The sequence below is a fragment of the Ailuropoda melanoleuca genome, chromosome 2 (genome assembly GCF_002007445.2).
Source record: "Ailuropoda melanoleuca isolate Jingjing chromosome 2, ASM200744v2, whole genome shotgun sequence".
Lineage (NCBI taxonomy): Eukaryota > Metazoa > Chordata > Mammalia > Carnivora > Ursidae > Ailuropoda > Ailuropoda melanoleuca.
The window spans coordinates 153,360,989-153,433,077 of NC_048219.1; the positions used below are offsets into that span (position 1 = coordinate 153,360,989).

Genomic DNA, 72,089 nt, shown 5'->3' on the forward strand with positions numbered 1-72,089 from the left:
TCCATCATAAAACTGTTAGAATAAATAGGTCACAAAACTTGCAGGATATAAAAATAATACATAGATATGTTATGTTTCTATACACTAATCAACTATCAGAAAGAAAAATTAAGAAAACAAATCCATTTACAACTGCCTCATAAAGAATAAAATACTTAGGAATAAATTTAACCAAGGAAGTGAAAGACCTGTACTCTGAAAACTATAAGGCATTGATGAATGAATTTGAAGATAACACAAATGAATGGAATGATATTCTGTGCTCACAGATTGGAAAAATTAATATTTTTTAAATGTTCTGTATTACCCAAAGCAACCTACAGGTTTAATGCAAGCCTTATCAAAATACCAACATTTTTTATAGAACTAGAACAAATAATCCTAAAGTTTATATGGAACCATGAAAGACCCAAAATAGTCAAAGCAATCTTGAGAAAAAACAACAAATCTGAAAGTATTACCATCATAGATTTAAAGATCTACCACAAAGCTGTACTAATAAAGTTAGCTGTATTAATAATGGTATTGGCACAAAAAATAGACACACAGTTCAATGGAACAGAATAGAGAGCTAGAAATAAACCCCCACTTATATGATCAATTAATCTACACCAATTAAGGCAAGAATATGCACTGGGGAAAAGACAGTCTCCTCAACAAATGGTGCTGGGAAAACTTGACAACTACTTGCATAAGAATGAAACTGGACCACTTTCTTATACCATACACACACGCAAAACCCTCAAAATGGATTAAAGACCTAAATGTAAGACATAAAATACCTAGAAGAAAAAATAGAGAGTAATCTATATGACATTGATCTTAGCAATATTTTTTTGGATAGGTTTTCTCAGGCAAAGGCAACAATAGCAAAGATAAACAAATGGGACTACACCAAAAATAAAAAGCATTTACACAGTAGAAAAAAAAAAATCAACAAACCCAAAAGGCAACCTACTGAATGAGAGAAAATATATGCAAATGTTATATCCAATAAAGGACCGATATCCAAAACATATAAAGAACCCATACACTTCAATAACAAAAAAGCAATACAATTAAAACATGGGCAGAGGACCTGAACAAACTTTTTTCCAACGACATATGGATGGCCAACAGGCACATGAAAAGATGCTCAACATCAATAATCATCAGACAAATGCAAATCAAAATCACAATAAGGTCATACCAGTGAAAATGGGTATTATCAAAAAGATAAGAAATAACAAATGCTGATGAGGATTTGGGGAAAAGGGAACCCTCATGCACTGTTGGTGGGAATGTAAATTGTGCAGCCACTGTGGAAAATAGTATGGAGGATCCTCAAAAATTTAAAAATAGAACTACTGTATGATCCAGGAATTCTACTTTTGGGTGTTTATTCAACAAAAATGAAAACAGTAATTGAAAAAGATATATGCACCCCATGTTCTTTGTATCATTTTTCCAAAAGCCACGACATGAAAGCAATGTATCCATGGATAGATGGATAAAGATGTATATATACACACACATAATATTAGTCATAAAACAGAAATCTTGCCATTTGAAATAGCATGAATGAAGCTAATGGTTATTATGCTAAGTGAAATAAGTCAGACAGAAAAAGACAAATACTGTATTATTTCACTTTTACTTGGAATCTACAAAACAAAACAGAAACATATCATAGATACAGAGAATAAATTTATGTTGCCAGGGGGAAGGGGTTGGGGATGGGCAAAATAGGTAAAGGGGATCATAGATACAAACTTCCAAAGTAAATAAGTTTCAGGGATATAATGTACAACATAGGGTCAATAATATTTTAATAACTGTATAGTGACAAACTGGACCTATGGAGATGATCATTTCATAATGTATAAAAATATGGAATCACTATTAAACACCTGAAACTAATACAATATTGTAAGTCAATTATGTGGTGCCCAAATGGGATGTCTCTTGATCAGATGGCCCCCAAATGTGGGGTGACCGTCAGGTGGAAGCTGGTGGCATAGGCAGTTAAAGAATTCACCTGAGGCAGAACAAAGGTGATGAAAGTTTACTGAATACACCTACAAGGGAGCGGTGGGCAGGACAGCGGAGGAGAGGCTGTCTGTAACAACGCAGTGGGTGGGGGCTCTTTTTAAAGGGAGAAGGTGAGGAAATATGGCTACATATGGAATCTTTCCTTTCTCGGGAACTGTGCCTCATTGTAAGTAGCCCATTGATTAGTTAGGGTCTATGGATATTTTGAGGTGCATCACCTGATGGGCCTGCCTGTATTCAGCCAGGTGGTCGCTGTGGTCATTTTTGCAATCCATTACTCAACCCTGTTTGCCTAAAAATGGCCTCTTTATTCCCCACTGACAGAGCTACAGTGACAAATCTTTCACATTTGGGCAAGAGGTCTCATCTTCAGTAGCTTCCTCCTGCTGAATGAGGGGCATAGAGATGTCCCTACCTAAACCTGTCAGTCCATTAGGGGTTCTGTGCAGTTATAGATAAGAGCACGGTATTATATTAATGCACTGATAGGCGATTTGAGTGAAATTCCTTAGTGGTCAGGTCCATGGAATTTGGGGAAGGGGACCCTCCGATGGTATGGGCTGGAATCCTTGTTAAATCCTCTCATATATGGAACTGTTCATTCTAGAAGAGACAAATTTAACAAAGAGATTAAAGAGAGGGGGACAATAATTAAGAGTATGAATGTGGAGGCCAGAGGTCCTAAGAAGGGAAGGAGTCAGAAGAGCCATGAACAGGTTTCTTTCCAGGAAAACCATTCTTGTGTTGCACAATCCCAAAAGTTTACAATGAGAAAGACAAAGCTTGGCCCAAAAAGGGGTGATAAAGGTATTGTGAGAGCAGGACATCAAGAAGGGGCAGCTCCAGGTAAGTTGTGATTTCTGACCAAGTAAATTCAGAGAGGTCACCCTGAAGGAAAAGATTGAGAATTCAATCGTGAAATTAGGAAGGAGAAATTGTTGAGAGTTTTGAGAGGAAAGTATTCAGGGAGTTTTTCTAAGATAATATCATAGAATGATTGAACATGAGAGTAGGGATGGGCAATGGGCCATTCATGGGCCTCTAAGCTTTTGGGTATGTATCACAGGAGTCTCCTTTAAATAACAGGCACAGATCACCAGCTTGCAGCTGTATGCGCAGCTGTACTTGGCGGAGGGCCTTCTCAGATGGGACTGCAGTAGTCTTGATTTTGGTAAGACGGATCCACAGAGAAAAGCCGTTAAGTTTTACTGATGTTGCAGTGGTCAAGAAAACTTGATAGGGCCTGGTCTGGACAAATTCAAGTGGCTCTTTGTCCTGCAAACAGTCTTAAAGTATACCCAATCCCTGGATGTAAGTTTTGGATGTATGTTATCTAAGAAAGAGGGGTCAGGTTTTGGATTGTACTAGTTTGGGTGGCCATTAAGGGCAGAGAGAGTTTGCTCTAGGTATATCCTTTGATAGTTGACAAAAATTTTCCTCCAGTCCAGGATTTTGACCAATCACTAAAGGAGAGGGATCAGTTAAAGCGCCAATTTGAGCATTCATGTCTTCTAGTAACCGCATCACATTTTTGTAGTAATCTGGAGTATATACATAACACTGTTTTAGTAAAGCGTAGGTACCTCCTTGAGCTGCAGTCAGAATATCAAGGGCCATTCGGTTTTGAAGGGCTATCTTTTGAATTTGTGCATGACTGCATGGTAAGCCTAGTTAAAGGTAGCTGCTGTATGCTTCCCTAAAGCCTCTATTTGCAACTTTACATGAGTAGAGGTGGCTCCTAGGACAAATACGGCTAAGGGGTAAAACCATCAAGAAGCCCTCTTTGTTTGATGTTTAACTGTAACAATATCCTAATTATGAGGAGTCACTAGCAAATGGGAGAAGACTTGTCTCAGGAGATAAGGACATCCTCGTGTATCACCTAATCCAATCATAGGGAAAGTGGGGCCACCCGCTATTTCTACAAGTCCATAGCTAACTCCATGAAGTGCGGTACCCCCTGGCTTTTAGGGAATGATTTTGTCATTCCAGTCACAGAGAACTGGTCAAGGTGCTAGTTGAGTTATACAATTGTTGGGGAATCGATCCCATTTTGCAGCTGTTCAAATAATCATAAGCCCGTGGGGTCCTCTATTATCCCCACAGAACAACAAGCACTAAGATAGTCTGTACATGAGCTCTTGTGGCAATTTCTCTGATTTACCTCAAGTTGTCTAGCTTAGGCAAACAGCATTCAAAGACAATCAGAACTAGAATTTAACATCCACAAAGGCAAGTTATTGAAACATAATTTTTCTCTCTAAAGTCACTATTATTTCCAGAGATAGCCAAATTAAGACTAATATGTTTGTAAAGAAGCTCAATTTTAACAAACAGCCTAATTGCTTACATAAACTCAGCAAGAACTGGCCATATACAAAACCAATGTTTCCAATGGTGTCCTGTTACAAGGAGAACAGTTTCTTATTAAAATTATGCAAATGACTATGATTGCCACGGAAGAAAGCTTACTGAGACTTTTTGAATGTCACATGGTTGAGAAAGGGAGAAAAGTTAAATGCTTCAATTTTTTTCACAAATGAATATTTTATCACATTTCTTTAAGTCATAGATATTTTAAGAGAAAGTTTCCTTAATCTGGAAGAACAAACAGAGAACCAGCAATGTTTCAAAAAAGGGTCACAAAAAGTATAATCATTTTCCCCAATTTATTTAGTCCCATGTTACTGATTCTTGTTTGGTTTGAATGCATCCTTTTAGTTAGTTCTGGAAAACCCATTTTGTTTTATGATCTTAAAGATACTGAATTCCTGTATTTGTTCTAAAAGTCCTTTTTATGAATCTCTTTTTAAGACAAAACTCATTTTACAAGAGAACAAGAAAAATTATAAATGACAAAAACTCAGAAATGGACATTGTAACAATCTGAGAGTTCATCATGATGCAACTGACAAAGAAATTTGGTTATTTCTGTGACACAGAACACTTCAATAATCAGTATACATATCAGAACATAACATACCAAATAAGCCTAATTAGGCAAAGAGACTTTGTTTATGATTTAAATCTTGGAGAAGTTTGTTAAAACCTTAGAAAGTTTTAAAGCACCTGCCTAAATAGGATTACGGATCATTAAAGACTTATAAAGACAAAACAGAAACTGGTTTTTCTGGGCAAAGAAAAAACAACTTGGTCTACATTTTCTTTTCTAGAGCAGACCATCAATTCAAGAAAACTTTGTCTTTTTAACAGAATGAAAGCAGAATTTCAATCTTATACCAGTGTACTTTTAAATTCCATTCATTTCAACCTTAGTCCATCTTGACCGCGCACACAAAATTCCTTTCCAGATTTCCCTTCACAAACCTACTTTTCTTTTCCTTCAACAAAAATGTATTCCCAATCCTTATATCTTTCTTACATATAGAGTTGCTTCCCTTATTTCCATCTAATTACATGCAGAATTTTAACTCTTAGAAACCTTAGTCTCCAGCGAAAACTCAGTAGTAACCAGTTGTGAACTATCACACCAGAATTCTTCAGACAACAAATTTATGAATCAATTAAGCACAAAGCATGTTTTCCAACAGACCAAAATATACTTAATTTCTTTGCAATGAGAAGTCAAAAGCACAAACCTATATTCAGTAATCAATGCTTTCAATTTACCCCATTTGGAAAAGACCTAGATGTCCCAAGAATTCAATCCCATTTATCATCTATGCAAAGCTTTAACATCTCAGGTTACTAAAGACTTTAAAAGCTGTTTTAACACGAAACTTTGAGACAGACAAAATTAACCATCATTTTTAGTCATCTTTTTGCTAACAAACTGCAACAGAGATAACATGAGTTTATTTTACCTTCGGTAATCATTGGTAGAATAAGTTGCAATTAGTTTAAATATTGTTCCACCTGGGTCCACTTAAAAGTCAATCAATTTGTTACTATTGTCAATTTTTACCTGGGGCACCAGTGGGGAAATCTTAAGTGGGCACTGTTAAGTCCAAAGGGGCGCTCTTTGCTCCTTGACAGTAAGAGTAGGAGAAGGAGCCATGGTCTCTGAGACACCGAGGATGGTATAGGAACCAGTTACACAGGCGGCACCCAAGGTGATGCAAAAACAGGAGGAGGGGGAGAAGGCAGAAGAGGCAAAGTGCTGCCAGAAGGTAGAGAAAGAGAATTCCCAATTTCAAATCCCCTCCGCTCGGATAGAGGAGTAGAACCATGGTTTTTTCCACCGAAGTAAAAATACGCCGTCTATATAGGGCCAGAGAACACGACTCACCACTCACGCGCAGGAACACAGTTGTCCGCAGATCAAGATGGCGGCTGGATCCGCAGGAACAAAGGCAAAGGGGTGGAAGTTGAAAGAAGCTAGACGGCTGAGAGTCAGCCAGGGTCAGGAAAGGGTCCCGACGGAGTCCCTAATGTGTGTGAATTCCCCTGGGCAAACTGCCAATTGTGACGGGCTTTGGGAGCAGACCTGGGGGTATGGACTGAGAAAGCAGAGGAAAGGGGTCCTTTGCCCTCACAGGCCCGAACAGTCTGACCTGTTCACCATTAGACCTTCAGACCACCCCAGAAGCTGCCCTGGCCGGAGGCCTTTGATTGTCTGAGGAATAATAGGGTCAGACTGCCCAAAGGCAGAAAAAAGAAAGGAGAGTGAGGGAGGGAAGCGTTCCTCCGAAAGGCAGAAGGGGAAATGCTTCACCCTCTCCGGCAAGAGTGGTCCATCTGGCTCCCCCTCCAGGCTTCAGATCCTCACTGAGTAACCTCTGCCGGAAGTTGTCCGTTCTCCAGGGAGAACTACAGGTGGTCCACCAAGGGAAACCCCGAGAAATTCCGTAAATTCTGGGGAGAATTGCTGACAGCATAGCTCCTCTTTTGGGGTTCCCCCAAATGTGGGGGGGCCACAAGTCTCCACTACAGGCCACCAAATGTGCCCAAATGGGGTGTCTCTTGATTAGATTGGGGCCCCCACATGTGGAGTGACCATCAGGTGGAAGCTGGTGGTATAGGCAGTTAAAGAATTCCCCGGAGGCAGAACAAAGGTGACGAAAGTTTACTGAATACACCTGCAAGGGAGTGGTGGGCAGGACAGCAGAGGAGAGGCTGTTTGTAACAAGGCAGTGGGTGGGGGCTCTTTTTAAAGGGAGAAGATGAGGAAAAATGGCTATATATGGAATCTTTCCGTTTTTGGGAACTGTGCCTCGCTGTAAGTAGCCCATTGGTTAGTTAAGGTCTATGGATATTTTGAGGTTAGTCGCCTGATGGGCCTGCCTGTATTCGGCCAGGTGGTAACTGTGGCCCTTTCTGCATTCCATTGCTCAACCCTGTTTGCCTAAAAAGCAGCCTTTACAAATTACAAATTATAAATCAATAAACATTATTTACGGGATTTAATAGGATGGGGTAGTGGAGCTCAGCTGCTCTTATGCATAGTTTGCCTGTCATACTTCATATTAAGTCTCACAGAACTGTAATAATTGCTTAGTCTCTAGAATGATTTAATAATAACTGTTGAAAAGGCATTAAGAAGAGGGTTTTAGGGGCACCTGGGTGGCACAGCGGTTAAGCATCTGCCTTCGGCTCAGGGCGTGATCCCGGCATTATGGGATCGAGCCCCACATCAGGCTCCTCCACTATGAGCCTGCTTCTTCCTCTCCCACTCCCCCTGCTTGTGCTCCCTCTCTCACTGGCTGTCTCTATCTCTGTCGAATAAATAAATAAAATCTTTAAAAAAAAAAAAAGAGGGTTTTAATGGGCCTGTTATCCAGTGACTCATAAATCAAAGGAAACTGGGTTATTTTTTATATCCCCGCCCCAGTATTTTTTTCTAAATTTTTATTAATCCCAAGATAAATTATAAATTTTAAAGTAATTAATACAATTTTCTTCAGAAAAAAATGCTTCTAGAAAATTTTTATTGATCTCTTCACTCATATTTTAAATATATTCTAAACTTTTAAGAGAATGTACCAAAACATAGGAGATTTCCTTTTAGCCTGAAGATTCAAATCTGCAGAAGAACAAAAACATGTGTCTTAAGTACAGAGAATGCTCAGTTATCCGGCCAACCATCTCTTCATATTTGCTACAAATAAAATGTCATTTGATTGACACCTCCACCTGGTCACCATCTGTAGTGAAGGGGTTCAGGACAGGTCCCTCCCACCGTCAAAGTGCCATTTTGGTATGTGGATTATTCTGAGCTGAAGGCAGTTGAACCCTTGTGGGCTTAAGAGAAACTTCTGTCCTTCCCTTAACCACACAGAAGCAGCTAAGTTGGTGGTCTTCCCCAGAATATGGGCTATTAACAGAGATACATTTTATCTGTATGGCAGAGCAAACATCTAATTACCAAACATCTGCTCTTATCACCCTGTGAAATGCATTCCTTTCCTCTAAAGTCCCAGACCCCCACCCCCTTCTCCTTAGTTCAGGATGACATATATACCTCATTTTGCCTGTCTTTGGAATTTCCATGTCTATGCAGATTCCCCATATATATGGTATTAAATTTGATTTTCTCCTATGAATCTGTCTCATGTCAATTTGATTCTTAGTTCAGCTAGAGAACCTTTGAGGGGACAGGAATTCTCCCTGAGAGTAACTCGCCAAGGAGTGAACTCAGGTTAGTTTGGTTACAAAAGGATTGCTGCCCTGTCCTAGTACAAGAGGGAAAAAAGCACTAGGGGAGGTGGCATTGTGATTCCCAGCACGTGGGAATAAGAATTTTGTCTTTACGAGAGAGGCCTAGAGTTTAAACACTAAAAGAAATGTCAGAGATCTTAATTTATTTATGACAAAGTGTGGGTTAGAGAGTTTCAAGGGCTCACCACAGGCCACAAAGCTGATTAAAAGCTGAAATCTGACAGTAATCAAATTTCCTTAGTTTCCAGGCCACTTTATTCTTTCTTTCTCTCAGCAACTTGAACTCTTTCTCTCTTAATCTTTTAATCCAGAGATCGTTACATTATCCCATTTTAAAGTAATCTTTGGTTGATTCCAGCTAGAGAATATTTTCTGAAGACCATAACAGTAAAACATCTTTCTAAACAAGAGGGTGTAGCTAACTTATATTTATATATTTATATTTATAGATAATACCTTCCTACTTACCATATTTTATTTCCTTGGCCTGTAGTATTTTGTCAGTCCTCTTCAAGCTTGGTAGCTGTGCCACCTAAGGAATTTTGTTTTTATTTTAACATTCTTGGGTTTTATTTTCAGAAATTCCAAATGCATGAGTCCACAACAAAATATATTTGCCAGAAGACAGCGATTTCGATGATGAGCAAGATTTGTAAATCTAATACCTAATACTTTTCTAATGTAAATGTGGTCCTTAGACCAGCAACATCAGCATCACCTGTGAACTTGCTATAAACTACTCGTCAGTGCTGTTCCCAGACACATTTAATACACATTCACATTTTATTTATTTTTAAAATATTTTAATTTAAGCATATATCCAAAAAGCATCACTTAAACAAATAATCAATATATAAAAATTAGATATATTAACCTTTTTTTTCATACTAAGTCTTAAATTCCTGGGTGCATTTACATTTATGACCTGTATCATTTGGACTAGCTACATTGTAAAGTGCTTAATAGGTACATGTGGTTAGTAGCTACCACAGTGGGCAGTGCACAGCTGAACCATGGCTCAAATATGTCTGTTATAGCCTTCAAATGATATGTAAGAAAACAAAAATAATGGCAATTATCATTTCACATTCACATTTTAATAAGATCTCCCAGGTGATGTGTAAGCAATGCAGTTTGAGAAGCACAACTCTAATACTCATCTCTGCCAAGTAAAAACTTTTAGGATCTGAACTACATGTTATGGGAACCTCATTAACTATCTGGAAAAGGCTCTGACTTTCTACATGCATCCCCTGGTCCATTCTTACACTGGAACAGTGTATTTTAAATTCACTGTGTTTTTGTTGTTGTTGTCGTTCTTTCTAATTCCTTGAAACTTCCGAGATGTTTCTGGCCTTGGAATATTGCATCTACCCTTCCCTCTTTGGAATGCTCCTGCCTGTTTCTGATTGTTAAAGTCTCTGCTGAGGGATGCCTGGGTGGCTCAGTCAGTTAAGTGGCCAATTCTTGATTTCAGCTCAGGTCATGACCTCAGGGTCCTGGGATTGAGTCCTGCCTCAGGCTCTGCACTCAGCGGGGAGTCTGCTTGAGGATTCTCTCTCTCTCTCTCTCCCTCTGCCCACATGCACACCCACACATGTGCTCTCTCTGAAATAAATAAATCTTAAAAAAGTCTCTGCTGAATTCCTTAGACCTTCTCTACCCCTAATCCCTAGACACTTCCTATCATATTATCCTGCCCTTATTTTTTATTCATTTTCATATTTAAAATTACATAGGTTGTCTACTGATCTGCCTTCCCTGGTAGACATTAAGCTTCTGGAGGATGAGGACCTTCTCTGTCCCTTGGAACAGAAATTCAATTATATGGTGAGTAGTTAATTTGTTTTCTGAACAATTATATCAAATTTGAATTGTTTCTGTAGTTATTCATTTACCTCTTCAAACAATTTCCTGAAAACTCGAAGTAAAGTTTCCAAAATATACATACCTGTGTACACATACACACACATATATATACACACACATAGTCTCTTGGTTCTGTCAAAAACATAGAATCTCAGTGTGATATATTGAATGAAAACTATTTTTGAAAAGAAATATTTTTTCTGATATGAGGTGCCTTTTCAAAAGAAAAAATAGATCTTTAATGGAATAATATTTGTAGAAGAGAAAATCTTTAAACTTTCAGAATTTTTAGTAGGGGTCTAATCACAATAAAAATCTTACAAAATTAAAAAAAAACAAAGTAACCACAAATAACCCATTTCATAATTAAAATAATCCTTGGAAATATTTTCTTGTATAAAGAGGAAGTTTGGGAAGTAACCTAGATTTCTACATAGCTTCTGTAGGTGAATGGATAAAATGGAGTAAAGCTCGTAGCCTTGACCAACCAGAAAGGCTGTCAGGAACATCTGGAAGCAGCATAGCCAAGCAAACTTCAAGCAGAGTAGGCAGAGCTGATCACCAACAAAGCCTGTGGCAGGCATGGAGGACTCCCCAACCCCACCCAGGTGGCAAAGTTAATTCATAGTTTCACCCATTGCTCAATGAAAATTTTCAGCCCCACTCAACAAAAAAGCCTGGCCAGAGTGCCTGGAAAGTTACAGAACCCGGCAATGCTTGAAAGAGTCCAGCAGGGAGAGCTGATAGTCTGCAGACCAAAGCCAGTGACTCTGGCCAGGAAACTTAGGGCACAGCTTGGCATGAGTCAAGACCACAAAGAGCCTTACTGGCTTTGGAGCTAGTTCTTTCACTGTGCTCAGGCAGGGAAAATAATTCATATCACCACCCATTGCTGAATATAGCCATATGTACATGAGGCCAGGGAACCTAATCAGAGCCTACAGGAAGCTGTCTAGTCTACCAACAGCCCTATTTATAGTGGTACTTGAATAGAGGCCAGCCCATGGCTTTCCCTTTCTGAGTAAAAATTGGTGGCCCCAAATGGCCAGGGAGTTCAGTGTACAGTCTTGCCAGATTTGGATCACCAAACAATGAGCTGTGCAGGCCCTGAGGTACATCCTGCTGCCCAGCCATGGCAAGAAAGCTAATTCATGACCAAACCCTACTGCTGAGTATAGTACCGAATTCTAACCATCTAGTAAGCCTGATCAGAGAACACAGGCAACCACGGAACCCATTCTATAGCCTCACGTAGGCTGGAACCAAGCTAGAAATCCTATGCAACTGTTCTAGGCCAGTGGCACTCCTCCAGTGTCTGAACTTGGGCAGTTAACTTGCCCCCCAAAACACAGAGATTAGCAAGCTCCACCTGCCCAAGGACGTTATCAGGAGACTTATCCAGAAACCCACACTGAACTGACTGATGAAGGACTGTCTCTGCCAAAGTGAACGTGAAAAGTCTAGATAAGAAGACCACTTACTTACATATGCAGATACTAATATAAGGAATCAAGGGTCATGTAATATCTGGGAAACATGACAGCACCAAAGGAAACTAATAAAGCTTCAATAACTGATGCTAAAGAAATGAAGATCTGTGAACTGTCAAAAGATTTAGAATAATTCTTTTAAAGAAGTTTATTGAACTACAAGAACAATTAGATACCTAAAGAAAATTAGGAAAACAATGCATGAACAGAATGATTTCAACAAAGGAACAGGATCAAAAACAAAGAAACAAAAAAACTCTACAGCTGAAAAATACAATGATTGAGGGGAAGAATTCAATAGAGAGCTTCACATGAAGACTCACCATGCAAAAGAAAGAATCAATAATCTAGAAGATATTTGAAATTATCTAGTCAGAGGAGCAAAAAGAAAAAAATATAAAAAGAGTGAAGAAAGCCTCTAAGACATATAGCACACAAAAGAAACAATATCCATATTACAGGAATTCCAGGAGAAGGTAAAAGGATAGAAATATATTTAAAGCTGAAAATTTCCCTAATGAGAGAGAAATGGGCATCTAGATCCATGATGCAAAAAGGACCCCAAATACATTGTACTCAAATAAGTCTACACTGAGACACATAATTAAATTGTCAAAAGTAAAAGACAAAGAATTTTGAACATAGGAAGAGGAAAAAAAGTAACTACATACAAGAAAACCCACACAAGATAATCAGTGGGTTTCTCAACAGAAATGTTCCAGTCCAGGAGAGATTGGGATGACATATTCAAAATTTTGAAAGAAAAAAAACTATCAATATAGATTCTATACCAATTAAAGCTATCCATCAGAAATGAAGAAGAGATAAAGACTTTCTTTTTTTTTTAAATGTATTTATTTTTTTTAGTAATCTCTATACCCAACATGGGGCTTGAACTCACCACCCTGAGATTAAGAGCTGCACACTCCTCTAACTGAGCCAGCCAGGTGCCCTGAAGTAAAGACTTTCTTGAACAAAAAAAGCTGAGGAAGTTTGTATCACTAGACCTGCCTTATAAGAAAATGGAACTTCTTTGAGTGGAAGTAAAAGTATGCTAAGGCACGTTACCAGAACTTAAGAAAGTAATGCAAAACTTATGGTAATGGTAAATATATAGTCAAAATTAATTCTGTAATATAGTAATCACTTAAAACTCTACTTTAAAATTGAAGGAAAAATGCAGTAAAAATAACCATAGCTACAATAATCTATTGTTACACAATATAAAAAATATGCAAACTATAACATCAACAACCTAAAATGCAAACTGGCGGAGAAGTAAGTATAAAGTTTAGGAATTGTATTGAAATTCTTAACAGTTAAAGAGGGTGTTACAATTTTAAGCAATTTCATATAATCCTCGCAGAAACCACAAAGAATAAACCTGTGGTAACTACCCAAAAGAACATGATAAAGAAGATAAAGCATACCACAGCAAAAACACCAAATCTAAAAGAGACAGCAGGACCAAAAGAATAACGATGGATATACAAAACAACCAGAAAACAGTTAACAAAATGGCAATAGCAAGTCCATATATATCAATAACTACTTTATACTTAAATAGATTTAATTTTCTAGTCAAAAGATACAGAATGGCAGAACGGATTACAAATAAGATCCAACTACATGCTGCCTACAACAGACTCGCTTTGGCGTTAAAGACCGAGAGCAAAGGGATAGCAAAAGATATTTCCTTGGAAAATTCAAGAAGATTGAAATCTAAAAAAATGAAACTGGATCTGTATCTTACACCACTCAAAAAATTAACTTTAAATGGATTAAAGACTTAAAGGTAAGACCTGAAGCCATAAAATTCCTAGAAGAAATGAAACTCCTTGGTGTGGGTCTTGGAAATAATTTTTTGGATATGACACCCGAAGCACAAGCAACAGAATCAGAAATAAATGAGTGAGACCATATCAAACTAAAACACTTCCACACAGCAGAAAAATCAATAAAGTGAAAGCATAGCCTATGGAGTAGGAAAAAATATTTGTAAATCATATATCTGAAAAGTGGTTAACATCAAAAACATATAAAAAAACATATAAATCAATAGTAAATAAATAATCCAATTAAAAATGGGCGTAGGACCTGAATAAACATTTCTTCAAAGAAGATATACAAAAGGCCAACAGGGTCATATGTTGTCGTTAGGGAAAAGCAAATTAAAACCACAATGATGGGGCGCCTGGGTGGCACAGCGGTTAAGCGTCTGCCTTCGGCTCAGGGCGTGATCCCGGTGTTATGGGATCAAGCCCCATCAGGCTCCTCCGCTATGAGCCTGCTTCTTCCTCTCCCACTCCCCCTGCTTGTGTTCCCTCTCTCACTGGCTGTCTCTATCTCTGTCAAATAAATAAAATCTTTAAAAAAAAAAAAAAACCACAATGCGATATTACCTTATGCCTGTCAGAATGAACATGATCAAAAAGACAAGAGATAACAAATGCTGACATGGTTGTGGAAAAAAAGAACACTTGGGCTCTGTTAGCAGAAATGTATATTGGTATAGCCACCACAATGCGATATTACCTTATGCCTGTCAGAATGAACATGATCAAAAAGACAAGAGATAACAAATGCTGACATGGTTGTGGAAAAAAAGAACACTTGGGCTCTGTTAGCAGAAATGTATATTGGTATAGCCACTATGAAAAGCAATATGGAGGATCCTCAAAAAATTAAAAATAAAACAACCATATGATCCAAGCAATTCCACTTCTGGGAATATAAGCAAAGGTAACAAAACACTAACTCAAAAAGATATCTTCACTTCGGTGTTCATAGAAGCATTATTTACGATAGCCCAAACAAGGAAACAACCTAAACTTCCTTCAATGAATGAGTGGATAATACACACACACACACACACACACACACACACACACTGGACTATTATTCAACCATAAAAATGAAAAATTCCTACCATTTGCAACCAGACAGAAGGACCCTGAGGGCACTGTGCTTAGTGAAATAAGTTCGACAGAGAAAGACAAATACTGTATGATCTCATTCATATGTGGAATCTAAAAACAAACCAAAACCAAAACCAAAAAGTATCCCACCCCAAACTCATAGGAAAAAAGATTAGACTTGTGGTTGCCAGAGGAAGGGGGGGGAGGGGGAATTGGAGGGAAGTTCTCAAAAGTACAAACTTCCAGTTATATGATAAATAAGTATTTGTGATGCTATGTACATGATGACTATAGCTAACATTGCTGTATGATATATAGGAAAGTTGGTAAGAGACTAAATCTGAGTTCTCATTACAAGGGGAAGAAATTTTCCTTTGTTCTTCCTTTTCTTTTCATTTTATCTATATAAAAATGGATGTTAGCTGAACTTATTGTGGTTATCATTCACAATATATGTAAAGCAAATCATTATGCTGTATGCCTTAAATTTATTCAGTGATGTCTGTCAAAAATTTCTCAGTAAAACTAGAAAAAAAGATTGAAATCATACCTAATCTCTCTGACCACAATGGCATGAAACTAGAAATTAATAATGGGAGGAAAACTGGAAAATTCATGAATACTTGTAAATTAAATAACACTTTCATGAATAACCAATGGAGAAAAAATGAAAAGGGAAATAAAAAAATATCTTGAGACAAATGAAAATAAAAACACAATATCCAAAACTATGGAATGCAGTAAAAGCAGTTCTAAGAAGCAAGTTGATAGCAATAAATACCTACTTAAGAAATAAGAAAGATCTCATGTAAATAACCTAACTCAATGCATAAGAAACTAGAAAAAAAAAAAACCCACAAAGTTAGCAGAAAGAAAAAAAATAGTAAAGATTAGAGCAGAAATAATGGAAATAGAGAACAGGAAAAAAATAGAAAACATAAAAATACAATGTGATATTTTTGAAAAGATAAAAAAAAATTGACAGTCCAGAAAGGGCTCAATTTAAAAAATTATAAATAAGAAAGGCAACATTATGGGGTGCCTGGGTGATGCAGTCAGTTAAGTGTCTTGACTCTTGGTTTGGGCTCAAATCATGATCTCAGGGGTGTGAGATCAAGCCCCACCATCAGTCTCCACATGGAGTCTGTTTCAGACTCTCTCTTGCTCTCCCTCTTTTCCTCCCCACTGTACTTTCTTTCTCTACAAAATAAATAAATAAATATATATTTTTTGAAAAGAGACATTACAACCGATATCAAAGAAATACAAAGCATCACAAGAGTTTACTATGAAAAACCATACAGCAATGAATTGAACAACTTAGAATAAATGGAAAAATTCTTAGAAAAGGATAACTTACCAAGACTGAATAAAGAAGGAACAGAAAATCTGAATATACCAATTATTAGTAAGAAGATTGAACCAGTAATAAAAAATCTCCCAATGAAGAAAAGCTCAGGACCAGATGGTTTCACTGGTGAATTTTATAAAACACTTAAAGAATTAACATCAACCCTTCTCAAAAAAATTTTTTAATTTAATTTAAATTTGCTAAAAGAGTAGAAAGAACCTACCTACACACACACACACACACACTAGATAGGAGGAATCCTTTCACAATGTATACATATATCAAATCATCATGATGTACATGATAAATTACAATTTTATTTAATTATGCCTCAATAAAACTGAAAAAAGTTAATCTTTAGTACATTGTGTGGAGAACTACTAAGAAATGTAATAGCTAAATTGTCATATAGAACATTAAGGATATATTCTTTCATATTCTTTTGGTAATTTTTTTCTCTAGAAAATATTCCTTTTCATTAAATTATGTAATACTCTCTCATTAAATTCTATGACTCTCTGGTTTCTAGGAAATAGGGTACTGTCTTTTGTATATCATCCTTTGAAATCATGAAAGCATTTGGAAAACTAGAGAATACAGGTAGATATGATGCATTTCAGATTTAATTTTAAAATACTTTTAACATCATATAAAATACTAGTTATTCAGAAGGAATTCAGGTGAATTTTACCCTGGTAACAATATAAAGTAACATATTTTAAAGCTTCCCATTGTCAAAATAATCATTTGAAGGTTAAAAATATTACATTTGAGAATTATCATTGTCATATTCTTGTTTTATTTTTGCACACAATTTCTTAGCCCTTTAGAGTCTACAGTAAAATTAGGAATTGGAATTTTTAAAATTATATCTCTGAAAGAAAATTTTTATAAAAAAATAATGTGAATCAGTGTGGTACTGTATTTTAATTTCAAAATCTATGCCACATTTAACATGGTTTCATTATTTTATTTTATTTAGACTTATTTATTTATTTGAGAGATAGAGAGCTAGCATGCAGAGGGGGAGGGGCAGAGGGAGAGGGAGAGAGAGTCTTAAGCAGACTCTGTGCTGGGTTTAGAGCCCCACCCGGGGCTTGATTCCACGACCCTGAGATCACTACCTGAGCCAAAACCAGGAGTCAGCACTCAACCAACTGTGCCACCCAGGTGCCCCTAATAATGTTATTTTAAGGTATATAATTAGTACTATGAAATTTATTGAAATAATTAGGATCAAAGTTTTTTAATAATTTTGATTTTCTTCAAAATAACTTATTTTTAAAAATTTTGCAATTGAAAACCATCACCATTAGATTCATATTCTATTTTTTCTTCTGTAATGAACATCTAGAATTTTAGCATTTAATATATGTGATGCTGAAGCAAACACTAGAATTTTAGCATTTCGAAATCATTAATTATCCATAATAATGAATAACTAATAAGGAGAAAATTGCTATTTTTAATTTAAATAATCAGTGACATGGGTGTGTGAAACTTTGGAAAATGAACTTTGGCATTTTTTGAAAGAGACATTTTGTCACTATACCTTAATGGTTTTATCCAGATCTTATTGAAATATCACTGAAACATTTCTGGTCTGTTGTTGACATTTTCAAATGAAAGCAACTACTTAAAATATTGCTACCTTACTCCTTTGTACTGTAATAATAATATACCAGCATATTACTACTAAATTACAGTTGCATCTGAAGCACAATTTGATCTTTAGTGTTATATCTTCTAGTCCTTTCTCTTAGGATTTCAAATATTTGAACAAGTATACATCTGACAAATGTGTTTCAGTATGGAACAGATGGCCACAAAATAGAACAATTTATTCACAAGCTGAAATTCAACTTTAAACACTAGAGCCTCTCCAGTGGATTTTACCTTCTATGATATGCCAAATTGTCATATACAAATCAATGTTTCCTATTCAAACTTGAAAAATGCTCTCTCTGCCCCAAAGAGATCATTCACTCATCCAAACATAATGACATTTTAACTTAAAGAAAATTGGTCATACTTTTCAAAGAACATATTAAAAGTAGAACTTGTTTCACAGTAGACACCACTTAGAAAACAGTTCCATCAGTTTTTAATCTTCTAATTGCTTTTGGAAATGTTCCTGCAAATGTGTACCTCTGAATATTTCATTATAATGGCTTCTTTGAATAAAATATTTATTACCATATGTACAAGAAACACATTATATATTTAGTAATTAATCATGAAAATACTCATGAAGGTATTTCCTCAGTACAATACGAATTCTATAACTATACTTCATGGTTAAGAACAACATTCTGCCTTTACAAGCTCCAGAAAACATTCTCTATCCAGAATCAGAAAAAGATTTGTTTAAAATGGGATAATATAATATTTCCTCAATTAAAAGCTGCGAGAGGCTCAGAGAAATCTGAGAACACCACTGTGTTCTCGTGTCTGACTAGGAGCAAGAAAATGTGAATTTTTGTTTTTGCTTTGGCTTCTCAACTTGGGTGAGACATTAAAACTCTTTAAACTTTATTTTCCTCATTAAAAAACCCCCAGGATCTCTAAAAATTCATTCAGCTCTTCCACTCTGTGACTGTACTGAAGGGTTAGGGGAGATTAAGAGACACAGCAAAGGTTTTGAGCCAACTGCCAGCCTCCTTTCACTCAAGTTTCCCACCATGTTCCCCCACCCCCACCTGGGCCTGGGTTCTGGGTTTCTTTTACCACCAGTGCACAGCCCCACTGCCCAACAGCCTTCTGTTGATTTAGACTCCTGCTGCCTCACTACATGCCTTTGTTGCCACGACACCTGGCAACAAGATTGGGCCTCATACATTTGCTACTGAGAAATTGTTAGGAGCATCCTGTGCTGAAGGTCACATCCACCTGTGAGCCTCTGACTTGGGCCACAACCAAGCAGCAACTAAAACTCAGTCTTTGAAATGATCTGTCCACTCTGCCTCAAATTTCCTCTTGTTGGTCACTTCTCAAGTGAAGTCCCATCTTCTTTATTCTCAACTTTATCGCTATAATACTGTGTTTCCTTTCTTCCCTAACAACTCACTCCCCTTCCCAACCCAAACCCCTGCATTTTTTCTCTGGACTTCTGATTCCACTACCATGAGCTCCCTACACCTGTGATCTTTTCATAAAATGTTTCAGTCCCGCACATCCTTCTTCCCCTCTTGCCTTAACCTGTATTCCTTCTAAAGACTTCACTTCCCTGCAGCCCTGTCAGAAAAGCATATTTTTTTCATACTATCCTTGCATCAGGATCAGGGGATGGGGTCAATTTCTCTGTACTGCTTGACGTTTTCAGATCATAGCTCCAGACTGTCTTATAAAAAATGTCGGTTCCCTTCAGGATTTACCATCTCTTGATTCCTCTCCTTTTCGACCCCCTCCTCTGTAGACCTTCTAGACACCTCAAACTGAGGATTTTTGGCAATAGATTTACAAACTTTCTTCCCTCCCTAACTACTTTTATGAAGAAGGGTATTAATGTCTATGAGGCTGACCTGGTTATTGCCATTGTTTCTCATTTTCCTTCATATTTTCATTCTTGCAGGCTTCGCTCTGCCACATCCACCAACCTGTGGCCATACCTGGAACCTCACTGAAACCTGCCCCCTTCTGAAATCTCTTCTTCAGGAGTTACTTTCTCTGATTTAAACCTATTTTTTGCAGCATGCCTGCCTAGTATTCCTGTTTGACCAATCTTCATCTTCTAATTCATTTACTCATTTATCTTGCCTTAGAGTAAGTCTTTTCCTATAATCACTTCTAATTTGTTCAGATTTTGAATTTACCTCTTTGATCTCTCCCTTGTTGAGGCCCCAAACTTGCTTGCTCATTTTCCTTTCATTGTAACTACCTACCAAAGCTGTAACCATGATGAATTCAATGCTCCATCTTCTCTACGGTGGCACATAGATTGTGTTGTCCAGCTAAACATCATCCAACTGAGTCAGATTGGTAAATTATATAAATTCATAGCTAGTAAACTTAAAAGGACCTTAAAATTGCCTGAAATGCTATTATTCTTCACCAGTCAGTTCACTTTCCATTTCTCTCAAGAAAATAGGTTTTTTTTATCCTTTTCCAATGACCTCAAACATCTTCTTTACTCACTCTCTGCTGATATAGACTGCAATTTCACCACCTATTGCACCTAAATCTATAATACACACCTCCCTTCTGTTATAGTGGATAAGTCCCTGCATCCTACTATAGGCTATTCTGACACCTATGCTCTAGATCCTTCCGTTATTAACAATTATCACACATACCAGCTGTATCTGTCTGGTATCAATTATCACACACACCAGCTATATTTTTAATGACATTTACATAGGTTCAAGTCTCAGCTTAAAACAAAACCAAACCAAACCAAACCCTGAACAAACATCTTCCAGTTACTTTTGTCTCTTCTCTCCTTCATAATCTCTTGTCCTGAGTTGTATATATTCCGTGTTTCCATGTCCTCATCTGCCATTTTCTCTTCAACCCAATCCAACCTAGACTTGGCTCCCACCGCTCCACTAAACTTTCCTAGCTATGGTCACTAATATTTTCCTTATTGCTAAAGCAAAATTGCATTCTTCAGTCTTGATCTTACCTGACCAATTGCTACTAATGGACTATATTTTCTTTCTTTGTTTTTCTAACATCACATTTTTTTTTGTTTGGCCTCCTTCTTATGTGGCCACTTGTCTTCATAATTCAGTGGTTCAACAAATATTACAGAACACCCATGTTTGTCAAGCACTGCATGTTAAGTGCACAGCAGTGAATAAGACAACAAGGTCCTTGCCCCCAAATATCTTATAATTTAATGGGGGGATTAAGTAATTTATACAGTCTTCAAAAACAGTAGGAATAGTAGAAATTTGGTAGTACTTGTAAGTTTCTTGAAATCAGCAAAATCATTAAAAATGTTGCATGACTTATAGGATAATAAGTATTTTTAATTTTCATTTCATGTATAAGAAATACCTTAAAAAAATAAAGTGAAAAAGACAGCTACCATTAGGATTTTTCTATAGGTTTGTGGTGAATATTAATGCAAGAAAATGCAAAAAATATGCAAGGTCCTGGAAAGAATCCTTCCATGTTACATGTCATAAAGTGGAATGTTTAAAAAAAGTGGCTCAAGGCAAGAAAAATCTATTTCCTTAATTTAAGTAAAAATACTTATTTTAATCACTACGAACTAGAATTTCTAAAAATTATTCATAATTAACAACATCCTGAACATACTCATCAAGACACCTAATGCTTTAAGTCTTACAAAGAATGGGGTGATTTCTTTTAAGAGTAGTTAGTCATAGACAAGTAGGCAAAATGACGACAAAGAATTCTATATACATTTATCAAGAGTGTACAATGTTTATGTTCTACAAATAAAACATTTTTATGTTCAATATTCAAATATTTTCTGATGTTAATAAAAAATATATCTTCATAACTGAACTCCTTCCAATACTAAAGATAGCTCAGGACTTTTTGTATTTAAAGGATGAGATTCAGGCCTTCTTGACAGATTACTATATTTTTGTCTAATTTTCCCCACACAATTATTATATCTTTTAGACAAGCTAATTTTACTTGTATCCCAATTGACAATAAGATTTAAATCTTCTGGAAGTAAAGTATTTGATCTCTTCTTGTCTTCTCTTATTCTAGTACCAAAAGTCTTCTTTGGATTGTGGTTAATATGTTTCTGGTCTTTGGCCATCTTCTGGCTTTCACCAGTGTGGTACTTTTCATTGATATGTGGGCTTTCCATTCCAGTGGTACATATAATATTCTTGTGAGCAATAGAAGGAAGAAATGTTTGAGATGACATTTTCTCAAAGGGTCCAATTGGTAAATCTTGAAGATACCTGGGGAAATGTTGGCTAATTTTATATTCATAGATTAATTTTCTTGAGTTTGAATCATCTAACTTGATTGAGAGTAGATCATCTATTGTTATATTCTGATAGGTATCTGTTAGACTTTCAGGTGTATTCAACTTTTCAGAATTATGTTGAGGTATGCTAGGTAAAATTCCAAGTCTGTTTTGTTTTAAGACTAATCCAGTACCAGGAATAAAAAGTTCTGGTTCTTCCTGTTTTGACAGATGAGTGATGTTTGTGTTTGAAATAGACTGATGTGTGTGTCCATTTACTGCTGTATCTTTCCAGATTAAAGGGTTATATATAACTTGTCCATCAATAGGGCATGAATTGCACGTGTGGAATAACCAACTGTCAATACATTTCCTATGAAACTTAAAAAAAAAGGTTATAAATTAATCAGAGATATAATTATCTTGTTTATAATGTTTGCTATCTATGTAAGTTTCCCCCAGTTTCATTATTGTGTTACTATTAAAACTATTTAGCAAGAATGGAAAATAATTATAATTTATCAAGTTTTATGGAAATATTTCTAAGAGGAAAATGGAATGGTTTATGGATTGATCTCCATTTTCAACACTAAAATGGAAAGGCTTCTATGGATGTCATTTTTGTAATTTCATTAAATCCCACTACTTATTCAAGTCATTAATTTCACTGTTGCTATCTAATGAATGAAATTTATTAAATAATAAAAACAGTCATAACCATCTAGAGTTGGAAATGGATCTGATGATGGTAAGGTATAAAATAAAAAATCACATTCTTGGGAAGAAAACAAACTATCAGACATTTTAAGTAAAGGTGACTCTAAAACTATAAATATTTATTTAAAGTAACTTTATTTCAGAAAAATCCTGGTTACCAACTATATCGTGATCGAAAAACATTAGACTTTAATTCCAGTGAATTCATTTGAAATAATAAACTATGTCAAATTAAACATTTCTGTTTCCTCCAAAGAATCACAAAAACACATTATTCTATAAGCTTTTTCTTTATATGGGTAACAAAAGTAGATAAGGTAGATAAAATAATCTAATTTGGAAGGCCATTTTATCTTTCCTGAATAGCATATACAGTAGTGAGTCCTAATCAATAGAAATCCATCCATAGGGGATAGACCTGCCTTCTCAATAGTCTCTGCTGCAGGTCTTCTACACATACTGCTCAATATGAACATCTCTGCACATAATACAACTAAAAAGCAAAAAGAGAGACTTAAATTGTCAATTCATTTGTAAAAACTAGCCCTATAAGGAAAGTCAAAATAAAATGATGTGACTTCTACCTTGTGAGTACATGGTAGCAATCTTGTATGTTGACCCAGATAAAATGCCTTCAAACAAAGTCGACACTGATAGCCTGGAGCAAGCAGCTTACTATTCTTTGTAATCAGTAAGAGAGGCAGTGACTTCACCACTTGTTTTGGTGTGTAAACTTGGCTGAATGAGAATGAGCAGAAAGACATGAATATTTATATGTGATTATAGATCAGGAAGTCATCAATAGCACGGGTAAATAACCTCCATATGAATAATGTAAATGAATCCAATATTTTCTTGAACTGAAGGTAAGAAATCTCATACATTATAAAGCTGAATAAATCTATTATACTGGTGCTGAACAAGATGGACTCAATTTCAACATCAACATCATAAATAACAAAATTTAATCAGTCATTTCAAATAAAAACACTAACCTAAAATTTTTTGATTTGCACTTTTTATTTTATTTTGTTTTAAAGATTTTATTTATTTATTTGACAGAGTTAGAGACAGCCAGCGAGAGAGGGAACACAAGCAGGGGGAGTGGGAGAGGAAGAAGCAGGCTCGTAGCAGAGGAGCCTGATGTGGGGCTCGATCCCATAACGCTGGGATCACGCCCTGAGCCGAAGGCAGACGCTTAACCGCTGTGCCGCCCAGGCGGCCCTAATTTGCAATTTTTAATGTCATTTCATAAGAACAAAATTTTAATGAGACCACATACTCAAATTATTTCAGTCTAAGCCAACACTTACTCCTTGTGTTTAGAAAAATACAACCCAATTCATGATGTCATCTGGTAGGGAGGAAGGTGCACGGTAAGCCACATTAAATATTCCAGACTACTGTGATAAATTGGTAGATGAGAATCTAAGAGGAAACTCATTTTCCCTTGGGCTATATGCTTACTACTTTAGTATCGTTAGTCTATGTTAATGTGATTCTAAAAGTACCAACCCCATTTTTGTACAGAAGTACAAAGACATAGGGAGAGAGAGAGAATCTCAAGCAGACTCCTTACTGAGCATGGAGCCCAACACAGGGCTTGCTCTCAGGATCCTGAGATCATGACCTGAGCAAAATCAAGAATTGAATGCTCCAGCAATGGAACCACCCATGCACCCCAAAATTTGTCAATACTCTTAAACCCTACAGCTACTTTATCAGCTAAGTTTATGTAATAGTCTAAATCCTTTGTTGTCATTCCAACAATCTTCACAGCATCTTCACCAGGAGTAGATTCTATCTCAAGAAACCACTTTCTTTGCCCATTCATAAAAAGCAACTCCTCATCCATTAATGTTTTATCATGAAATTGCTGCAATTCAGTCACATCTTCAGGCTCTACTTCTAATTCTATTTCTCTTGTTATTTCCACCACACCTGCAGTTATTTCCTTCACTGAAATCTTGAATCCCTTGAAGTCATCTGTGAGGATTGGAATCAACTTCTTCACAACTCTTGCTAATGTTAATATTATGACCTCTTTCCATGAATAATGTTCTTAATAACATCTAGATTGGTGATTTTTTTCCAGAAGGTTTCCAATTTACTTTGCCCAGATCCATCAGAGGAATCACTGTAACAGCTATAGCCTTACAAAATGTATTTCTTCACTTCTGGGGAAGATGGCAGAGTAGGAGTATCCTAGGCATTTAGATAACATTTAGATACATTTAGATAGCACTCACATCAGGTTAAATAACCAAGAAAATGACCTTAAGCCTATCAAAACAGACTTTCAACAGCTAAATTAGAGAACAGTCTACGCCAAAGAGGGTATGGGGGGGGCAGAGACGCAAGTTGGGAGCCAAACTGACCTGTGAACCTCTCTGCAGGAGGGATGCCAACAGTGTGGAGATGGGCAAAGACCAGACCCCAAACCAGGCACTGCAGGCATAGGGGATCTGCACTAGAAAGACAAATCCCCATAACATTTGGCTTTGAAAAGCAGAGGGGCCTAACTACATGAGTCCTTACAATCAGTAAGGCTTAACAACTGGAACTTGAAAAATCAGCAGGCTCAGTTCTGGGAGAGGCAGAGAGGTTAAGAAACTGAGTCCTCACCCTAAAATGGAGAGCGAAACAACAGTCCCACTGAGATCAGCATAGAAACAGCAGTTTGAAAAACTGGGATATATAGGAAGAAGATGTATTTACTAATCTCAGAGCATGTGCTGGAGAGGCAGGGATCTTTGGGAGACTATTCCAAGAACCAAATAGCTGGTAGGCATCATTTCCCTCCCCTGCCTCCCAGCTAAATACATAGACATGTGTTGGAACTGGTACAGCACCAACACTCTTCACCTACTTTGCTAACAGCAGCACCTTGCCCCTGTGTTCTCTGGGGTTACAGAGAACAACAAGCCCTTGGCAAGAGTTCATCCAAAGAGGGGCCACAAGCCTGGCAGGGTACAAGCAGTCTTGATAGGGGATGGCACCACTCCAAAGTTACTCCTGCTCCAGGGAGAGGGGAAAATAACCATACACACCAGTTTTACTGGGCCCCAGCAGTGGGCTGCAGGCCATGCCCAGCAACAAAAGCCTCCCAGGAGATAACACAGGGAAAATGCCTTGCAGTTCAGTGCTATGCAATTCTGGCAAAAGTCTGGTCTCACTCAACTCAAGCCCAAGGCAGCCCCAGACTAGCCCCCTAATAAAACAGGGACAAACCCTGCCCACAACAGACAAACCACTGCAGATGACTGGACTGAAAACAAATGCAACTCAGCCACAGCATAGAGCACACACAATCACATGGGAGATACCCCTGAAGTGCCAGGTTGTGGTGAACAGGGGACAATGCACTACTGGGAACCACAGGACTTCTTTTTCATAAGGCCACTACTTTCAAGATAGGAGATGTAGCTGACTTTCCTAACACTTAGAAACAGACACATAGAGTTAGACAAAATGAGGAGATAAAGGAATATGCCCCAAATGAAAACACAGAAAATCATAACAAGAGAGCTCGAGGAAATGGAGATAAACAATATGCCTGATAGACAATTTAAAATAATGGTCATAAAGATACCACTGGACTTGAGAAAAGAGTGAAGGAATTCAGTGAGAACTGTCAACAAAGAGATAGAAAGCATAAAAAAGAACCAATAGAGATGAAGAATTCAATAACTGAAATTAAAAATACACTTGAGAGAACAGACTAGAGGAAGCAGAAGAATAGGTCAGTGACCCAGAGGACAGAGTAATAGAAAGCAATCAAGCTGAACAGGAGAAAGAAAAATAATAATAAAAAATGAAAATAGACAAAGAGAACTCAATGACACCATCAATTGTAATAACATTCACATTGTAGGGATCCCAAAAGGAGAAGAGAGAGAAAAGAGGGCAGAAAATTTATTTGAAGAAATAATAGCTGAAGACTTCCTGAATCTGGGGAATAAAACAGAAAACCAGATCCAGGAGGCACAGAGAATCCCCAACAAAATCAAATGAAGGAGGTCCACATCAAGACACGTAGTAATTAAAATAGCAAAAAGTAGTGATAAAGAGATGATTTTAAAAGTAGCAAGAGAAAAGGAAGAAGTTAATATAAGGTGAGGCCCATAAGGCTATGAGCTCATTTTTTAGCAGAAACTTTGCAGGCCAGAAGCAAGTGGCATAATATATTCAAAGTGGTGAAAGAAAAAATCCTTCAGCCAAGAATACTAGATCCAGCAAGGTATCATTCAGAATAGAAGGAGAGATAAAGAGTTTCCCAGATAAACAAAAGTTAAAAGAATTCATTAACACTAAACTAGACCTATATGAAATGTTAAAAGGGACTCCTTGAGTAGAAAGGAAAGGCCATAGCAGGATTAAGAAAATTAGGAAGCACGAAAGCAGTAATATTAAGTATATCTATAAATATCAGTCAAGAAATTCACAAAATAAAAGGATGCAAATTATGACAGCAGATCCTAAAATGTGGAAGGGAGAGGAATAAAAATTTAGTGCATTGAGAATGGGTTGAAACTTAAGTGACCATCAACTTAATATAGACTGCTATATGCATAAGATGTTTTATATAAACCTAATGGTAACCACAAATCAAAAATTAGTAATGGATACGCAAACAATAAAGAAAATTGAATCCAAGTATATCACTAATGAAAGCCAGCACCATGAGAGAAGAGAGAACGATTACAAAGGAACAGAGAAGAACTACAAAACAAACATAAAACAAGTTAAAAAATGGCAATACATACCTTCAATAATTACTTTGGACACAATGCTCCAATCAAAAGACATAGGGTGATGGAATGGATAATAAAGCAAGAACTATACGCTGCCTACAAGAGATTCATTTCGGACCTGAAGACTCATGCAGATTAAAGTGAAGGGATAGAAAAGCATTTACCATGCAAATGTAAGTGAAAATAAAGCCAGAGTAGCAATTATATCAGACAAAATAGACTTTAAAACAAAGACTGTGATAAGAGACAAAGGATACTATATAATCACAAAGAGAACAATCCAACAAGAAAATATAACAATTGTAAGTATTTATGCACCCAACATGGGAGCAACCAAATACATAGAGCAGCTAATAACAAACATAAAGGAAATAATTGGTAGTAATACAATAATATTAGGGGACTTTAACACCTCACTTACATCAATGGATAGATCATCCAAACAGAAAAGCAACAAGGAAACAGTAGCTTTGAATAACACATTGGGCCAGATGGATCTAACAGATATATTCAGAACATTTCATCTAAACAGCAGAATGCACATGTTTTCCAAGTGCATATGGAATTCTTCAGAACAGATCACATATTAGGCCACAAAACAGGTCTCAACAAATTAAAAAAGATTGAAGTCTACCATGCATCTTTTCTGACCACAAAACTATGAAACTAAAAATCAACCACAGAAAAAAATCTGGAAAGAACACAAATACAAGGAGGTTACATAATATGCTATTAAACAAGGAATGGGTTACCCAAGAAATCTAAGAGGAAATAAAAAAAAAATACATGGAGAAAAATGAAAACACAATGGTCCAAAATCTTTGGGACGCAGCAAAAGCTGCTCGAAGAGGGAAAGTTATAGCAATACAGTCCTACCTCAAGAAACAAGAAACATCTCAAATAAACAACCTAACATTATATCTAAAGAAGCTAGAAAAAGAAGAACAGACAAAATCCCAAACTTGTAGACAGAAGTAATAATAACGATCAGAACAGACATAAGCAAAATAGAAGCTAAAGAAACAACAGATCAATGAACCAGTATGATTCTGGCAGAAAAATAGACAATGGAAAGGAACAGAAAATCTGGAAATAAACCCACAGTTATATGGCCAATTAATCTTCAACAAAGAAGGCAAGAATATGCACTGGAAAAAAGTCTCTTTGATAAATGGTGTCTGGATAACTGGACAGCTACATGCAGAAGAATGAAACTGGACCAAACTCTTACACCATACACAAAAGTGAACTCAAAGTGGATTTAAGGCCTAAATGTAAGACCTGAAACCATAAAAATCCTAGAAGGAAGCACAGGCAGTAATTTCTCAGACATTGGCTGTAACAACATCTTTCTAGATACGTCTCTTCTCTTTTTAAAAAAATATTTATTTATTTTAAAGAGAGAGAGCACACACAAGTAGGGGGAAGGAGCAGAGGGAGAGAGAGAATCTGCAGTGGACTCTGTGTTGAGCATGGAGCCCGATGTGTGGCTCCATTTCATGACCCTGAGAGCATGAACAGAGCTGAAATCAAGAATCTGATGCTTAACTGACTGAGCCACCCAGGTGCCCCTCTAGATATGTCTCCTTGAGGCAAGAGAAACAAAAGCAAAAATAAACTACTAGGATTGCATCAATATAAAAAGCTTCTGCACAGCAAAGTAAACAACTAACAAAACTAAAGACAACCTACTGAATGGAAGAAGAAATTTGCAGATAACATATCTGATAAATGGTTAGTATCCAAAATATGTAAAGAACGTATACAACATAACACGAATCGAATAATCTAACTAAAAAATGGGAAGGGGGCACCTGGGTGGCTCAGTTGGTTAAGCCTCCAGCTCTTGGTTTTCCACTCAGGTCATGATCTCAGGGTCTTGAGATCCAGGCCTGCATCAGGCTCCATGCTCAGTGTGGAGTTTGCTTGGGAGTCTCTCCATCTCCTTCTGCCCCTCCCCCCACTCCCTAAATAAATAAATAAAATCTTTTAAAAAACAAAATAAAATAGATTAACAATGTGCAGAAGAAGACATGAGCAGACATTTCTCCAAAGAAGATTTACAGATGGTCAACAGGCACATGAAAAGTTGCTCAACATCACTTGGCATCAGGGAAATGCAAATCAAAATCACAATGGGATATAACCTCACACCTGTCAGAATGGCCAAATGAAAAACACAAGAAACAACAACTGTTGGAAAGATGTGGAGAAAAAGGAGCCATCTTGTATTTTTGTGGGAATGCAAACTGGTACAGCCTCAACTATGGAAGACAGTATGGATGTTCCTCAAAAAATTAAAAATAGAAATACCCTATGATCCAATAATCACACTACTGGGTATAGACCCAAAAAATATGAGAACACTAATTTGAGAGCATATATGCATCCCCATGTTTACTGCAGCATTATTTACAATAGCCAAATTATGGAAACAACTCAAACGTCCATTGATAGATGAGTGGACAAAGAAAAAGTACACATACACACACACGCACACACACACACACACACACACTGGAATATTACTCAGCCATAAGAAAGAATGAAATCTTTGTTATTTGCAACAACATGGGATGTAGAGGTTGTAATGTTAATGAAATAAGTCGGAGAAAAACAAATACCACATGATTTCACTCGTTTGTGGAATTTAAGAAACAAAACAAAGAAAAGCAAAGAACAAAAAGAAAAAGAGACAAACCAAAAAACTCTTAACTCTAGAGAACAAAATGGTGGTTATCAGAGCGGAGGTAGGTGGTGGGATGGGTGAAGTAGGTGAAGGGGATTAAGAGGGCACTTATCATGATGAGCACTGAGTAATGTATAGAATTGTTGACTCACTATTTGTATATCTGACACTAACACCACACTGTATTAACAGTTAAACTGTGTTTAACTCCTGGAATTAAAATTTAAAAAATTATTTCTTAATAAGACTTGAAAGTCAAAATTAGTCATTAATCCATGGGTTGCAGAATGGATATTGTGTTAGCAGGCATGAAAACAATATTAAATAGTAATGTCAAAGATCACAGATCACTGTAACAAATATAATAACAATCTGAAAAAGTTTGAAATATTGCAAGAATTACCAAAATATGATACGAGACATGAAGTGAGCAAATGCTGTTGGAAGTAGCACTGGTATACTTGCTTGATATGGGTTATCACAAACCTCCAGTTGTAAAAAATTCAGTATCTGCTAAGTATAATAAAGTCAAGTGCAATAAAACAAGGCATGCCTATATTTTTCATAAAAGTTTATATTTCATATCGCTTTACAGATATACTTCCATCATACTACAACAATTGCTTTTACCAAGGTCATCTAATTGTCAATTAAAAAAAACAACTGTGTATTTTTATTATTTAAGGAGGTAACCATATTTTATCTTGAAATTATCTCCTTTTATTTATTCCACTTTCTCTACCTAGAATGCTTTTCTACCTAATGCTATTTTGCTTCTACCTGCAATATCTTCAAAACCTTTAGTTACACAATTTGTCACTCTAATGGGTTGGTGTGATACCTAGCCAGAGCCAGAGGAAATGGAGATGGAGATCCTTTGCATAGGCTTATTATACACCCACAAGGTATTTTATGCTCTGCAAGAGCTGTGGTCTACAAAGTGTGTGAAGTGCCCATAGGACATGGGTAAACATCCATTGGGCGGACAGAAATGTGTTTTTGTGTTACTGAGAACAAGTACAATTTTTATTTGGATAATTCACTGAAATTATTATTTTTTAAAAGATTTTATTTATTTATTTGACAGAGAGAGAGGCAGCGAGAGAAGGAACACCAGCAGGGGGAGTGGGAGAAGGAGAAGCAGGCTTCCCACTGAGCAGGGAGCCTGATGCAGGGCTCAATCCCACAACGCTGGGATCATGACCTGAGCCAAAGGCAGATGTTTAACGACTGAGCCACCCAGGCTTCCCTGAAATTATTTTTTAAAAATTAATTTTATCTCATCCTTCCAAAATGACCTCTTTTGTATACCTTTTATAGTGCACCTCATATGTTAATAATACAGAGCATGTTTAATTTTCTTTAATGAAGAATATGACAAAAAATCTGGAAGCCTAGCCACTAATAAACAGCCCAATCAGTGTTATAAAATACAACCAATCCGCTCATCATTCTTCTTCCATGAGGGTGAAATAGTGGGGCAATGAAGAAGAAAAGATTTCCTTCCCCTAGAGGTCAATCACTTCAAAGCAAATATCAAATCCCCCTGCATTTTTTTATAACTTATATCAGTTTATATCATTTATTTACTGAGGGAACTACTATATCCCTAACAACAAGTAGAATCTCTGGTGGGATTAATAATAATAGGCAAAATTATTTGAATATTTGCTGTGTGTATTAACTCATTTTATATTCACAAAATTCCTAGGAGGTTGGTTTTATGATTATTCACATTTTAAAGATGAAAAAAATGTGGCAAAGGGAAGTGAAGTAAAAAGCCCAAAAGTCACATAGCCAACTTGTAGTTGTACAAGGATTGGATTCAGGCAGTCTGACTCTAGAGCCTTCCTCTTTACTTGCATAATAATGTTAACATATGATTCATATTTACTGAATAAAGGAATGAAGAAAACTTACTCGAACGGAAAAATTATTTAAACGTCCCAAGTTATAAAAGAAATGTAAGCGTCACTGAGAATCTCACCCTTGCTTTCCTTGAAAATGTGGCATTTTTTCTTTTATCTCATTTTTAATGTCTATGTACTTTACAATTTCATCTGATCCTTTTTCTAGTGATCTCCATCTTTGATTTCTCTTCTGTAATAGGTAAAAAAAGGTGTTACTTTGAAAATCACAGAAATTTTAATTTCGTGGATTAAAATTAGTTTTGTATCAACAACATAATGCGAATGACAAAGACTCATTTAAAATACACCTTTTTTAACATTAAAAATTTACAAATTATTAGTGAGTCTAACATACTATTGCACAGCTACTATAATAACATTACTTTTAAAGGTAAAAATATTAATTAATAATGGTAATTATGGATAATTTATCTTGTGTATTAAGTAGAAGGTAGCATTATTATTCAGCAACAGGAGACACTTCTAAGTGTACAGTTCAAATGATTGCAATAACATTTTATTATTGTTGATGTAAGAAATTTTAAAACCATAAGTGGTTGTCAATAAGTTATATCAATTTGAAACACTGAAATTTTTTAAAAAAATGAATATTCAAGTTTAGTGGCTGTAATTCCTATACTTAAGATTTATGCATAATATCATCAGATATTTGTTATTGTGTTAGTTTTATAAACTACCAATGTGATAACTGGTTGCCTTGTACATTCCTATGAAAATAAGTTCTCAAAAAATTTGGTCTTAGGTTTTTATTAAAAAACAATCAGCTCTATTACAAAGTGTTATCTATTCTTATTATTCTTAGATTTACTTTACTTAGATTTACAACAGGACAAATACAAACTCCATATAAAATTCAAGATGGATACGGTACCTCACGAAATATAAATGGGTGAGAATGATGGCAGCAGCTATCGAAACATTCTTGGCATAAATGATATTCTATACATTTGGTACACCTAAAAAAACAAAAGACCAAGACATACAAGAAAAAAATTCAATTATTTTGATGGTTTTGATGAATAATTCCTGTCAAAATTTCCTGGGAACTAGGCAAATAGGACAAAGGCCCATATTATCTCACCCATATTAACTTCCTACTGCTACTGTAACAAATTACAGCAAATTTAGCAGCTTAAAGAACACAACTTTATTATTTTATAGTTTTGTAGGATAGAAGTCTGACATAGGTCTCAACTAAAATCCAGGGGTTGGCAGGATTGCATTTGTTTCTGGAGGTCCTAGAGGGCATCTGTTTCCTTGCCTTTTCCATTTTCTAGAGGCTCTCTACCTTCCTTGGCTTAGCTTTTGGCCTTCTCTCCATCTTCAAAGCAGGCAGTGTGCTTTGTCTCTCTAGGCCTATCTTCCATAGTCACATTTCCCTCTGACTCTCTTTTTGCCTCCCTGTCCACTTTTAAGAACCTTCGTGATCACACTGGGTCCAGACAATGAAAAATAATCTCCTTATTTCAAGGTCAGGCATTTAGCAGTCTTAATTACATCTGCAACCTTCATTTCTCTATGACGTGTAACCTAATATATAGGTTCTGAGCAAAAGAATGCAGACATATCTGGGAGGGCATTATTTTGTCTACCATGTAACCCTTTCATGATTTGTTCCCACAGTACCTTAGCTTTCATTTATTTCTTTCTCTAAATTCCTAGAGGATTTATAGCCTATTAGATATTCTATCATTTGATTATCCAATGTTTTCCAATTATTTCATAAAGAATTGAACTTAGCAGAATACTTCTTGAAAATAGGAATTATATTCCCTCTTTCCTCACAACATAAATTATTCTCAAAGGAGAGTGTAGAGCAGTGGGCAGGGAGCAAAACAGTGGAGAATGCCTATATTTGGAAAAATTCTCCCCAGTGCCACTTTGGCATGCAGATTATTTTGAGCTGAAGTCAATCAAGCCCTAAAGGACTCAGGAAGAGCTTTTTATCTTCCCGTCAACTGCCTAAAAGGAATTTAGATAGAGGCCTGGTCCAGAAAGAGAGCTATCACCACAGACAACTACAAAGAATATGGGCTAGGTCTGCTAAACTGGAGGGAGCTCAGCAGGGCCTGTTTGTTCAAATTCCTCTTTGTGTTCCATTTTTTCTGCATGGCATGACAAATATTTGCTCTTCCCACCTTCTCATAGACTGTCTTCTTTTCCTTTGAAGCCCCAGACCCCTATCCCCTTCTTAGCTCAGGGTGGCTTATAAGCCTCAACTGTTTGTCTTTGAACCTCTCATGTCAATTTGAGGCTCCCACATGAAAAAAATTAAATTTTTTCTGCTATTAATCTGTCTTATGTCAGTTAAATTAATAGACCAACTAAAAGAAACTAAAAAGGTATAAAAATTTTTTTCCTCCTGTGCAGAAGATAGTAAGAAGAATCATCCACAAAGAGCGAGCAGTCAGAAAGCTCAGAATAATAGAGGCGTGCACTACCATTAAAAAAATACTTAAAAGAAAGATTTGAAGTAGTCTGCTAAAGCCACACACTAATCATTTGAGGAATAGGCAACAATGAGGACTGAGAATTTTACACCATGGCTGCTTCATGTCCTCATTCCCCACAGCTGTTCCTCCCAATCCTCTCTTTCCCACGTTATCCTAGCTCCTTAATGTTTGGATCCATACTTCTTGAAAACAATGGCTACTAAAACCAAAGATCAAGTCCTTCCTTTTTCTAATTCTATTTAACCAACATTCCTAACACTAGCTGAACACCTGCTAAAACTCTACAAAAATTCTCCCCTTCTTCCTCAATTTAAAATGCCCCTTTGGAGCCTTCTCAGGCCAATTATTTTCCAGTAAAGACTCTTATAGTGATCCAGTTGATTTTATTCTATGTGACACATAGAGAAAACAAAGAACTAAAACACTTCAAAGCAGAAAAGTTATCATTTGTTGATGGGAGTGATAAAAAAAAGTTTTATGGTTTTATAAGAGGGTTCTAAAAAATATATTAATTAGGCTCATCATAACGTATTTCTAGGAAGACTGAAAAAAAGTATATTTTCTTAACATACAGTTAAGCTAAAATTTTAGTTAAAACACAAATTTCCCAAACATAGCAATTAACTGATGTGTTAGTGTGGCAATTGTGGGAAAGTTTAGGGATTACTTACAGAAGTAACAAAAATTGTTTTCTCTAGCATTTATCTTGTTTTTAAAGTATAGGATTAAAGAAAAAAATACGTACTCATTGTAATTTCAAGTTTGGGAAACCTAATTAAATATTCAGTCAATCTAGTAAATATCCCTCTAGCTCAATCCTAGGAGTGTTTGGCAATGATTTCACTGATGGTTCAAAGAAAGTTATAGAAGTTGAGAGGTCTAGAAGTTGAGAGTTCTGAATTTGGAAACTCATTTAAGCCTGTGTCCAGAGCTTCCAGGACAAGACGCTACTTCAGACTCTCAATCTAGTACAAAGACAATATGTTTGTGTAAGTGAAGAAAATAAAACAATCAGAATTTTTGAGGTACTGGGCAGACATAAATCATCAGTCTGGAAATCCTAAATAAGCAAACACCACTTAAGGCAAACACGCTATATATAGAAGAAAGAAGGCAGTAATGACCAGTACCCTAATGTTCCAAGTTTCCTAAAGTTAAAAAAAAAAAGTTAGAATACATGTTTATAATTTTACTGTTGACACTTACTTATAACATTTCCCCTCAATTGGAAATTGTTTGCAGTTATTACAGGGAATTCCAAGGTGTTTGTCCAGTCGCTCTTTTTCAGCTGCAGTTACAAGTTTGCTAGAGTTTTTGAATTCTTCTAAAATAAGTTTTAATGGGGCAAACTCTTTCCTACACAGAGGACATTTCAACATGGAAGTGTTTGAAATCATATCCTGATAATTAGCTAGGATCTTCATGCATTTTATATGAATGCTATTGCCACAGCCAAACCTGTTAGAAATAAAATTTGAGTTTACCATTTATATACATCAAAGTTATATATATTTATATAAATGAAACTTTCTGTGCTACCATTTTATTTCCCATAAAAATAGATTCTGAACTGATTTTCCAGATATAGCTTGATTATACACATAAACACTATTTTATCCACCTACTTAATCTATCATCTTTAATTTAATACATTAGAATTCCTAACAAATTCTCCCTCATTCCAATGAAATGGTGGTTTAAACAATTTTGCATCATTAAAATATTTTTCATTTTTTTTTTTTTTTTAGATTTTATTTTCAAGTACTCTCTACACCCAGTGTGGGGCTTGAAACCACAACCCTGAGATTAAGAGTTTCATGCTCCATTGACTGAGCCAGCCAGGTGCCGCAATATTTTTCATTTTAAAAGTGAGAATAAATATAACCTTAACAAAAGGAAGATTATAACAATAATTATTGTTTTTAAATAAAAAGCATCACTGAGAGCAGGACTTTCTAGAAATCACACAATATGTGATTGTACCTGACAAATATCTATGGAAAGAAATAATATCTATGGAAAGAAATAATATTTTGGGAAATAGTTAATAATTTAAAAATATGCAATAGAAGCAGCCATATGGAAAACTACATGGATGAAAATTTTGGCCAATAATCAGAAGTAAGAAAATGAAAAATTCAATAACAAATGGTTGCCCAAATATTCAAGTCTAACTTTGTAGGGCCTCAAAGAATAGTATGAATATGACACTCTTAACAAATATTTGTGTATAGGTAAGCATTTCAATTATTTAGGTTTAAAGATAGAATTTTGAGACACTGAAAAGAATTTTTATAATATTAAATTACTATCTTTACTCTCAGAAAATTCTTTGTAACTGGTCTAAGAGATGGTTATTTATTCATGTGTATAAAACAAAAATGTGAAAGCTATCCTACTTTAATAACTTAAAGTGGAGAGGGGAATAAACTGGAATTAAGTTTTAATTTTTACCCATTATAATGTAGCCTAGAAATATTTAGAGTAAGAACAGGACCTCTTACCACAGATATGTTAGGAAACAAAAGACCAATTAAATACAAATTAAGCAATAGGTAAAGCTTTTTGTTGTTTTTCTATCAATATGTCTCATAACAATCAATTACAAACATATTAAATTACAATTTTTTCATAAGCTTTAAATATCCAAAGAAAAAAACATGTAGAAGGCTGGGAAGATGGCAAAATAGGAGAATCTTGAGCTCATCTTGTTCTGACACAATACTGACGTACATATTGACGTAATAGCCACATCAGTGCAATTAACTCAGAAACAACCTGAAGACTGGCAGAACAGACCTTTCACAGTTAATCATAGAGTGAGTGCAACATTGAAAAGTGTAATAGGAACAGAGATATGGTCAGGAACTAAATCCATGGGGAGACTAGCCACAAATGGGAGGGACACCACAAGCATGGAGAAGAGGAAGAATCAGGCCCCACACCAGGCACCCAAGGCTCAGGGAACCTGCATTGGGAAAACAAGTCCCCATAACATTTGGCTTTGAAAACCAGTAGGGCTTAACATTGCCAGTTTTTAGAATCAGTGGGGCTTAGCTCCAGGTGAAAGGAAACTGAGTCCCCACCCTTAAAGAGCCAGCATAACATATAACCGAGCTGAGATACAGCAAAAAAGCAGTAGTTTGAAAAGCACCTGGGGTATCATGAAGGTGGTTTATTTACTAATTTCAGAACGTGCCCCAGAGGGGCAAGGATCATTAGGAAACTTCTCCAAGAACTAAAGAGCTAATGGGTGCCATTTCTATTTTCCCCCATCCCATAGGCTAGATAGCTGGATGCTTGCAGGAACCAGCACAAACACTCTTCATCTATTTTGCTATCACAGAGCTTCCTGCCTCCACATTATCCTGTGGAGCCATGCCAACCAACTTGCTCCACTTAGCAGGTGTCCCTAGAAAGTAGCTGCTGTCCTAACACATTCTGCAAGCAGTCTTGGCAGGGACCAGCACCACTCCAAAGTGACTCCTACCCTGGGGAGAGGAGAAGACAACTACATACACCAGTGCACCCACAGTCCCTGCAGCCAAACCTTAGAGCTGGCTGCTCAGAGACTGCCCTGCCAATCGGTGCAACTATAGCACTGGCACACAGACTGGGGGCACATGAGGTCTGACTACTGGCCCGATCCACCCATGGAAGCCTGTCAGGAGACAAGGCAGGAAGAGTAGGCTATGTAGAGATCAGTGTGATGACAGCCCCAACAGAGACTGGAGGTAAGCATGTGGTCTGGCTTCTGGCTCCATCTACCAATGAAAGCCTCTCAGATGATAACACAAGAGAGTGCCCTGTAGTTCAGTGTGCCTGCAGCCCCTACAGACAGGATGAAGGCAAGCACACAGTGTGACTATTGATACTGCCCAACTAAAAGCCTAGTGCTTTTAGATGGGTTCGAACTTAAGCGACCAACTTATATATACTTTTATATAGACTTTTACATGTACAAGATATTATATATGGACATAATGGCAACCACCACATTAAAAAAAACCTATAAATGATATAGAAAAAATAAAGAGAAAGGAATCCAAGCATAACACAAAAGGAAGCCATCAAACCACAATGGAAGAGAACAAGAGAAGAAGAAAGGAACAGAGAAGAACTACAAAAACAACCATAAAACAATAACAAAATGGTAATAAGTACATACATACCAACAATTACTTTAAATGTAAATGAAATAAATGTTCCAATCAAAAGATGGTGAGTAAATGGATTAAAAAAAAAGACTCATCTATATGACACCTTCAAGAGACTGACTTCAGACTTAAAAACATATGCAGACTGAAATTGAAGAGATGAAAAACCACTTACCATGCAAATGAAAGTGAAAAGAAAGGCAGGGTAGCAATACTTATATCGGACAAAATAGACTTTAAAACAAAGACTGTAACAAGTGAAAAAAAAAAGGACATTACATAATGATAAAGGGAACAATCCAACAAGAGGATATAGCAACTATAAATATTTATGCACTCAACATGGGAGCACCTAAATACATAAAGGAACTAGTAACAGACATAAAGAAAGAAATTGACAGTGATACAATAATAGTAACACCCCACTTACATCAATGGATAAATCAGCCAGATGGAAAATTGACAAGGAAATAGTGGCTTTCAATGACACATTGGGCCAGATGGACCAAACAGATATTCAGAACATTCCATCCAAAAACAATAGAAAACAGTCTTTTCAAGTGCACATGAAACAATCTCCAGAATAGGTTGCATGTTAGGCCACAAACAAACCTCAATAAATTCAAAAAGATTGAAATCATATCATGCATATTTTCTGACCACAACAGTACGAAATTAGAAATCAAACAGAAGAAAAAATCTGGAAAGAACACAAATAAATGGAGGCTAAATAACATGCTACTAAACAATGAGTAGGTTAATCAAAATATAAAAGAGGAAATAAAAATGCATGGAGACAAATGGAATTGAAAATACAGTGGTCCAAAATCTTTGGGATGCAGCAAAAGCTGATCAAAGAGGGACATTTATAACAATACAGACATACCTCAAGAAGCAAGAAAGATCATTAACAAACAACCTAACCTTATTGCTAAAAGAGCTAGAAAAAGAACAAATCCCAAAGCCAGTAGAACGAAGAAAATAACAAAGATTAAAGTAGAAATAAATGAGATAGAGACCAAATCCCCCCCCAAAACCAAACAAAAACTCCCTCAAATGATAGAATAGATTGATGAAGCCAGGAGCTTGTTCTCTGAAAAGATCAATAAAATTGATAAACTTTTCATCAGACTTATCAAGAAAAAGTGAGAGAGGACTCAAGTAAATAAAATCAGAAATGAAGGGGAAAAAAACCAATGCCACAGAAATACAAAGAATTATAAGAGAATATTATGAAAAATTGTATGCCAACAAATTGGGCAATGTAGAAGAAATGGATAAATTCCTAGAAATATAACACCTTTCAAAACTGAATCTGTTTCCAATAAGAAATAGAAAATTTGAACAGACCAACTACTAGCAAGGAAATGAATCGGTAATCAAAAAACTCCCAAAAAAGTCCAGGACCAGATAGCTTCACAGGTGAATTCTACCAAACATTTAAAGAAGAGTTAATACCTATTTTCAAACTTTTCCAGAAAATAAAAGAGGAATGAAAGCTTCCAAATCATTCAACAAGGCCAGCATTACCATGATACCAAAACCAGATAAAGAAACTATAAAGAAAAGAGAAGTATAGGCCAATCTCTCTGACGAACATAGATGCAAAAATCTCATCAAAATATTAGAAAACCAAATCATACAATACATTAAAAAATGATTCATCACGATCAAATGGGGTTTATTCCAGGGATATAAGTGTGGTTCAATATTCATAAATCAATCAACATGATATATAACAATTAACAAGAGTTAGGACAAAAAAAAAATCATCTCAATAGATGCAGAAAAAGATTTGACAAAGTACAACACCCACTCATGATAAAAACTCTCAACAAAATAGGTTTAGAGGGAACATTTCTCAACATAATAAAGGCCATATATGAAAAACTCACACTAAAATCATACTTAATAGTGAAAAACTAAGAGCTTTTCCTCTAAGGTCAAGAAAAAGACAAGGATATCCACTCTCACCATTTTACTCAACATAGTCTGAGAGTCCTAGTCATAGCAATCAGGCTAAAAATAAATAAATGACATCCAAATTGGTAAGGAAGTAGTAAAACTTTCAGTATTTGCAGATGACATAATCTATATAGAGAGAACCTTATAGACTCCACCAAAAAAATACTAGAACTAATAAATAAATTCAGTAAGGTCACAGGGTACAAAATCAATATATAGAAATCTGTTGCATTTCTCTACACCAATAATGAAGTAGCAGAAAGAGAAATTAAGAAAACAATCCCATTTATAATTGCATCAAAAAGAACAAAATACTTAGGAATAAATTTAACCAAGGAAGCGAAAGACCTGTACTCTGAAAACTATAAAACACTGATGAAAGAAATTGAAGATGACACAACAAATGGAAAGATAGTCCACATTCTAGGACCGAAAGAATTAATACTATTAAAATGTCCACACTATTCAAAGCAATCTACAGAGTCAATGTAATTTCTATCAGAATACAAACAACATTTTTCACAGAACTGGAACAAATAATCCTGAAATTTGTATGGAACCACAGAAGACCCCAAATTGCCAAAACAAACTTGAGAAAGTAAAACAAAGCTGGAGGTATTACAACTCCAAATTTGAAGATATAAACAAAGCTGTAGTAATCAAAACAGTATAATACTGGCATAAAAATAGACACACAGATCAACAGAACGGAAGAGAGAGCCCAAAAATAAACCCAAACATATATGGTTAATTAATCTACAACAAAGGAGGCAAGAATATGCGATGAGGAAAAGACAGTTTCTTCAACAAATGATGCTGGGAAAACTAGTCAGCTATAGGCAAAAGAATGAAACTGGACCCCTTTCTTACACCATATGGAAAAATCAACTCAAAATGGATTAAAGACCTAAATGTGAAATCTGAAACCATAAAAATCCCCAAAGAAAACATAGATAGTAACTTCTTTGACATCAGCCATAGAGTCATTTTCCTAGAGATGTCTTCTCAGGCAAGGGAAGCAAAAACAAAATTAAACTATTGGGACTACATAAAAATTAAATGCTTTTTGCACAGCAAAGGAAACCATCAACAAAATCAAAGACAACCTACCAAATGGGGGATGATATTTGCAAGTGGTATATCTGATAAGGGTTACTAACCAAAATACATAAAAAATCTTATACAACTCAACACCAAAAACCCCCCAAATAATCTGATTAAAAATGGGCAGAGGATCTGAACAGACATTTTTCTAAAGCAGTAATACAGATGGTTGACAGACACACAAAAAGATGCTCAAGATCACAAATCATCAGGGAAATGCATATCAAAACCACAATGAGATATTACCTGATTCCTGTCAGAAGGGCTGAAACAAAAAACACAAGAAATAACAAGTGTTGGTGAGGATGTGGAGAAAAAGGAACCTTCATGCCCCATTGGAAATGCAAATTTGTGTATCCACTGTGGAAAGCAGTATGTAGGTTCTTCAAAAAATTAAAAATAGAATTACCATGATTTAGTAATTTACTAAAGGTAATTCACTGAAGAAAAACAAATACATGAATTAAAAAAGATAATGTACCTCTATGCTTATTGCAGCATATTTACAATAGCCAAGTTATGAAAGCAACCCAAGTGTCCATCGATAGATGAATAAAGAAGGTATGGTACACACAAACACACACAGAATGGAATATTACTCAACCATAGAAAAGAATGAGTCCTTGCCATTTCCAACAACATAGATTAACCTAGAGGGTATATTCCTAAGTGAAATAAATCAGTCAGAGAAAGACAAATACCATATGATTTCATTCATATGTGGAATTTAAGAAACAAAATAAATGAACAAAGAAAAAAAAGACTAGCAAAATACCACTTTTTTTTTCTTTTTCTTTTAAAGCTTTTTATTAATTTTTTTTTGAGAGAGAGAACGAGTGGGGAGGAGGGGCAGAGGGAGAGGGAGAAGCAGACTTCCTGCTGAGCAGGGACCCCCAACATGGGACTCAATTCCAGGACCCTGGGATCATGACCTGAGCCGAAGGCAGATGCTCAACCAACAGAGTCAACCAGGTACCCAAAATTTCAGACTCTTAAATACAGAGAAGAAACTGGATGTTGTCAGAGGGGAGGTGAGTAGGGGAATGGGTGAAATAGATAAAGGGGATTAAGAGTACACTTACCTTGATGAGTACTAAGTAATGTATAGAATTGTTGAATCATTATATTGTATACCGGAAACTAATATAATGCTATATTTTAATTTTACTTCAATAAAAAAGAGAAAGAAAAGGCATGTCACCTGCAAAATGTGACAGGAAGTTTTTTCTCTAAAAGTACTTCTTGACAAATTGAGCAGATATCATCTGAACCAATTTCCTTCTGTTGAATGTACCCATCTTCTTCAATATGCACAGTTTCATCATTTGTTCCTTGTTGGGGAGTTTGAACTCGATGTATCCCTCGAAGCAAGTCACTGATTTCTCCTTCCACGAGACCTAACTGCAAAGCAGCTAGTGAAACATCCCAAAGTATTAAAATTCAGTGGCAAAACTGGAGATACAGAAATGTAATAACTTATGCTGAAAGAATTTTTCTTTCAAATATCAGAAAGATAGTTTTGATTGAATTAGTACATCTACATTTACCACTATTTGTATTTTTTTCAGAACTAAAAGGTGAGGAAAGAGTCATTTAGAAAAAGAATGGAAGTTATCTTTTTTTCTTGTAACTGAAAAGAGTCAGTGCAAGTATTGCATTTTATAAAGGTTTTACATTATTTATATGATAGCTCTCATCCTTGGATTGGTGTTATTATCATGTCTTCCATTTTGACTGTTCAACTTGTCCATAAACAAATATTTTATCAACATAGAATCAGAAGAAATGGACAAAAACATAAAGGAGAAACAGGGCTATTTGAGTCATTAGTAAAATTAATATTTGTTAAATGAATAATGAATGAATGGATAAGAGGAGAGCAAGACTCAATTAATTGTGCCTACTCTCCTGTCTTGGTTTTATGTTTGTATAAGAGTGTCTTGGTAGCCACATCTTTCACAGATTTGGTTAGTATTCCTCAGAACAACCTATTATGAACCATGTTTTTTACAACCGTGGTATACGCATTTTTTGAATTATGAATTTTCTCCATCCTGCTGTCTTTATAAGAAATTATTTTCTAATACATATCGTTTTGATCAGGGCATCCTAGATTTTTTATTCCCTGGCCCATCCCAGGCTCTTTTCCTTTTCTCTCTCCTTAACATGCCATAATTTAAATGGCATCTGTTATTGGTACCCCTGAATTCTATTCATTTTATACATCCTTTAATACATTTAGTACTTTTTAAAATAAATTTTTAAAATATTTGCAAGATAATAAAAAGCTTTATTTTTTTGGAAAGTCTCTCAGTTAAACACTAAAAATACTGAAAACATCATAGATACATTTCAGTACAGAAATCTCTGTTCCTTGTATAAGGTGGGGTGTCAGGTGGAATGTAAGAGGCTAACATACTTTAATTAACCATTACTTTGGAGGATGAGGTCTATTTGTCACAGAGACAGAGCAACATCTGCTCTCTAAAATAATGGGGAGGAAAATGAAGAACAAAAATTGTGCTTTTGGGAATAAAGATTTTCTAGGGCAGCAGAATTACTGAAACATAAAATTTCATAAGAGGATCTGGTCATAAACTGTCCTATGTGGTGTAATATGAATTGGAAAATGCAAGGGAGAAACAAACTTCTGAGATAATTTGGAATAATTAATGTATGAGACTATGAAAGAATATGGAATGGAAGATGTTCAATTTCATTAACATCAAAGAAAAGTGTGTTGAAATAGGAATGAGGCACATACACAGAATAAATATTGCTATTGAATAAGCAGTGATAAATAAATGAAATGCTGTTTCCTTATGCTATTTCTTTTTGCATTTAGAAAAGTTATATGAAGGGGGCGCCTGGGTAGCTCAGTCTTTAAGTGTCTGCCTTCGGCTTAGGGCGTGATCCCAGGGTCCTGGGATCGAGCCCCATATCGGGCTCCTCCCCTGGGAGCCTGTTTCCTCCTCTCTCACTCCCCCTGCTTGTGTTCCCTCTCTCGCTGACTGTCTCTCTCTCTTTCAAATAAATAAATAAAATCTTTAAAAAAAAAAAGTTATATGAAAGTGTTTTAGATCTTCTAGGGGTATGTTAGACACGTGTGAGAATGGACACTTTTCTTATTTAAGTTTACTAGGAATGAATAGATTATAATGAACCTTGTATCTGGTGTTGTTTCATGTTTTGTATGATAGCCTTTTTTTTCTAAAACTATAGAAATATTATTAACATTTCAAAGTATTTCTACGTATTTTTAAATTATTTTCTTTGGGGTCTTAAGTATTTTGTTCATGTCTTTCATTATATGGTTAAGTAATAATATGACCTAACATGAATCCCAAAGCAAAACTAAAAGAAAATTGATACATTGTTGAAATTGCAACCAGAAAAAGTATTTTAAAGACCAATTTGGTAATACATATGGGTGGCAGACATAAAAATATTATTACTTTTACTCAAAATCCAGTTACTGAGACTTTAGGCTAAAGTAATAATTGAAAGAAGAGAAAGCTTCATGTACAAAGAATATAACAAGGAGTTAGAAATAAATTAAATAACTAACAATAGAAGAATGAAGGGAGAAGAAGAGAAGAGCTCACAAAGTCTAGTTTATACTTTGCATTCTGTCTGCTATTAGCATTGGACCTTTTAGAATCTCCCCTATAAAAGAAGAGAGGGGGCTCAGATAAACTAAAAGTTTCTCGAATGCCAACATTTATAAAATGAAGAGAAGGATAAGTTTCAACTCTTAGTTATTTGTCCCTCAGCTCTCTATTAAAAAGTAAACTATCAAAAAAAAATAGACATTGTATTTAGAAGGAATTATTAGGTGATAAATGCAGGTTTTGCCGTAAAACATTTGTTGGGTGATAAGAAAAAGAATGTTCAGTGTTCAGAAACTGGTATCTTTATTATAAAATTCCTGTGTAATTATCTTTGTAACTCTTCAAAAATAAGTCTCATGCTTTTGATATGCAGCACTAGAGTGCAAATATTTGTTTCCTGATGTGTTTTAGAAGAATCTAGGAATGATATTCAAAACACTCTTCCCTCATTACTAGTAACCATCTCCTTCATTATGTATATACTTTGCATAATCTTAATGAATAACTGTTTATAGCTTTCTTTAAATTACTTTAATTTTCATGTATGTTTGTTTTAGCTTTCATTTAAATGATAAATCTTAAGACGTGCAAATAGGATTTTCTCAATGTTGGCAAAAACTTCTTTTAAATATAGGAGATATGCAAGATCTTTTATTTCAGCAGGAAGTATACATTTTTCAAAATTAATGTATAGGATTAAACATTTTAAAAATTCCCTATTGTAGACTGATACTATAAAAAGAACAAAACATGGTTTCTGTCTTCAAGAAGTACAAAGAATAACACAATACTAAGTATTACATTGGCCCATATGAAATTGTTATTTTTGTAAATGAAAAAATCCACAAATGTTAGTATTCATATGTTCTTATTTATAGAAAGTACCTAGCAGAGGCTCCTGGCTAATACGCAGTACAATACATATTTGCTGAGTTCAGTTGTGTGGAGCTGTACTATGTAATAGAGTAGGCAGCCGTTAGCCACATGTGGCTACCGGGCACTTGAAATGTGGCTCATGTGACTGAAAAACTGAAGTTTTAATTTTGTTTCATTTAAATTTAAATTGAAAACTGATAATCGATAGCTACTGAAATGTTTATAAATACGTTTGTAACAATTCAGGTATTAAATAAATCTTTTTTCCAACTGATTACTTTTTGAAATCTAAATTCAGATAAAATATTTCCAGTGAAAACATAGTATCTGAGATGAGATGCTCTGTAAGTATAAAATACACACTAGACTTTGAGGACAGTATTAAAAATTGCATAATTTTTATATTGATAATATGTTGATGTGATAATATTTTGATGCATTGGATTAAATTAACATATTATTAGAATTCTTTTTCCCTGTTTCTTTTTGCTTTTTATAATACAGCTACTAGACAATTACATATGTGGCTTACATTATATTTCTATTGGACAGCACTAGTATAGATGATTGTGAAAATGATATGTAAAACAGTGGCGAGATCAAATAAGACTTGGAGAAGATGTGAACATTTAACCTTGGGTGGATAAAATGAAGAAACAGAGAAGAAAACAATATGTATAATATCATAGAACCTAATCATTGTGTATGAAGGGATTGGGAGAGAAGATGAAGTAGAGAATTAAGGACATTTCAGAAAGAACCTTTTGTCTACAATGTGAAGGAGGAAGCAAAAAAGTGCAGGCACTGAAAAGAAGGAGGCTACAAAAAATACTAGGGCTTGTGAAGGTGGACAAAGGTGAGAATGAGGATGGAGAGATGAGAACACTGTTGAGAAGAACGTAGGATGTAATGTAAAGAGGATTTGTAGAAGGACTAGAGATATGAGGGAAGAAATTAGGAGAGGAAAAATCAAGGAGAATCCCATGGTTTCTAGTTTTGGAAGCTAAAGAAGGAAAGCCAATATATGAGGTAGGGAATACTAGATGGGAGCACTAATGGGGAGAAATTTGTATTTAAAATGCCTGTGGGTCCACCAAAACTGAGCTGCCCTGAAGGCAGCTGGAAATACTGCTCTGTTGATAAGATGTTGAAATCACTGGTATAGAGGTAACAGCCGACATAGAAAATGGGAGACATTTCTAAAAGAATGTGTAAAGTGAGAAAAGAGTACAGAAGAAAAATGCCTGTGAAACAGTAATTAATTTATTAACAAGTACAACTTTTAAATGTTTATTATAATTGTACTTATATGATAGTTGGGGGGAATTGAACTTGGCTAAGTAAAACCAATACTCTTAGGTCTAAAAAAAAAGATTGAAAACTGATTGTTACTTTCTTTATGAACATAATAAACACTAATAAATTTTAAGATGTCATTGCAATTCTTAGATGGGTCTATTGTAGGCCAAATAACCACATGACTACAGGAACAATTCCATAATGACAGTATCTTTTTTATAAAATCTACAAATCCAAATGAGCTATAACAAAATTATTTTTCTTTCTCTGAATTTTGAGGACTCCAGAACTTAAAGTTACACAACTATATGCTTGACTCTAAACTCAATTTAAGTACTGACATAGAAACTAGTTTATTCTTAAAAATATATGTTTATAGATTTTAAAATATACTTATATATATATTTTCATGTGAATTTCAGTCAGTAGACATTTTTTAATGAAATTACGTGCCATGTCAACTGTCTATTGATGGGATCTAAAAAATTACATTTCTTATTTTTCCTGTAATTAAAATAATTTTAAATATAGAAGCCACTGTGAATCTTTGCTTAGGAAACATGAGGGAAATTTTGCCTTCAGAATAACTGGCCATCGTTTCACCCCTTTTTAAATTAAATGCTGTTGAATTTGAAACGACATATAAAGTTACATTTTTTTTTTATTAAGGAAGAAAAACTTTCCAACTGTCTTAAATGTAACAAACTGAGCTATAGCTAGTGGACAGATTGTCTAGGAAAATAATTTTTTAAATTTAGAATATGTCCAAACAAAAAATTACTAAAATTGTTAACTTCAAAATAATAAAAGAAAAATACAACTTACATTCATGATTCCTTGGAAGCTTGAATTTTTTCAACAAGACCCTAATATTCATAGACAGAAAACCAAAATAAAACATTTATTTCTGACATAACTTAAAAAGATATATTTTGTTTTAATTTTAAGATAAGAATAGCATTATAGAATTTATACTGCTGACAATGTTATAAACAACACTCTTATCAGTTTTCTGTTATGATATTAGTTAAATATGTTAACTATACTGAAATTAAAATAAAAAACTCATACAAAAATAGTTAAATATATGTTTTAAAGTAAGCATATGTGAAAAAAGTGTGATAAATGAAAATAAAAGACATTTATAATAAAGAGATTTGCCAGAGAGAGTCCAATGCATTTCTTTAGGACATATAGTTGTTCACAGAGACAGGTTAGTGAGGGAATTGAGGTATTCATAGTACTTTCTTTAAACTTCCCTAGAAGTTTCTTATTCCTGAAAATGGAGTAATTTTCTGGAGAGTACCAAATAACTGTTTTCCTCCATATACCACTTTAATACATGACAATAAAAATACTTGAAAAGCACCAACTAAAATGGAATATGGTTTTTTAAAAGTGAGAAATACATATGAAATTCTTACATAAATATATTAAATATACTTTAGTATATTAAATATTTGAGTCTTATTTCCATTTAGTTTGGTATGTGTATTTTTAAAAACGAGTTATAGTATATAAAAATGAGAACAGAAAGCCCTTGCCCTGAGGAAGCTAGCACTAAAAAAAAATGAAAAAAACTATTTTAATAAATGTAATTTATTATTTTTAATAATAGAACCAAACTGCAAGTTTTGAAAGGAACATATTTTATATCTTCTATGGTAACTATAGCAAATTGTGTTAGCAATGCTGAATAAAAACTGATCAAAACAAAACAACAAAAACTTGGTAAATAAAAGCTTTGGAAATGACAGATATATATTGTTTTGGGTTTTTTTTTTTAACCTATGAAGAAAAGCATTCAAAATGTGAGATACAAACTCTTCTCTCAATTTTTTTGTTTCATTTATTTTACTCTCAAATATCAAACTTTCTCTAATAGTATAATTCATGATTTGTTTGTATAAATATCGATGAATAAAACAAAATGAGTTGAAAGAATGAAAAAAATGGAAAGAATGGAAAGAATTCCAAACTATTTCCAAACACTAAATGGAAAGCGTATTTTTAATTTCCATTTCTGGGATTCCCCTACAAATAGGTTCTGACATTAGAGGAAAAATTTCAGATTTGTTGGAAGTAATCTTCAGTGGAGTCCTACTACTATCTTGAAAGATTCATAGTAAAATGCTTATTGAAAACAAAAATAACACAAAATATATCATAATGAGAAAAAAATTATAATGAAATTTTTGCTATTAAATAATTTGTTGTACGGCATTTACAGAGAAAACAAACAATGCATCTGTTAGAAAGAAAAAAATGTATTCAGAGATTTATTTTTAACTGACAGCAAATAGAAATTCTGTAGTGAGAACATAATTATCATTAGTGATGCGAATCAGGTAGGTTTTTCTTTTTCTTTATAGCTAGATTTCACATTTGTACACCATGAGACCCTAGGAAGTGATTTTTTTCTTATTAAAAACATTAACGTTCAAAACTTGTAGAGGTGGTAATATGTTTCTCAAGTTAAACCTTACTTAATTTTCAGAATGAAATAAAATACCCCAAAATATACTGAAAAACTATAGCCATTTTACCTTTATATTCTCCCAACACCAAATTTCTTTAATCTTGTAGTACTTAAATCATGAAAAAGGCAATATGCAAAGATGCTCCTTTGTGGCAGATCTTTATCACAGAGTTACTTACCAGCATATATGCTTACAAAGTTCCCCTCCTTTCAGAAATGTGGGACAGTTACAAACATGAGGATTTCCTAAAAAAACCTTTAAAATAAAAATGCATACTTAAAAAAAAATCCTCCAGGTAATTTTTAGAGTTAGAATAAAATTAACTTAACAGATAATAGGATTAAAAGACATTTCAAGAAGTAATTTAGTTTAGGTGACTACAAAGGTTGAATATAGTCTATTGAGATATGTTAACTCTTGACACCAGTCTCTTCATATTCTTTGTCTGGTCAACAATTTGCATTATCAGTTAAGACTGTTTTTAGATGACCTACACTCAGGCAGTTGAAAAGAAATCAAATTTTAAAAGCTTTTTATTAAAAAAATTCTATACATTTCTTACTGAAAATTCATTCTGCCTTGCAGTGGAGCTAAAGATCTTTTGTAAACTAGCTTACCTTGGATTTTTGTTTGTTTTGTAAATTTAAATTGACATATAATTTTACTTGAGAAGACTGATTTTATTCACGAAGTCTATATTGGATAAAACAATTTATTAACTACAGTAAGTGATATAAGGGACAAAGTAAAAAAAAAAGGCTGTTTTAAATAAGCACAGGCTAGTAATTTGTATTCAGTGCTTAAAATGCAGGACACTAAATTAAAATTTTCCAAATCAACACCTGGGAAGTGAGATGGATGGTGGCTGACCTTTGAGTGGCAAGAGTGGGATATGCAAATATAAAATATCTGTTGTCTTTCAGCAAAATTAGAATTTTTATTAAGACCATTCCAAGGCATCATCATCTAAACGGTACTTTAAAAGGATCTTCTTGGAGTTTTAAAGTAACTAAAGAGTAAAGAAAAACCAATTTTATTTATTTAGTAAATATTTACAGTATGTAAATAGGTCATAGGATTTTCATTTCGTCTGAGTTGCAGGGCTAGTCAGTGCTAACAACGGAAGCAAGAACGCACGCAATGCAAACCCTATATTTAAATAAAACGTCTCACATTTTAAGATCAAGCAAGGCCATTATCTTACAAGAGTTGGATGCATTTGGAGTACCGACTTCCTAAAACGAAACTTTTCTAACAAACACTATTTCCCTCTGCAATCTGCACATCTTTAGGGTCTGGAACTCGCGCGGGTGGGGTGGGTGTGGCAGCGGGAATCCGCAGGGATTGTGAGGGTGGCTAGATACCAGGCAGGCCCAGGAGTACCAAGCGGGCGGGCCAGGAGGGTGGGCCAGGCGGGAGCAGAGGCAAGTTGGGGGCGGTAATTACTCGGAAATCCCTGTTTTCCGGCTCCTCCTCCCTCAGCAGGAAGCCAGTGGGACCCATCTCTCGTAGGAGGTAGATGGGGCTGCTCATCGCCTGGTCTTGTTGCCAGCTGAGGTGGTCGCTCAAGTGTCTTCGCCTTTCAGAGGCTTTATAGCCTCGGCGAAGCATCCTGCGTGGATGCGGGCGAAGGCAGCCCCTCTGCGAGACTCTTCGAGGCGCCCGCCGGTCTCCATGACAACCGCGTGCCGGCCGGTTGCCTTGGTGATGGTGGTTGAGCTCCCTGGTGTCCCGGCGTGCCTCGCGCCAAGCTAGAGCTGGCAACAAAAGTGCGAGGGGAGGAGGGTGTCGATTCCGCAGCTCTCAGCCGCCTCCACTCCTTCCTGAAGCGACCTTCCTGGCTGAGAAGTGTTTCTAATGCCCAACTGGCTGATTTAAAAGCTGGCGGCCAAAGGCATAGCTGTCAAATCTCTCGCGTTCCTTTTGCTGCTTCCTCGCGGGCGGGGCTGGTGAATTCGTGCGTTAGGACAGTCGCACAACCAGGTTACTTTTTGGGCTCTGCATGCAAAAATTATGCTGTAACGATTCATCTTTATCAGAAAGTCCAGAGTGATTGTTTTTGTTCAACAATATTCCACCATTTCCCGAGTGCTCACTATGTGCATAATCTGAGTGGCTGGGAGAAGATCAAAGATGCAGAAGACAGGAATCTAATCCCTAAAAAGCTAGATCCTTAAATGGGGATGTGTGTGTGGAGGGGTGTGGTTTCAAAGCAAGAGGAGCCATCTCTAAATTGCGTATTTGGTTAGGGATGTGTGTTGGGGCGTAGTGCAGAATCCATTGATTCTGTCCTCTAAATCTACAACCTCTGTTCTAAGTAATAAGATTTTTGAAGTATGCAACATTGATTCAATAATTCAAATTGTCTATGAGCTTTATTAACACACGCTAGTGGGAGAGCTGCAATAAAGTTGAGTCAAGTAAAGAAGCATGTTACTAGAATGTTTCTGAGAAAATGAAATCAGGAAATGGATACTTGGGCCCCAGTAACATAAGCAAAGGTGGAGGATACTTGTCCCATTTTATCATTGGTGGAAGCCACAACTAGATTATGTCAAGAGTAGAAGGCAGAAAATGGCAAAGGCCACGATTAGAGAAGATGATGGAAATGGCACCTTGCACATGTGAGACAGACGCATAAACATCATTGAATCCTAGGTGTAAGGTTTTAACTTACTAAATTTTATTACTACTTTCCTATTCTGACTAATAACAGCTAACATACATACAGCCACAATCCCAACTTTGCTGTCAACTTAATGGTACTAGATGTTAAAGTAAAACATTATACATTAGGGAAAAACTTCATATTGAAACCAAAAGAAATTATAAATTGAATTCACTTAGTTTATTTTTTAATACTTATCATTAAAAAATTCAAAATAAATTACTAACAAAATCTGCACAAGATAAGTTGGGTTCAGAGTGAAGGCATTTTATTCCACTGTCATTCCCTCTCCCTCTCTCTCTCCCCATATATATGTACATGTATAATATACATAAAATATATGTCTCCATATAATATATATATATATCTATATTATGTGAATATAAAGTAATACAGTTATTTAAGAATTACCTTGAAGAGAACTTTAAGAAATGAACAATAGAAAAATAATTGTTAAAAATGTTGCTTTACTTATTATAATTAGATGATGGTTGCTCCATACATAAGTGATAAACATCATTTTCAGAAAGGTTACGTGTTTAAGACACAATAATCTTTATGTAAACTAAACGTAGGTTCATAAATTCCACTTTGGGGGGACTGATAAAAGTAGGAATATTCATGTTTTCATGGAAGTTAAAAAGAGAAAGCACAGATTGTTAGACAGAACTTCAGTCTAGATGTAAGACATTTGTTTTTATATCTGTCAGTTAAGACTTTAAAACATTTTTATAGCCAGGTGACTATCCCATATGTTTGCTTCATCTCTTAAGAGTGTATGACATGAGTAATATTTGCAAATATTAAATAAAGGAATTAAATTTCTCTCAAGTTTGTTGTGTTCCCTTCCAAATTACATTTTGGAGCATATTGTCCCAGAGATGAAGGAAGTGATTAGTACTAGAAATGACTCATTGATAAGCTTTGAGTTTCATGAATTAAGTTTTAGTCCCTTTAGCAATACAATTTAGCCATAAAAGACAGGAATTAATCAATTTTATCAGTCAATCTTAACTATATAGGTTAAGATAGAAAAAATTGGGCCTATAGTATTAGACCTGGGGATTGTGGAGAATGCCCCTGGGGGGTGGAAAGAAAACTAACAGAAGTCAGTGGAAGAAGTCAGCTGCTAATCTCAACATGGGTGCATTTGTGTTGGGGTGAGAGTGGGAGTATGTGGAGGGATGGATTGAAACATTGACATGGGCTTGGGGAGACTGAGAACACATCTAGGGTAGCTGTGTGGCATCAGGACGTGTACTTCTGGAATAGTGTCAGACAGGAGCTGGTTGCTGGGAAACTTCATGGCTTAGTGTCCCCTAACATGACGTGAGCAATATGCAGAGGTGCCTGTTGAAGACAGATAGGTAAATCAACTGCTTGTAATGTCCTGGTTCTCAAGAATTAAAGACATACAATGAATATAGGAATTTGTGTTTACATCTAAAGAATGGGCACAAAAGATCGGAATCTGGGGATGTACTGTATGGTGATTAACATAATATAATAAAATAAAATTAAAAAAAAAAAAAGAATGGGCACAAAAGGCAGAATACTAGTGTCTGACTAAGGTGATGCAGAACTCAACAATTTCAAGACAATAGAAGCAAATAGAACCAAGGACTCCACTGGGGGGCTTCAACATGACACTTCCTTTTTTTTAAAAAAAAATCATAGTCAAATAGAGTGAGTCACAACTCAGTGATCACCAACAGGGAATAGTTTAGGCTGACCCCTGCAGAAGTGACCAGCAAGAATCCAGTGGACATTGTGCAGATTCAAGATCATCATCTGTTGTCATCAGAAATATGGTTATATAAGCTCATATACCTTTTTGAAGAGAAATAGGGGATGGGTGGAAATCTGAAATGCTAAGCATTTTATCTTTACTAGTGACTAAGGCAGACTTAACATTCCCTTCAGCTTGACTAAACCTTAGATAGGTTTCTTCCTGACCTCCATTTTCTTAGAGCATTTATTCTAGAAAACTTTAGGCGTGCCTGGGTTGCTCAGTCGTTACGCATCTGCCTTTGGCTCAGGTCATGATCCTGGGGTCCTGGGATCAAGCCCCACATGGGGCTCCCTGCTCAGTGGGATGGATGTCTGCTTCTCCCTCTCCCACTCCCCTTGTTTGTGTTCCCTCTCTCGCCGGCTTGCGCTCTCTCTGCCAAATAAATAAAATCTTAAAAAAAGATCTTAAAAGTTCAAAAAACTTTAAATTGTATTGTTTTCTGTCCCTTTGAGATGTAAATTTTCTCCCAGCCTCTTGCTAATTTTACAAACACAGTAGTGTATTTCTGAAGGACCTGGAAACCAACTCTTTTTGAAATGGAATCATCAAGAAAAATGGTGCCCCTATCTCCGAGTCTTTGTGGCAGTGTGGAACCTAACTTTGGTGATAACCAATAAGCAGTTGCCAATGGCCTAATCACTTTGACCAACCTCCTTCCTAATGTCCTCCAGTACTTTTCCACTCGCTTGCTGCAGGCTCCAAAACGTTCCTTTTGTTTCAAAGTTCTTGAAGTCAATCTCTCTCTTTCCTACTGCAATCATCTTGAATAAAGTCTTCCTTGAGTGTTTAACCCTGTCTGGTGCAATTTTTTTAAAAAAAATTTTATTTATTTATTCGACAGAGATAGAGACAGCCAGCGTGAGAGGGAACAGAAGCAGGGGGAGTGGGAGAGGAAGAAGTAGGCTCATAGCGGAGGAGCCTGATGTGGGGCTCGATCCCACAACGCTGGGATCACGTCCTGAGCCGAAGGCAGACCCTTAACCACTGTGCCACCCAGGCGCCCCAAGTGCAATTTTTTTTTTTTTTGGCAATAGATACCATTTATCTAAAAAATACTATCGAATCAGACTAAACTTTACTTCAGTTTACTGAAGTTTCTTTTTCTTCTTGTTATTAAGGGGAGTAGTAGCTAGCAAAGGTGATTGAACCATTTATAGAGAAAACATAGTTCAGTTTTTTGCACATCCAAGTGTAACAAATAAATTTGTAACCTATTGTGAGTATGATTGGGACTTTTAGTTTAAGATGTCAGACTGAGTAGATAATGTCAGTTCTCTTCCATCTGAAGAGCCTATGAAAATAATAAAAAGTAAAAAGGTTGCAACCTCTGGTACTGAAAAGAACTAGAGAGGACTGAGGTAGGTAGACTTCTAAGAATGACCCCAATGACCTTTGCCCTTGTATAGTTCCCTCTCCTGTGAATATGTCATGTTACATGGCAAAAGATTTTGCTGAAAGAATAAAGGTTGGTCTCATTTGACTCTGTTGAGATAAATGGGAGATAATTTGGGTCATCCTGATCTAAACATACAGCTCCTTTAATAGCACAGAGTTTTCTCTGGCTGGTGGCAGGAGAGGTCTGAAAGGAAGCATAGTTTTCTTGCTGGCATTGAAGATGGAGGAGGTCAGCTGAAAGGAATGCTGGGGACCTCTGGAAGAAAAAAGTAGCCTCTGGCTGAGAGCCAGAAGCAAAATGGGGGACTTAGATCTATAGCAGTAAGAAACTGGATGTTGCCAGTTGAAATCAGGTCTGACACCTTGACTTCAGTCTTGTAATACTCTGACCAGAAAATGCAGCTGGGTCTGCCTCAGCTTCTGACCTACTGACCTGACCTAATAATTGATGCTGTTTTAAGTCGTGTTTGTGGTAATTTTAAAAATATCAATAGAAAATGAATATATGGGGCCATTGGCAAACGGATATGGGGTTGTTGGCAAATTTCAACAAACTGCTAGAGGAACAAATATGAATGAGAAGTGCTGACTGACTGTCTCAGGGGGAACTAAGTGATAGTGTGAACATGAAACAGTTTGCTCCTTGTTATCTGCCAGCATTGGGTTGGACAAGAGAATCACTCTGGCTGGTTCAAAGTATAAAGAAATTTATTATAGGATATAAGTTAGCTTGCAGAATGTTTACTAAGGCCACAGAAATCAAACTTTGATTATATACTAAAGTGAGGCACTCAGGAAAATTGTTCATTCATACCCCGAGATTTTTGCAATGGCAATACCGCTGAGTCACTCAAGAAGCTAGGAACCAGACATCAGTACCTCCACCATTGTTGCAGAAAACCAAAGAACTTCTTAACTCCAATTGCTAGTTGGGCTTCATGGTCTCAAGAGCTTTACTGCTGCCTTTCAGGTCTCGGTAGAAGCTAGCAATGTGTTACAATCTAGAGGCCAAAAGAAAAAAAACCTGGGAAATATGGAAAGTTGGTTTTAAAAAAACTGGACAGGTAACAAAATGGCTAAGAGATGGAAGTTAAAATAGTTTGGCCAGCCAAAAGGAAAAATCAGGGAATCAGAAAGAGCTTTTGGTTTTAAAAATGATTGTCAAATAAAAAAAAAAATTCCCACCACTGAGGGAATTTACCTTCAAGTGGAAAGAGCTTATCAAGTGTTAAGTAGGATGAATGAATTATAATTATTACCATACTTAGATATGTGATTAATTAATTTCAGAACATTAAAGAGAATGAGAAAACCCATTTACAGAATAAAAAAAACAGGTACAAAGAAGCAAAATTAGATAAACATCAACTTTTTAATTTGCGTTTATATTTATCTAAGTAGGACTCAGAAAGCTTATTTCCCATGCGTGATTAATGAGTGCGGAACTAGAGGATATATATCAGAAAAATCAGGGTCATTTTGATTTTATGCTTATTATTATTTTTTCTTTAATTTTATGTTTAAGTGGTTCCTGTTAATCAACACCTGTCCTTTTATGACATAGCTTCTCTATTTTATTTAGTTGATTCATTCCTTGATTGGTTTGGATAATCTCTTGTATTCTTTTTGCAGGTAGAAAATGTGTTATATACTTTGTAATCTTGAGTAATCTAAATTGTCTTAAAACTGCTTTCACAGGGGAATGACAATTTGGCTGGCTATAAAACACTTGGATAAAAATCTTTCTCCTTTAACCCTAAAAATATTGCTATATATTTTGCAGGTGATCCATGATATAGAGAGTATAACTCTGAGACCAGTCTAATTTTTTATTCTTTATGTATTGGTAATATTTAAAACAAATCTTTGTAATTAAGATTTCAACCAGGATCATTTCATGAGTTTTCCATTTCCATCTGTTCATTAATTTTCTAGTTATCCTCTTCTTATTGATTTCTAGTTTCATACCATTTTGTTCAGAGAAGATACTTGGTATTATTCAATCTTCTTGAATTTTCTGAGACTTGTTTTGTGGCCTAACATATCCTAGAAACATGGCTTACTATCCTAGAAAACAGGCCTAACTAACATCCTGGAATATCTTTCATGTGCACTTGAGAAGAATATGTATTATGTTGTTGGATAGAATGTTCTGTATATGTCAGGTCCATTTGGTTTACGGTGTTGTTCAAATCCTTTATTTCCTTATTGATTCTCTGGATGAGCTATCCATCGCTGAGAGTGGGGTATTAAAGTCCCCAACTATTATTTTATTATTATTTATTTCTCCTTTTAGCTCTGTTGATTTTTGATTTCTGTATTTAGGTATTCTGATGTTGGGTGCATAAATATTTACAATTGTTATACCTTTTTGATGTATTCACCCATTTATCATTATATAATGACCTTTTTATCATTTTTAGATTGAAGTCTATTTTATCTGATATAAACATAGTTACCCCTGCTTTTTTTTTTTTTTTAATTGCCATTTGCCTGAAGTGTCTTTTTCCAACCTTCACTCTCAAGTCTATACGTCTTTAAGGCTAAAGTGAGTTTCTTTTATATTTATATTTTTATTTTTACTTTTATTTTTATTAGTAAATGTGGGGCTTGAGCTCATGACTCTGAGATCAAGACCTGAGCTGAGATCAAGAGTCAGATGCTTAACTGCATGAGTCACCCACCCCTAAAATGAGTTTTGTAAAAGCAGTATATTTTTGGATTTTCTTTTTATCCATTCAACCATTCTATATCTTCTTCTTTTTTTTTTTTTTTAAAGATTTTTTATTTATTTATTTGACAGAGATAGAGACAGCCAGTGAGAGAGGTAACACAAGCAAGGGGAGTGGGAGAGGAAGAAGCAGGCTCCCAGCAGAGGAGCCTGACGTGGGGCTCGATCCCATAACGCCGGGATCACGCCCTGAGCCGAAGGCACATGCTTAACCGCTGTGCCACCCAGGCGCCCCCAACCATTCTATATCTTCTAATTGAAGGATTTAATTTGTCTTTAAAGTAATTATTGATAGGTAAGAACTTACTATTGCCATTTTGTTAATTGTTTTCTGGTTGTTTTGTAGATCTGTTTTTCCCTGTTTCTTATCCTGCTATCTTTTTGTGTGTGTTTTGATTTCTTTTGTTATAGTGTGCTTTGCCTTCTTTATCGTGTTCTTTTGTGTACTTATTATAGGATTTTTTGCTTGTGGTTGATAAGCCCTACAGAACATATCTTAAACTTATAACATCCTATTTTTAAACTGATAACAACTTCAATAGAATTTGTAAACTTATACTTTTACTTTTCCTCCTCCTCACATTTTAGGTTATTGCTGTTACAATTTACATGTTTTTATTGTGTAACTAATAACAGGTTATTGTATTTATGGTTTGTTTTCTTTTTAAACTAAAGTTGTAAATGAATTATGCATCACTATTACCATATTGCAGAATCTAACTATGATTATATATTTACTATTAGATTATAGATTTATGCTATGTTTTTGAGTTTTTATGATATTAATTAGAATTCTTTTACTTACCATTCAAAGAACTGTCTTCAGGATTTCTTGTAAGGGAGAACCTCTTTAACATTTCTTATAAGGCAGTCTGGTTGTAATGAACTCCTTCAGTATTTGTTTGTTCAAACAAGTATTTATCTCTCAGTTTCTGAAGGATAGCTCTACTAGGTTTAGAATTCTTGGTTGACAGTTATGTTCTTCCAGTATTTTTAATATGCTATCCTATTCTCTCCTGCCCTGAAAATTTTTTTGTTCAGAAATCCACTAGTCTTATGAGGATCCCTCTTGCATATAGCTTTTCTCTTTTCTCTTGCTGCTCTTAAAATTCTTTCTTTGACTTATGACAATTTAATTATAATGTGTCTCAGGTTAGCCCTATCTGATTCAACCTATTTGAGGTCTTTTGGGCCTCAAGGATGTGAATGTCCATTTCTCTCTCTAGGTTCAAAAAGTTTTCAGCCATTATTACTTTAAATATAGTTTCTGTCCCTTTCCCACTTCTCCTTCTGGAATTCCAATAATGCAGATATTATTTCTTTTATTGTGTCCCATAATTTCCACAAGCTTTCTTCACCATTTTTGTTCCTTTTTTGCTTCTCTGACTGTGTAATTTCCAATGTCCTGTCCTCCAGATAGTTGATTCTTTCTTCTTTATGATCAAATCTATTTTTTAAACTCTCTATTGAATTATTCAATTCGATTCTTTTTTCAACTATTTTTCAACTATAGGATTTGTTTGATTTTTTTAATGGTTTCTATTTCCTTGTATTTCTCTTTTTGTTCATGCATTGTTTTCTTAAATTCATTTAGTTGTCTATATTTTTTTTGTACAGTAAACTCCTTTAGGAACATTATTCTGAATTTTTCATCTGACAGTTCATAGGTCTCCATTTCTTTAGGGTCAGTTGTTGGAGCTTTATTAGTTTCCTTTGGTGGTACCACATTTATCTGATTTATTTGTGATCCTTGATTCCTTATGTTAGTATCTGCATTTGAGTAATCAGGCTCCTCTTCCAAACTTTACAGGTTTTGACAGAGATACTTCTTCACCAGTCATCTCAGTTTGAGTTTCTTGGTATGTTTATTGATAACATCCTTGAGCAGGTGGGGCCTGCTATTATGGTCTGGTTTTGGGTGAGGCAACCATTTGAGTTCTGAGAACATGGAATGGGATAGGTGTGCCACTGGTTCAAAACAGTTGGGAAGGACTGCTGGCTTGGTTTCCTTCCTAAGTGAGGCTGAAGGATAGGCTTCGTGGTTGCCTGGATTCTCTGATCAGGCTTACTACATGATCAGGACTGGGTACTATATTCAGTGGTAGATTGGCTATGAATTATCTTCCCTGTCTGGCAGGGCAGCAGGACAAGGCCCAAGGCTTATATAGATCATTGTTTGTGGGTCTGAATTAGGCCGTAGTGTGCACTGAATTCCCTGGTCAGGTGAGGCCACTAGTTCTGCTCTGCAGACAGGGGAAACCAGGGGCTGTACACTCCATTCAATTGCCATTGTATCTAGTGCTGTTGGATGGCATTGCAGCTTCCTGTGTTCTAGGTTCTCTGGTCAAACAGACTGAAGGCTGTGTTCAGTAATGACTGGGGCTATAAATTAGATTCCCTGTCCAGGTGCCATGGGAGAAGAAGCTCTAGAGCTAGTAGGGTTCTTTGTTTGTTGTCTTAACTCAAGCTAACTTACACCACACCTTCCCTGACTGAACAGAGCCACTGACTTTATTTTGCAAACTATTGGCTTTACCTACATGCCTCTCAGCTCCAGGAGCTGTCTGCATCCTTTCTAGTCAAATGGGGCAAGAAGACACTTTCCACAGCAGGTAGGGCTATGTCTCAGTTCCTTTGTTTGGGTGGGAGTGGGAGGGGGACAGACTGCTCCAGGCTGCTTAATTTCTCAAACAGGCTCTCCAGGTGGGGGGGCCAAGAACTACCCTCAGCCTTGGCCAGGAGTTAATCCCCCTGCCTATGCATAGCATGGAAATGCTCCACACACAGCCCTGGCTTTACTTGTAGGGGTGATCAGCTCTGCTTGGCTGCCTGCCTGCCTGCCCCTTGGCTCAAGCATTGCTGGGCTGCACTGTTTCCAGGAGTTGTCAACAGCCTTTCTGGGCAGGTGGGGCTGGAAGACACTCTCCATGGAGGGTGGGGCTGTGATTCTGCTTCTTGCCTGGGTGTGGGCAAACTGGGCTCTAGGGCTAGCAAAACTGCCTCTGAATCAGACAGATCAGTGTACCTAGCTTGGTTCTGCAGATGAGCAATACCTCTGGTTGGGATCAGTACTCGGGCAATGCAGATATGAACTCAGTCTGCCAAGATTGCAGACTGGTGGTTGCAAAGCCCTTCCCCCTTTCTCTGTCACAGTCAGATTCCCATTGGTTGAGCAGATTCCCCTGCAATCCGCATGGTGTGAAATCAGAGTAGAAGCTCCCACAGTGCTGGGGGTTGCTGGGTTCTCTTTTCCCACCAGGGGAATGGAGGCTTAGTGGAGACCTCTCCATGTGGTGCTGTGCGGGCCTGAGGGAGGAGCAATGTGATCAACCTGTAGCTGCTTTTCTAATCCCTCTAATGCAATCTGTCCCGGTCCCTGTGGTGCAGGGGGTGCTTCAGCTTCATCCCCATGTTCCAGGATTCTCTCAGTGGCGTCTTGTTCTTGAAGAGTTGTGAGCTTTATTTCTTGTGAGGGGGAGTGATGTCAGGAACAACTTATGTGGCCATCTTGGTCTATGAGAGCTTTTCATATTTTCCCTCTTAATCCTAATGCATTTAAAAATTAAGCCATTGAATGTTTATTTCACAATGCTTTAGAAAAATCTAGTTCATTTGTTATTTCTGCCAATTTTTCATACAGTTCTCCTTTTGTCTCAGCCACTTCTCCTTTGATTGCAGACATCTTATCACCCTCTTAAAAAAATTTCTTTTATAGGTGCGCCTGGATGGCTCAGTCATTAAGCGTCTGCCTTCGGCTCAGGGCGTGATCCCAAGGTCCTGGGATTGAGCCCCATGTCCGACTCCCTGTTCCACTGGGAGCCTGCTTCTTCCAATTCCACTCCCCCTGCTTGTGTTTCCTCTCTTGCTGGCTGTCTCTCTGTCAAATAAATAAATAAAATTAAAAAAAAATTTCTTTTATAAAACCATGAGAACATGTTTTAGTGAATTTTACCAAGCATTAAAACAGATGCTGCTATTTACACTTTCCTTTTTAAATGCATGTCTTTTGTCTGCCTCTTGAAAGGTGTGCCTTTTTTATTGTTCTTATGGGATCTTTTCTAAGTTGCCCTCTTCTTTCTAGTCATCTTTGATAGGGGTAATTTCTTATAGTCTTAGTATTTGCCTCTAGCAGGGGACAAATGGAGTCTTTTTGTTTTGCCTCAATATTTGGATTTGTTAGAATCCTCCTGTTAACATTTTAGGCTAGTGGGGTGGTTCATGGTTCATTGATCCAGGAATAGCTAAGGAAGAAGCTAAGACTGTGGTCAATACCACTTGGGCACTTCTCTTTGAGGTTTTCCCTCATGTTTTGTGAAACAATTTGTAGAGGCTTTACCCAGTATGGTCCAAGCTCCTTTCTAAGTTTGTTCACCATGGCATCAAAGAACCTTGATGTTAAAGGAAGAAATTCCATGTTAATGCCACTAATAATTTATTTTGTGTGCTTGCTTCATTTCTGGTCTCCCGAAACAGCTGTTCTTGAAATCATTTTGTTCTCCCTACTGTTGGGGCAGCTCATGTAGTTGGGGTTAGAGTCCTTGATTTCTACAGACTAGTTCCTCGGTTAGCAATATAGTCTACATGGTGTATCTCCCTGGTTCCTCTGGTATAGTTCTCAGTAAATAGTGCAGTTCAGTGTTCCAGATTTTCTTTTACTGTTTTGCATTACTTAATCTTTATGCCATAAAGGAGTCAAAAAGTGTCAGATGCCTTTGTTTTAGTTACTAACTGCATCTGGAAGTCTTTAGGCACTACATCTAATGAGAGGTTCTTAGAACACTAAGAAGGAATACTTTTTAAAGGCACACATGTAAAAAGGTATCCCTTTGATCTATGTCATTCTAGAGGGCTTGATGTATTAGAGAGGCAGACTGGCTCCTTATAAGAAGGAATATTGGACAATTACGGCTGTCCAAAAATGTAATGGATCTTTTACAATGTTTGAAGTATCTTATTCACTGAAGACTATTTCTTGTGGGCCCCATGGGTTGTAATATCACCAGCCTAAATATTTGACATTAGGGTCTATGTAAATAAAAAAATTAAATTAACATTTTAAAAGTGTCTTTTTTGTCTTAATTAATTGTTGACTTGGAAAATACATTCAGTCTGTCTCTTCTCTTTACCCTCCAGATGGTAACTTTTCTGATGTCATTTTGGCACTATTCTTAACTGCATAACAGGAACTGAATTCAGCTGATTTATAGTTTGAATATATTATTGGAAATTGCCATTGTAACAAATGACAATACTCGACATTCTCAGGATAAAGCCATAAGAATATTATAAATAGAAAAATATTACATTTCTAAGAAAAATGAATGAAAATGTATTGTGTGTGTGTGTGTGTATGTTTTCATAGTCAGCCAAAAAAAAAAAAAAGTACTTTGACCTAATCCATGTGGAAAATCTCAACGTGAGATGATGCCCTGGAGTGAATAGTCATGTGAATACTATCCCATCTTTTGATTCCCAAAAGTTGTTTCCTGAACTCCACTGTGTAGTTCTAGATATCTCTAGGCAATATTAGCATAAGTAAGGCAAAAAGAAAAAAAAAGGGAAGACTTTACTGCTCATCCATGTCTACCCCACAGTGATTCTCCTGTCCAGAGTATCCAATGAATGGAAGCCAGCATGCACCACTGAATCCCTGTTTACAGCTATTTGGACAGGATTGGACACTGGGTTCATAGACAATCTGACTTACTGGCCTGGTTCATGAAGATGAACTAGGCTTCCCTCTTTGGAAACTGAGCTAATGTTCAAAGGGAAGTTTCTGGAGAAGATAGTAATAAGCAGATCTGTGAGGTGCTGCATAGTCACACTAATGACAGAGTACTAGAGTATAGCTTGGTGAACTCCTGCTGCCAATGTCTTCAGAGCTACTACGCTAATCGCACAGAGGACCATCCCTATTGTAGTCCCTCCTTCCAGATTATTGTCATTCCCCATTTACTCATGTCAAAGTAGTTAAACAAGGAGGCCATTACACAAACCAAAACCTAAGTCAGAGTCAACACACTTAAATCTGAGAAAATGAAACTTAAGAACAACCAATCACAGCTAACAAGACTTTCCCAAATAAAGTAACTACTTAACCTATAGCCAATCAAATAATTTCCTTGCTTTGTTTCTGTATCTTCTCTATAAAATCTTTCCTCCTAGCTCCCATAGGCAGAGCACTCCTAATCTTTGGTTTGGTGCTGCCTGATTCAAATCAATGTATGCTCAAATAAACTTTTGAAAATTTTGATGTGCCTCAGTTTGTTTTTTAACACTCACAACAATAAATCCTCTTGCTTGAATTAGCTTCAGTGAGTCTCTGTTTTTTTTTGTGACCAGATGAGTAACTAAAATTAGGTTCTGCGTTAACCTAACGGTTGAGGAGATATAAAAGAAATAATGGGTCTCAGGTACAGAATCAAAATGTCTTAGAAACCAGTAGGATTTGGATGATAGAGGGAAGACCCAAAGATAAGTCTCAAACCACTAGGCTAGGTAACACAGAAGAAAGAGCAGGGCTGGGAAAGAATATTTTGAGTCTAGGTTTAAATGTGTTAAGATTGTGGTACCTGTTGGACTATTAGTAGAGATACATATTAAACAGTTGGATATATCAGTTTGGATGTGTCTTAAAGCAATATCTTCCCCCCTTTCATATCTTAATTGCTATGAAATTTCTTTTATATTGAATTATTTATAATTAAGAATTTTGACACTGGTTTAACCGGCAAATTGAGAAATTGTAAGAGTAAATCAAACTAATATAGCATCATACCATTAATAATTAATGTTTAATTCTTTTAAAATAACCTCATTATTGTTATTTTGGCCTTCTGTACTTTGATCATAGAATTTCAATCCATAAAATTTGAATATTTCATTCAACTGATAGTATGTTTCTTACTTTAAGTTAATAAATTATGATGCTTTATTATGCAGCAGTCCTTTGTGCATTGTTTTTATTAGTATGAGCTAGTTGCCAAAGGACTGAGAAATTATGAGCTAGCAATAAAATTGTGTTTCTGGAGGCACAAATTTGAGGAATCAATCATGAACTTGTAATGTTTCCCAGATAATTTGGTTGAGAGGTGGACAGTTGGACTCTAGACATCATATTTTGTTCTGTTGCAATAAAACACTTATAAATCCATATCTGCATTATATTTGGGTTTTTCTTCTTAGTGACCTAAGTGGTAAAAAAAAAATCTATTAACTGTATAGAGATATAAGTTTGCTGCTTAGTGAATTAAAGATGCAAATTAATTGCCTTCCAAAACTCCACTGGGCTATATAGGAAGAGAATATTTTAAAAGGCATGAGCTCACAAAAGATGAGAGTGGAGACAAAAGCAACATAATTTTGGAAAATGAAATGACCCATGAGTGAGTAGCAGACATTGTAGCAAACTGGTAAAAGCTGTATACTTAGCTTGTGTTTTAAAAGATGAGAATTAGTTCAGTTTACCTTGAAGAATTGCAAAAGAGACTAAGGATTTATTGGCTCAGCTACCTCTGGCAGTTGGAAGGTACAGTGGGATGATACTCTAAAATAGAAAAAAATTGATTGAAACGTCCTAAGGAGGGAATTATATCCCAGTTCCACTTCCTCTTTCTGAACACGTAGATAACTGCCTCCCTCCAGGTAAATCAGCAGAGATTTAGTCTCTGGAGGAGGTGACACGGAGGAATCTACACTGGGGAACCCTGAGGATACTCAAGGATGTTTGCATCATACTGAAAACAGGTATTAAGTAAACATATGCATATTAGAGGCTGAATCCCAGCTTCTTACTCTATATACAACTAGATCACTTCTCAGGCATTTACTTTTGAAGAAGAGAAAAGGATGAATCTTCTCTAGGGAATCTGCCCAATCCTAGATGAAAGACCTAAATACAATACAATACAATACAATACAATACAATACAATACAATACAATATGATACGATACAATACAATACAGGCCTCCTGATGACAATGACATGGCCTGGCTAGATCACTTGCAGTGATAGAGTCAACAAGCTCCACCTGCATACTCAGAGTTTTGATCTAGAGTTTTCCATCACCCACTCTTAATAATGAACTGGTAAATATGAACACAAAATAGGAAACCTAAGAGAGGCCTTTAATATAAAAATAGAAATCAACTAGCTAAAAGCAAAAAAACTTTGAGGAAGAAACAGAGACTCTGCAGGGGGAAGAAAACATAAAACGTTTTGCATAACCTTTTTAGAGAGTTAAGTCTGTTGAAATAGTAAAAAAGAACAAAAAGTTACAATAAAGAAGTAGTAAGAGAACAAAAAAGAGCTTTTAGTAATTTAAAATAAGACAGAAGAAACCTCGAGAGGATTGTAAGAGCAGAAGAAATCTCTCCCCAAATAAAACAAGCATGGTAAAAAAACAAAAACAAAAACAAAACAAAACCTAAGTCACCACCATCACCACCAAGAAACAAAGAGATTGAATTTCAGTGGGATGATAATACCTTAAGACACAGTACAAGAGGTCTAATATCCTATTTAATAGAAGTTCCAGAAGGAGACCAAAGAAAGGAGAAGAAAACATTAAAGAAATAATTCCCCCCCAAATTTCTGGAACTGAAAGGCATGAGTTAACCAACTGCAAAGGGCTCATCAAATGTAACCCATCCGCTGAGGTAGGTGTAATCGTTGGGCACTCAACCATCCAATGAGGAACCCTGTATACAAAGGTGGAGTTGTGCGAAGCACGTCTGTATGCTTTTATGCAGTGGCCCTGAGTGCCTAGCACTGAGGCCCACAAATGTGAAATTTTGTCATCATTGGGACAGAAGAAGTTTCTATATTGTGTGTTTGTATGGGGAGGGGAGAGAGAGATAGAGACAGAGACCCTAAAGGATCTGGAATCAGAATTGCTTTTTACTTCTCATCAACACTGAAGCTCTAAGGCATGGAGCAATGCTTTAAAAATTCTAGGAAGAGTGGTATCAAACCTAGAGTCCATACCTAGCCAAAGTTAGTATGCAGATAGGATAAAAACATTTTCAGACATGCAAGGTTTTAAAATATTTACTTCCATCAAATTTGTCCCTTCTCAGGAAGCTACTGGAGTATGTGCTCTGCCAAAACACAGAAGTAAACAAATAAAGAGACACAGTCTACACTACACAGGAAATCTAACAGAAGATATAGGTGGAAGGAATCCTCAGGGTAAAAAGGAGAAGAAAAATAGTCCAGACTGGAGCAGTTCAGACAACTCCAGCAGATTTGTTTCTTCAAGAAAATGAAACTGATAGAATGAATACATGATCTGCCTTATTTTTGGCATGATATGCAGAGTTTCTAGGTGAATGAATCGTAAGGGACAGAAAATTAAGAAGTAATCTGTAACAGACCTTAAATATAACCACCTCAGGTTATCTTGGTCACAAGTCTTTTTGTTGGCCGTTGGGCACTTTTTTCTAATGTGGGTCCAACCTGCCAGCACCTCAGCTAAAGCCTTCCATTCCTCAGGCTGATCTGTTGCTGTTAGGTGTGAGTCCTTTGGGTGACCAACCATGCTGGCTCACCCAGAACTGAGGTAAGATTTCTGGCAGGTGGGATTTTCAATATGAAACCTGGTAAAACCACAGGCAAACCGTTACAACTGGGCTTGGTAATGCTGGGACTTTTACATCCCTGGGGAGACCAACGGGAGGCCAGAACTGGTGGGTAAGTTGCCTCCCTGCCCCCACACCAGTCCTTCTGAAATACAGACTCCGAAGATGGTCCTGCAAGAGGGAGCCATCGGCTGCACCTGATATCAGCTGGAGACTGGTTCAGTCATTCACTCCCTCGTATTTGCTTGCACTATGTTCCTGCCCCTCTCTCCTTTCCTTTATTCCTGTGTCCCTAAGGTTTTCACCCGCCCCAGGAACATGCTGGCATACAAGTTTTATCTTTGGTACTGTTTTCTAGGGAACGCAGGCTTCGGGGCAAACAAATACTGCCTCAACAATGATCAGTTCTAGGAATAAAAATATTGTACAGAAATTTGAAATTTAATCATAGCTTTACTCTGATCAGTATTTACATATTGATGATATTTTAACACACTGAATAGTGACCTAACTGAAAGCATGATGGACCTGGTTTGGGAAAATGAGAGAATGGGAAGGGTGAACATGTGTGGTGAGGTACAGGTGAGAAAAGGTTAAATCCTTAACTTGCATAGCGGGAAGTAAATGAAAAATTAAGAAGTTATTCGAAGATAAAAAAAATTTAAAAATAGACACAAAAAAATCAACCGACATACTTTAAACTATTTGCTGCTGGGGAAGGAGAACGGGAGTAGAGGGTCCAGAGGCCACTTTTGTCTCAACAAGCATTGATTCTTTAAACTATGTTCATTTAAAACTCTGATAAAGGCTTGGCAGCAGCCACCATGCAGACCAGACTTGGCTTCTTCTGCAACCATGTCTGACGTACATAATATGGCTGAGATTGAGAAATTCAATAAAGCGAAATCGAAGAAGATAGAAACCCCTTCAAAAGACACGATTGAACGGAGAAGTAAGCAGGCGAATTGTAATGAGGACTGGGCTGCCAATATGTGCTGTACAGTCCGCAAGCATTGCCTTCTTATTTTACTTGTTGAGCTGTTTAACTTCGTAAGATGAAAAGAGCTTAGATCAAGTTTAAATGACTGCTGCCCCTTTTCCCATCAAAGAATCTGAACTACTGACCATAAATGCTGAGCCTCCTCTTCCATCTGCCTGTCTGGGGGGCGGGAAAGGAAAAGAACTTGTTGGTGAAGGAAGAAGTTGGGGGGGGTGACCAGTAAATACTAAATTGGTCCAAGGTGTCAGGCAGGCTATATAACGCAGTTTAATCAGACTGCCATTTTTTCTTCAAATGATTTTAATTATTGGAATGCACAATTTTAAAATATGCAAATAAAAAGTTTAAAATGTCGTTGGTGTGTAAAAAAACTTGGATCAAAATAAAAATAAACTCCATGGCTACTTTTAAATAATTTAAATTTCATAGAATTTGGTGAAGTTTTATTACTTGAGATCTAATAGCATCCGATTGCTTTCAAGTAACTTCTTACCAAATTGGCCCAAAGCTATATTTTCTTTTGGCATATATTTAGAATATGTGTATCCTGCGTATTTGTATTATTTAGTCTATAGGTTAATTTAAGTGTAAAAAGCCAAGAAGGAAAATTTTGGCAGCACTTGGATCTTGTTTTCATTCCACTAGGTGTCAGCATAACACTGTGAATTTGAATGTTGTTGGGTGCCCAAGGATGAAATCCTTGCTTGTTCAAACATATTTTTATTTATCTTTCCAAGGATGATGATGTGACATTTAGATTTAATAATGTAATCTCTTGTGTATTGTCTACCCAAATGTTCATTTTTATTGTACCTATTCAAATTAATGTCAGCTGCTTAAATTAGTTAAGCTTTGGTGCTAATTTACATCAAGAGACTAGAAAAAGAAAGCAATCACACACAGGAATGACAGCAATGAGTATGTTTCCGGTATTGTATTTTGGGTTTTCAGTCAGTAGCTTTTTTCTTCAATAAGTTATGAAAGACATTTGGCCAATAGAAAGATCAAAAATATAACATTTTCCCCTTGTGTAACCTAGTTTATAAATATGTTTTAAAGGATATGAGCAATAACTGACTAGCTTACCATGTTGACTGATAAGCTTTCTGTTAAGAGAACGTGTTAAGTAATTCATAAGTTAAATATTTTTAACTGTGACTATCCAATGTAGTCTCTCTCTGACTACCCAATGTAGCATCACAGGGTTTGGCTTTGTGTTGGCATGACCTTGATTCATTAGAACATAAAGTTCATCTTAATATTAAATAGTGAAAACATGCCTTAGGTTAGATCTTCATAGGCCAAAAATAGATGAATATTTGTGAAAGTTATTTCATATGAGTTCTGTTTTCTTTAGAATACAAAAATTTTTTGCCAATAAAACTGTTAACATTCTACTTTTTTTTAAGTACGCTCCACGAGGGGCTTGAACTCATGACGCTGAGATCAAGGGTCACATGATCTACTGACTGAGCCAGCCAGGTGTCCCACAACTGTTAACATTTTGATATCTCTAAAGATATCAAATAGATAGATACCCCTAACTATTTTTGGCAAAATAATCTTTTTTGCCCCAGGTTTTTATTTAAATTCCAGGTAGTTATCATGCAATGTAACATTGGTTTCAGGTATAGAATTTAGTGATTCATTACTTACATACAACACTCAGTGCTCATCACAAATGCCCTCCTTAATACCTATCACCTACTTAACCCCCTGCCCACTTTCTAGTAACCATCAGTTCTCTATGGTTAAGAGTCTATTTCTTGGTTTGCCTCTTTTTTTTCCTCCCATATTCATTTGTTTTGTTTCTTAAATTCCACATATGAGTGCAATCACATGGTATTTGTCATTCTCCGGCTGACTTATTTTACTTAGCATAATACTCTCTGGCTCCATCCACGTTGTTGCAAATGGCAAGATTTCATTTTTTTGACGGTTGAGTAATATCCCATTGTATATATATACCACCTCTTCTTTATCCATTTATCAGTTGATGAACATTTGGGCTCTTTCTATAGTTTGATAATGATGCTGTAAACATGGGGTGCCTATATCCCTTCAAATCGGTAAATACTTAATGCATTTGCTGGATTGTAGGGTAGTTCTATTTTTAACCTTTTGAGGAAACTTCACACTGTTTTCCAGAGTGGCTACATCAGTTTGCATTCCCAAAACAGCGTAAGACAGTTCCCTTTTCTCTGCATCCTCACAATACCTGTTATTTCCTGTGTCATTAATTTTAGCCATTCTGACAGGTGTGAGGTGATATCTCATTGTAGTTTCGATTTGCATTTCCCTAATGATGACTGATGTTGAGCATCTTTTCATGTGTTTGTTAGCTATCTGGATGTCTTCTTTGGAAAAATGTCAATTCATGTCTTCTGCCCATTTTTAAACTGGGTTGTTTTTTGGGTGTTGAGTTGTGTAAGTTCTTTATATATTTTGGATACTAATCCTTTATCAGATATGTCATTTGCAAATATCTTCTCCCATTCCATAGGTTGTCTTTTAGTTTTGTTGATTGTTTCCTTCACTGTACAGAAGATTTTCATCTTGATAAACTCCAAATAGTTTATTTTTGCTTTTGTTTCCCTTACTTCAGGAAACATATCTAGTAAGAAGTTGCTACTGCTGATGGCAAAGAGGTTATTGTCTTGGCTTTCCTATAGGATTTGGATGGTTTCCTGTCTCACACTGAGGTCTTTCATCCA

General features: G+C 36.0%; 1 protein-coding gene across 1 annotated transcript; it reads right to left on the reverse strand.

Moving 5' to 3' along the window:
* Positions 1-21,741: 21,741 nt before the first annotated feature.
* ZSWIM2 (zinc finger SWIM-type containing 2) lies at positions 21,742-52,010 on the reverse strand. Its single transcript, XM_002929722.4, has 9 exons — positions 51,656-52,010; positions 50,388-50,464; positions 48,555-48,595; positions 43,145-43,355; positions 35,924-36,175; positions 33,136-33,220; positions 32,321-32,433; positions 23,475-23,628; positions 21,742-22,554 (listed from the first exon to the last, which is right to left on the reverse strand). The coding sequence occupies exons 1-9, from the start codon at positions 51,818-51,820 to the stop codon at positions 21,742-21,744; spliced, it is 1,911 nt and encodes a 636-aa protein (XP_002929768.2). The 5' UTR covers positions 51,821-52,010.
* Between the last annotated feature and the right edge of the window lie 20,079 nt (positions 52,011-72,089).

Bases quoted from the DNA above. Each gene is read 5' to 3' on its own strand.
- ZSWIM2 (XM_002929722.4), bottom strand. From the start codon at position 51,820: ATGCTTCGCCGAGGCTATAAAGCCTCTGAAAGGCGAAGACACTTGAGC. The intron at 36,176-43,144 runs GTGACATGCCTT...TATTTCTAACAG, and splicing joins CTTCCTGTCACATTTTGCAG to GTTTGGCTGTGGCAATAGCA. The intron at 22,555-23,474 runs GTAGAAGTCACA...TTTTTTTTTAAG, and splicing joins TGCTACCATGTACTCACAAG to TTTCATAGGAAATGTATTGA.